The sequence below is a fragment of the Anabrus simplex genome, chromosome 3 (genome assembly GCF_040414725.1).
Source record: "Anabrus simplex isolate iqAnaSimp1 chromosome 3, ASM4041472v1, whole genome shotgun sequence".
Lineage (NCBI taxonomy): Eukaryota > Metazoa > Arthropoda > Insecta > Orthoptera > Tettigoniidae > Anabrus > Anabrus simplex.
This window is the reverse complement of record NC_090267.1, coordinates 169,755,079-169,827,167: the sequence shown is the minus strand read 5'-3', so window position 1 is coordinate 169,827,167 and position 72,089 is coordinate 169,755,079. Positions and strand designations below refer to the sequence as shown.

Sequence of the window (72,089 nt, the reverse complement as noted above, 5' to 3'; positions counted from 1 at the left end):
AATTACTTCAAGATCTCCCCCAGAAGTATAAAGAAACTAAGGAAAGTTCCAAACACTCTAGGGACAAGCCTCCAATCTGATAACATATCAAGTGATTATAAAATTTCTGCAATTACAGTAATTAATGATGCTTTCCTTAACTTGCAAATTGGTGGATGCCTATTCCATTTCTCACACAGTATGGTGTAGGATACAAGCTGACTGTTTATGGCTGAGGAAAATGTTGAAATTCGGACACAGTTCATTCTGTCATTGCTTTAGTCTTCCTGTAGAGCAAGTCCCTGAGGCATTTGAGATTCTGAGAGAAGAAATTTGCAACAATCTGGAAGTAATCTGTTATTTTATTGAGGTGTGTTCTTGGCAGACATCACAGAATGGGCCATAGAAGATCAATGTTCCACCTAGAACAAGTTGCTATGAAGGAGTTGTTCTACAACTTCTGTGTACAACCAACACCTGTGAGAATTAACAGAATGATTGGCCATCACCATCCTTCTGCTTACCAGAACACTTGCAGAATGAGACTGAGGAGATCACCCATGATATTGCAAGGCTTGAAAGTGGTAATTCACTCATGAAGAAAAGAAAAAACAAATTAACACACATCTCGACAAAAGGATCAAAAGGGTCGTGGTATGATACCAGGCATATAAAAACGAGAACAGGTTTATTCCGTACCTGTAAGCATTTTGGCATAACATTGCTGAAGAATACTGAGAACAGAATTGCAAACTGTACCAAAAATAAAGTACTGAACTCAATTCAAATCATGTTACATTATTTCATTGCTTTGTGACAGAGTCTGCTATGAAAAAGCATTCATGTGACTAAATATACCGTGTGGAATGATTGCCCTTGTGACGAAGTCCAGAGTCAACAAAAAACAACCATATCTGATAAATAACAAAAAGTACTGATGCAGTAATGGTTGGAGTACAGGTTTATCTGATGAAACTGCTTTGGCCGCAATAACAGCTTTAATGAGGTGCCAGAAACATTGACATGTGCAAATATCATGATCCTTATTGATGTTGAACATTATATGGGTAACGGCGGCTTTCAGAGAATCAGCTGTATTATGGAAATATTGACTATTCTCCTATTCAGCAAGATTTCAGATGTAATAAATGAGCAAATCTATGTGTGGCTAGTTAGAAAGAAACATGTTTGGTGTGATGTGGTTATGCAGATTGGCTGATATCCACTCTTGTGTGATTACAGCTTTGTGCACATGTGCAAAGTCCTGCTGAAACAACATTGTCTAACCATGGCTTCACAACTGTCACCAGTACTTCAATTTAGCCAGCAGAATTTACTTTCCACTCCTAAAACAATCACAGTTACAAGAAACTTTGTGTGCTAGCACAAAGGAACATCAGAAGGATCCACGTATAATCACCTCTCATTTTTCAAATTTTGATCCCAGTAGAAATTTTTTCATCAAAATATAAAACAGAGCAGGCCAGTTTCTTCCAGATGTTTCAACTTGTTCAGTTATCACTTTTCTTGAAGAAGCCGTTGTTCATGTGTGTCTACCAACATAAACTACCAATTTCATCATAACATAAAATGTATTTCAAATGTTTTCATGCACCACAGTACGTATTATGTGTTCATATATATGAAGATCTCTGGTAATAGCCATTATCGACATTCTGGGGATTTCACTGATAATGTTCACACCTTCAATATGACCTGTGGTGTTCTAATATTGTCTGAAAACTGAAAATGTTCTTGCACTTGGCTACATGCAACACATCCCTGCCAGAGGCACAAATGATCTGATGACTTCCAGAAACTGTGCAATTTCAACACTGTCGTGCACAGTGTGTATCATAGCGAGCCTTCCCATTCCTAAAAGTTGTCACAACAGTACATAATTCCATGTCCTCAAATACCTTACACACCCTTATGTATAGGAAAACAGATGAAAAGCAGTGCCTTACAATGTAAGTATTCGTAGGATTCCAGCAAGATATACCATATATTTCATATTCAGGAGCCCAAATGGACTGAATCACTATTGACCTATCCAAAATGAGGGCTACTGAAATAGAGAAGAGTGACTGGGTGGGTGGATAAATGTTTAGAAAATATAAAGACAATTAGAGTAGGTGATGCAATATCTGATCTTGTAATGATTAAGAGGAGTGGGTTCTGCAAGACAGCATTATTGGATCTTTATGTTTTCTTACACAGGCTAACTTGTATATAGGACACCAGTAAAGAACAGGATAAGGCTCTTTGCTGTTCATGTTATACTGTCTAGAGTAATAAATCAGCTACAGAATTGTGAGTGAATGCAAAAATACTTTGAACAATGTTGTGAGATTGACAGCGGATGGTATGATGGTAAACAGGGTGAAAAGTCAGGTTATCATAGCCAACAAGAGGAAAAGTCCTCTCAGTTTTAATTAATGTGTTGATGGAGTAAAACTACGTCATGGGGATCACTGTAATTAGAGCTCTTCATTGGGGTCATTGCATAAATGGGATTGTAAATAAAGGTTCCAGAACTTTTCGTATAGTCATTTAGGTGTATTTAGGTGCTGTAATAAGGATATAAAGGAGAGGATGCATAAGCCACTGGTAAGACCCTAATTAGAGTATGGTTCCAGTGCATGGGACCCTCACCAGGATTACTAAATTCGAGAACTGGAAAAGATCCAAAGGGAAACAGCACGATTTGTTCTGGACAATTTCAGACAAGAAAATAGTGTTACAAAAATGCTGCACTCTTTGGGCTGGGAAGACTTGGGAGTAAGGAGACAAACAGCTTTATTAAGCAGTACGTTCCGAGCTGCTAGCGGAGAGATGGTGTGGAACGGTATTAGTAGATGAATAAGCTTGAGTGGATTTTTTAAAGGTAAGAAAGATCATAAAATGAAGTTGGAATTCAAGAGAATAAATTGGGAAAAATATTATTTATAGGTACAGGAATTGGAATAATTTACCAAGGGAGTTGTTCAATAAATTTAAAACTTTAAAATCATTTTTTTAAATTAGGTAACCAACTGAGAGAATATGCCACCTGAGCGACTGCCCTAAATGCACAACAGTGATTGATTGATTGAAACATGCACGGGTCTAAAATTTTCAGCTGCAACCCTCGTTAATTTGTTAGCCAGTAAACCATCCTTTGAATGCCTACTCCCTTCACCTCAGGAGAAGAAAAATAGACCAGCACCCACTACACTTACACTGAATGCTGCCTAGTACAGGCCATTCCTAGCAGGCAGCCCTGGGCTCTGAGGGCTGAGAGCAAGCCTTAATGGAAACAGACAGCGAGTAAGGGGGAAAGAGATGGAGGGGAGAGAGGTGTATGGACAGCACATTTTATGAAACAAAGAATTTCAAGAATTACCACATTCAGGGTGACACCAGACATTTCTTTAATTTTACCAACTTATGCAGCGAAAACCGTTTGAGCTTCTAATGCAGTGGTGGACAAACATGACTTGGTTTTAGTCTTATTCAGGAGTCATGACTAAGAAAGTGTGTCTGTACAGGTATGTAGAGCAAAACACAGTAAATAATTTGCATGTCAATGAATAGATATGGAAACTCTTTTCCTCCCAAGTTTTTATAAATTACAAGGAGGTCCTCTGGAATATTGTATAAGTACCTCTCAAAACTTACTAACATTAAAGCCTCTTTGAACTTTGAGTGGCGTCTGTTCAAAATACATAGAGAAGGCCATCATAAAATTGTTTAAGGGCTTCTCAGTAACTACCTGTGTTACTCTCCACAAAATGGGATTAAGCAAAAACAAGACAAATGACAACTGTAATGTACCACTAGCTGACCTAAATTCATATTTTAGCTTACGATCCTCTCAGATGGACGAACAGACCAAAGCAGCAGTAATTAACAGAACATCCTCAAAAGTAAGACAATATGGCGAGAAGTTTTACTTATCTCATATGACCCCCCGTGACGTTAGGAGAGTCTTCATAAGATAAAGTCACAGTCCATGGCCATGATTGAACCTGTCTCTTTTAAAAAGAATCATAGACATCATACTTCCAACAGTCATGCATATCATTAATAACTTGCTCATGACTGAGGTCTTTCCTTTGAATTGGAAATATGCTATCATTCAACCACTACCTAAAAACGAACAACCCCAACAGTCCCAAAGATTATCGTCCTGTTAGTATCCTTTCTATATTAGGAAAAATATTGGAGAAAATACACTGGCCGGCAAACAAAGTGGATCACTTTGAAAATGTTGATTTTCTGTTCGCTAAAACAAATTTTTAAGGACATATTTCATTTTGTGATGTTCCTCTCTATAAAGAAATGTTTTCAGCACTCTCTGGTAAGTGTGTGGTGCATATGGTCCGAATTGATCGACTATTAGAGATAATTTTCCATGCCATTAGCTTTTATGACGATCCCTTTTAACTTTTATGGTTTTATGACGGTCCCTTTTAACGTGGTTGCTCGCCCCCTAATCAAGCGTTAAAGTTACTGTAAACATTTGCAGTGATAAGATGTTCTTTGTAAAAACTCTGGGAAGTTCCAAATCAGTTTTTGTTCGATCCTTGATGAGTTAAGATGCCTCTAAGTAGAGAAAATGTTGCACGCGTAATCGCGTTGGTTGAAGACGGTCGCAGCCTTCGGCATGCGGCCCATGCTGTAGGAGCATCTTATGGAAGTGTACAACGGGCCGTGCAACGTTATCGTGAACGTGGAACATGCGAAAGGAGACCAGGATCTGGACGTCGACGAATTACGAACGCCAGGGATGAACGATTTCTTGTCCTCCAAGTCTTGAGAGACCAAAGAACAACATCGGTTCAGGCGAGAAATCGTCTAGAGGCTACAAGAAATGTCCGTGTGAGTGAGAGAACCGTAAGACGAAGGCTCCAGAAGGCTAACCTTACTTCAAGAAGGCCCGCTACAGGGCCACTATTAACGGGGCAGCATCGGAGAAGACGACTCGAGTTCGCGATTCAGCATCGAAACTGGACCATTCAGGACTGGAGCATGGTGCTTTTTACAGATGAGAGCCGCTTCTGTACGAGATCTCCAGATGGGCGAGAAAGAGCGTGGAGGAGGCCTGGAGAGCGATTCTCACCCGTAACTCTCTCCCAAAGGACACCATTTGGGGGAGGCTCTGTGATGGTGTGGGGTGGCATAAACTTTGAATCCCGTACCGAGCTTGTGATTCTTGATGGCGGTTCTCTCACTGCTCACCGCTATGTGGAAGAAGTTATGCAGGATCATGTTGTCCCATTTGCACAATTTACGGGCGACAATTTCATTTTAATGCACGACAATGCTCGCCCGCACGTCGCCCGTATCGTCACCCGTTACCTAGAAGAAGTTGGAATTCAAACTCTAGACTGGCCAGCAAGGAGTCCTGACCTAAATCCCATAGAGCACGTATGGGATATGATTGGGAGAAGACTGCGGTCTCAGAATGTCGAGACTCTGGCTGAGCTGAGGGCACGATTGGTGACAGAATGGAACAGTATTCCTCAGGAAACAATTAGGAATCTAGTGCGCAGTGTACCACAACGCCTCCAGGAGGTCATCACTGCCAGAGGTGGAAACACCAGATTTTAATGTCTCTAGTGGTTTGCTAAAACATTTTCTGACAGTGTAAATCAGTGAAAGTGTTAAAATTGGAGTTAACTTAAATACAGTGAAAGACATGCAAATGAGTAAAAATTACAGGAATTACAGAAACGATAAAATGTCATAATAAAGTGAATGTCAGATAAATTTTGAAAGTGAATTTAGTGTTAAACGTGAAGGTAACATAAGGTTTGATTAGTATTATCAGTATTATTATTTATTTAGGACACTGGACTAACACTATATCCATTGAAACAATTTTTTTCAAAGTGATCCACTTTTTTTGCCGGCCAGTGTAGTACATAAGCAAATGAATGAATATCTTGTACATTACAACTTACTTGACAAACATCAATCAGGGTTCAGACCAAACTACAGTACTACCACGGCATTAGTTAAAGTGACTAATGACATGCAACCAGCAATTGATAAAGCACAAATGACTATACTTGTTCTGTTGGACTGAAGTAAAGCCTTCGACTGTGTAGACAGAAACATACTACTTGCTAAACTCAAGACACTGAAATTTTCTTACAGCACTTTTATCCTGGGTAAAATCCTATCATAGTGGTCGTTAACAGTGTGTATCAGTGGGAAACGATACATCTTTGTGGCACACCACTAAGGTGGGCATGGCACAGGGTGAAGTATTATCAGCGCTTCCATTCTCATTATACATGAACGACTTACCTGAGATGTTGACCAATTGTAAATATCATGTATATGCAGAAGATATTCAATTAAACATTCACACAAAGCCTCATGGCTTAAACAATTCAATCACTAAGTTATATGAAGTCCCAGCAAATGTTAATGACTGGATTAGCAGACATGGCCTGAAAGTGATCCCATCAAAATCAGAGGCCATCATAACTGGTACGTATAAATCACATGCTAAACTACAAAACACACCTCTACCCAGTGTTGTGTTCAATGGAATACCAATAACATTTAGTGACCATGTGAAATACCTTGGAGTAGTATTCAATAAATATTTAAGTTGGGTGGGACATGTCACAAATTTGTTGAAGAATATTCTATTTATTACATTCTGAAAAAAAGGATGAGGGACTTCCTTCCGAGAAACACAAGAAAATTATTAGTTCAAAGTCTAATATTCCCAATATTTGACTACAGAGATGTAGTTTATAATAGTATGAGCAAAACACTTTCATGTCGACTACAGCGAGCCTACAATGCTTATGCTCGATTCGTATTAAATATCCCAGTCCAAACTCAAATTAGCCCTGTCCTATCTCAGCTGTCATGGCTAAGAATGACCGAACAATGTAAATACCATGCTGTTTCCCTCCTCCACAGTGTTCTGAAAACAAACAAACCAAACTATTTCAGAATAGACTTCAAATACCTCTCCCCCTCTGATGCAGCTCCCTCAAGTCATCCACATGATCCCTCGTGTCCATTCCCATTCATTACAGTAACTCATAAAACAGCCCATTTATACCTGCTACCTTACATTCCTGGAACTCAATACCAGCTAAAATTAGAGGCATAGGCAATCCGAGGATATTTAAAAGGAAATGTTTAATATGGTACTCAAACCAGTAGAAAGCAGATCTCATTAACATAACTAAAGTAATATTTAGTTCTTGATTATCAATGAGGATACAAAATTATAGAGCTTAAGTAAATTCATTTCAGTGATATTTAGAAATACAATGAATAACTAATGATTACATGTATACTATTCATATTATTATATAAATTGTATAACGGTGTTGTATAATATGGTTTGGCATAATATCAGACTTCATACCATGAGCCCTGCCATATAAGAAAGGCAATAAACTGAACTAAACAGTAAGACAAGTCACATTGTTTTAAAGATAGGAATTCTTAAAAATATTTCTCCTGTACTTGTTTATCAAAAGTTTCATCCTAAAAGTAAGAATTCTGTTCTACTCAACACACCTTTGCCTTCCAAAGAAACATTTAAATCATTTAAATGGTTTGTAATGTTGGCTAGAAAGGCAAGGTCAGCAACCCAGCATGTGCATTCTTACTTCACCACAGAGAGTAGTGGTGAGGGGTGGGATGTCAGCCTTGGGTACACACCGGACAGAGTCAGAGATCTCTACCCTCAAACCCTGAGTTGGAATGGTCTGCCCTGGTGTATAGAAAACATATTTAAGAGTAGAAATAATGGTCAAATAATTTAGTCGAACATTTTTTAACATTGCTTTTATTCCCAACAATAGTGTAATGGGTATAAAGAGATGACAATCAAGGCATAATGCCTCTTTTACCTATATATATCAAGTACAAAAATACTGCCAACATATAAAAAATATTTCACACTTTCACAATTTTTACTTTTTAATTGACAACTTGTTATGACAGAGCATCTGGCTCTTTGTTAATTAAAAGTGCAAAACTTGAAGGAAAAAGCTACAGCTTAGAGTAAAACCTCAGGTATATCACTGTTACACATTAAAAATAATGTTCATTGCAAATGACTGATCCAGATGGGTTCTTTCTACAACACATGAATACAGCAGTACTGCATATCTTTTAATGAATTAGCAATAACGAAAAATACTTTGAAGGCATCAACTTTACGGCCTAAGAGTAGGCACTTCAATTACTGGTATATTATTTAATTTATTTAAATCTGTAAGTACCAATCAAACCATTAATATAATATTTTATACTCATAAGTTAGACCCTCGATATACTATACCAAAGCCACATAACATATGGCAAGATGACATTTTCAACAATGTATGTTATGAATATAATAATGTGAAGAAATTATTCTAAATATACTGTATAATGTATATTAACATTTTGGTGAATTTCATTTAGCACCGTACATGGACTCAGCCAGTCGATTATGCACAGGCATAGACACTATTTTAAAAATATTACAAATTATAAATGCACTAAAATGTAACTATAAACTAGAAACTTAACTTCTATCAACAAATGCTAGGGACTACTAAATACTATTGAAAAGAAAAAAAGCAACAAAAATCCCACATTATATACACTCGGAAGAGTTTATATTATGTATAATAACATGTATTAAATTCTATGAATATTCAAAAACAAGCATTTCTTAAGAAAAAATAAAAGCCTTATTTATTAGTACTGAAACCATTTTACACATACATTTAAAAAAATTCCTTTCATACTTTAAAAGCTCCTTATTTTTTATATAAGTTTATTAAACATGAGTTTTAGATTTCAGGATTTTTGTATTAAATAAAACCGTAAATGGTGACTATTGGATAGTATAATTTAAACATTCCTGCATGCAAGCAAGGAATCATTTGAATTTGTGGAATGATCATCTACATCTCTGTTCTCACAGAACAGACATATTTTTGAACAGAATAGTGAAACATGCGATAAATGTCACCAATCTACAAACTCATTAGATGCTTATTCTCCAGTACTTATGTTTACAAAATTTCTTTATCAAAATTCATAAACATGCACATTTATCACTATAGGTAGCTAAATTTGTACAGACTAGTTAACATGGCCTTGGGTTGGAATGGCGTGTGCATGCGCTGCCTGTAACAGCATGTCACCAGCAGAGACTTTCGATCTGTAACCTCCTCCTCAATCTATTGATAGCATGCACAGTGTTCAGTTTCTGTACACTAACCTTTCTACAGGCAATGCTGAAAGTGATAACCATCTGCAATCACACATTTCCAACATCTTTTGATGTAATTATCATTCACACACACACACAATTTCTTCTTTGCTAATGTTTCTAACTTCTGTTGTAATTCCCCTATAGAGTGAGGATTATTCTTATAAACATTAGTTTTTAGAGTTCCTCACAAATAAAGGCACACGTGGTGAGACTGGGGAAACAAGGGGGCTATAATCCTTTAGAAATTACTGTCACCAAATTTTTAAAAAAATGTTGTTTAAGATATCACCGGCAGTATGGGCTACAGTAGAATCTTGTCAGAAATGCCTATTGTTTTTCTTGTCATCTGACAACATTTAAAAAATTTGTACAAGTATGTTTTTACAGTGTCTGTGTCCATTTACTGTATCATTAAAAAATATGAGTCCTATTATTTGCCTTGCAGTTACAACATATCATACACCTACTTTTTCACAATGTACTGGAACTTCATGACTGAATCAAGGATTCTCTGTGCTCCAAATACTGTTCTGTGAAGATACATGACCATGCAAATGAAACCATGCCTCATCAGAAAAAATGATCAAATGTGGTTCAACATAGTTTGTAAATCTTAAGTCAGAAATTTATTTGGAGAGTGTGCAAATGATGCACCAATTTTGTCAACTTGAATTAGGAATTTTAGCATTTAGCAATCCCGTTCTTTTTAGTTCATTAACAAGAAGCCTACCTGTTCTCTATGCTAATTACCTGATAATTCACAAATACAATTTTAAGACACTTGCAAAAACTAACACTGCACAATGACGTGTATCTCCAAAAGAGTCAATTTTAAGAACATTACGCTGTATGATCAAGTGAATAGTTGAAAGGGACACATGTGCGGGACTGCGACCTTCAAGAGTGAGCACACTTTAATATGCTTCCTTGCCGCAGGCAACTCCAGTAGCTATCGCTTTGCATTCATGCTCTGTACAATAAACAACTTTTACACCTGATCTTTCCGTTCAGTTCAATATCTATTGAGCACTTCATGAATGTTCCTTGTAATTACAATGATATGATATGATACAACCCTGATCCAGAGAGTTTAGAAACTGAGGCTGAAATTGTAATGAGAATTAAAATTAACTGAGGATATTTTGTCCGCAAGGAGTATTGTATCCTGTAATTTTAAACTGACACTTGGTTGTGATTCCAGACATTTCCACCAGCTGGAAGGAGAGCTCTCAGTAATGTAGATATCTGCAGTGTGGTACTATTGTTACCTAAGTGGTGGGGGACGTAAAAAATATAATATATTATGGTATCAACTAGGAGGATTAAAATAGTTTTGTACAATTTTGTAAGAAGTTCAACTGTCAATACGGATTCATAGAGGTGAAGCTTCCACGGTGTGTAGAATTAGTTTATTTTCCGGGTTGAACCGTGTTGATGTTTTTTGTACATTATGTACAGTTTGCCAACGTTTCAAATACATTGCAGTATTCCTTGTCAAGGCGACTGAAATACCCCTCGATCCGAGGTAGTCAGTCTCCCAGGCAGCAATCACACTAAAGGGGTATTTCAGTCGCCTTGACAAAGAATACTGCAATGCATTCGAAACGTCGGCAAACTGTACGTAATGTACAAAAAACAACAACATGGTTCAACCCGGAAAATAAACTAAATAATGAGATTCATAGTCTGTAATTACTATGCGTCTTCCTGCCACCTGCTGGAAGTTTGCAGAATCAGAGCCGAGGGTCAGTTACCACACGATGGAAAATTACCTCTGGTTAATTCTCATTACAATTATAGTGTCATTCTCGAAATTTTTCGGACGAAGATTGTGCCTGGTACGAATGAATTTTGAAGATTGCTAGTACTTTTTTTTGACTAAGTCTGGAATCACCATCAGGATTATACATTTCCATTTACATCCTATTCAACACAACTGGAGAGCTTAAAGCACATCAAGAATCATATATTAATTATAGTCAGTAAAACGAAAGAATAAATGGAATGTACCTATGAAATTCCTTATAAAGTTTGGTAGATGGAGTAATAATTGTCTTTAAATGTTCAAGTCCTTAAATAGAACCTTCTTTTCTATGAAGTGGAACATTCTACATGTATGAAAAAACAAGCACAAGTAATAATAAAAGTAAGGCATAACTGTGAAGTGGAACGTTCCACATGTATGAAAAAAAAAAAAAAAAAAAAAAGGCACAAGTACTAATAAAAGTAAGGCATAACAATAAAATAAATTATACTGTGAACTTCACATTTAAATGCAGAAACATAGTTACAAATTTTAGAACAATACAAGACTAGAAATAATTAAGTAATATAATAGCTCTTTTGAAGTGCTATAATGCAACTTCAGGTAAAGTCACTTTTGTTTTTGGTTGTAGAGATGTTATGAGAACACACATTCATGTAAGCGTTGTTACAAAACAACTATGGTACCACTTATAGTATTGTTCTTATCACAATGGTGAATGTCATAGTTTGAAAATCAGTCCAGTGACATGGACTGTAACATGTCTAAGTACTGAGAACATTTCATATAATAAAAGTGAAATGAACACATGAGAGACAAGAAAAAAAACAGTTATATGTTTACTTTCTCAAATATCAATTTTATCAAGCAAATATTTAAACCCAACATTCAATACAGAAAGGCCTCCCTCCTATTGATATTCATTACCATAAAACACAACGTTACATTTGATGAAAGGCAATGTCAAATATTCAGTAATAATAATAAATAATAATAATTATAATAATAATAAATTTTTACAGCTTGGCAACTTCAAACACTACTTAAACAACAAGAGGCATGCTTAACACACAATCATTATCATTCGTGAAATAACGTTCACATTTTTAAAACCCCCTCACACTTGTAAAAATTTTATCAAATTTGAACATCAATTTTTTTGCAGCTAAATGGTGTTTGCTCTATAAATATTACAATTCTATAAGCTGAAATGCTTTAACACATTGCAGATGGCCATATATGAATGTGCTGCCCTCCAATAATCACAGGATTTTTAATGGTTTTTGAAATTTGTTCAATGCTAGGATAAGCCATGACTAATAACTTTTAGAATATTTAGAAAGATCACACTTTCTTCTACACAAAAGTGAGTTTTAATTATCATAATTGTGCAGCACTTTTTAAATATAAATTTATGAACATAATAAGTTTTACAAACGAAAAAAAATCTGACGCAGCTATGGATGCCAGTTCGGTTAATATTTCGAAATCTGTCTAATATTGTGGACACATCTACTGAAACACACTAATACAGATTCTAATCTAATTGGTCAATTGGCACCGGTAACCTAGTTTACAACCAAGAATTTGCTTTCCCACTGTTCATCGTTTGATGACGGAGTTGCATCGAGTAGCTGCAGGTTGTCATCTGTACACGGGAAACACCCACATTTTTAGGAAACGGTATAAAACAGTATTACAGAACCCACTTCAGGAAGTGGTATAAAACTACATTACACTTCACACCAAATTGAAATTAGCTCATTATCTACATTTACTTGCCTGAAGCTCCAGAATCATCATGCTTACTTAGTGTTTAATTTTTTTCCACATCCTCATTTTCAGAACTCGTGTCTTCCATAAGAACATCTTCGTTGTTGAAATTTCGTACACTTGAATTAGACATTCAGAAGAATTACACAAACAAGCCTGGCTCTCAAACACACACTCTTCCTGTCGGCATGTATCCTACATAGTTTCCTGCCCATTTCACAGCTAAGAGTCAACGCAGCTTCAGGTTATGTAGGAACGTTGCTGTGTTATCAATACCTTGAAAGAAGACTTATGCTCATAACTACTACATTGTATGCTTATAGAAGCATTCAACAGTATCCTAGTGAAGTCACAGCTCGCTGAGACGACAGCTACTATTTTTTAGCTATAGTGAAAATGTGCCCGTAGATTCTCCGAGCTCCATCAGCAGCTGTGAAACAGCATGCCCGTAGTTTCTACGAGCGGCGTCTCCAATGTGTTAACGGCTTATATCAGCAAAATACTATAGAATCTTATTCCTTTGGTACTATTTTTCTTCTAAATTGTTACCTCTCATATAACTTTTTCTAATTTTTTTTACAGGTTAAATTACTAGTGCAAAAGAAAATAGCGTAGAGTAGAGAAGTTTAGGAAAATATCTATTTCATTAGAATGTATATGTGAAAAGCTGGTGTAGATGAGTCTGAATGACAACAAATAAAACCTTCCAGGGAAGTTTTATATTGACTAGTTTTTCCTTTTTTGGCATTTGTCTCATTTTACATGTAATATTTCTGGCTCTATTTTAACAGTATTGAAAAATTTCAGAGTTCAAAACTAGGAATTGGCAGTTCTTATAATATACGTAGAAGAGCCTCCGTGGCTGAGGCAGCAGCACGCTGGCCACTCACCGCTGGGTTCCATGGTTTAAATCCCGGTCACTCCATGTGAGATTTCTGCTGGACAAAGCGGAAGCAGGACAGGTTTTTCTCCGCGTATTCCAGTTTTCCCGGTCATATTTAATTCCAGGAACACACTCCAATATCATTTCATTTCATCTGTCATTCATTAATCATTGCCCCAGAGAAGTGTGACAGGTTTCGGCAGCCAGCACAATTCCTCTCCTCACCACTAGATGGGGGCTTCATTTATTCCATTCCCGACCCGGTCGAATGACTGGAAACAGGCTGTGGATTTTCATTTTCATAATATATGTAGATTTGAGACAACCTGTTCCAATGGAATTTGTCTAGGTTTCACTACCTGAGATTAATCCTTGTAGATGTTGAACAGAGTGAACATCCCAGTTTCATACTGTTTACTACCTGATACCATTATTTTCCCTGCCCATGTTGATCATGTGGCACACTGGGGCAAACGCTGGCAACCATGAAGGAATTAACTGGAAAATTTATAATTTTCAATAATGGACAAATTATATTGGAATTATGAATTTACTCATTCAGGACAAATATTTCAAGTTCCCAATGGGAATCAAAATCTATAAAAAAAAAACTTTAAGTGTCAAAGATTTCTAAAGATTTACTTTATTAAGTTTCTTTTATAATATTCCCTCATTTAGCTCAGAATGATACGCAGCCACATTTTTTTCTACCCCCAAAATTTGAGTTCTTATTGAATTGTCCTATTTTGATTAAACAGGGCCAGCGGGACCCAATTTCAAAATAAATGTTATTTCATATTAAGCAGCTGAATATTTTACAAGATTTAAAATAGCCTACAATGTTGTGTTTTCTTATAGAATAAATATAACTTTGAAATCTTTAAAAGCCTTTTTTGTTAAATATTATTAAAATTGAGCCACCCTTTAGTGCTGCCAACAAGTAGTCTTTCTTGTTTTCTCTTTGGTTATGAGCAACCATCTTTTGTTCAGTTCACGCCAGTCACTTAACTTGTTCAGACAGATTCATTGTATTAAACTTGTCCCTTTTCGTATTCAATAATCCTACACTCTAAAGTAAAAGGCATCTTATTTCATTTCACAATCCACAGCCTTATTAATAGATTATGGACCGAGAGTCGCATGCGAGTAAGTGAAATTATAGAAAGAAGCAAATGTGTGGTTATATTGTTCTAGAACATTCCATAACATGGCAAGAAAGAATAAGACATGGAGTCATCTGCGATAATGTGCACTGAAATGCTTTCAAAAGACAATTTTAGATACATGGAAAATCCACATGAAGATAAAATGGCAGCGAGCGACGAGTGAATCTGAGTGCGAGTGTAAGTTTCGAACTACTCACGCAATACAATCAAGTGTTCTAAGTGTGAAGAAATATTTAGCAAATAAAACTAAGTGGTTTAACTAAAGTAAGATTCATGATACTAGACACATGTGAGCCCAAACCAACTTCAAGCTTAAGCACGACGACCTGCAAATCGCTCAACTAAACAAAGATCCCACCGATGTCAAACGATGATCTACAGAATACAAACGAGGCAAAAACAATATGCTTGCATGGAATGTAACACGAGTTTGAAAACTCAGAACTCACAACTTAAAACATATGGCAACACACTCTCGAGAAAGGATATTCACTTGTGACAAATGCTAAAGACATTTTATCGTTTTTTGTATTGGCGCGATACGTGACAAGTGATGCAATAAACATTCGCAAGGAATTTACACTGCTAACATCCGACACCCAGTAGATACATCATGCCAACCACCAAATAGTTGAAGAATACTTACTTGTACAAAAGTGATCGCTACTTACGAGATCACGATGGAATGCGATCGCTGCAAGTCACGCGTACACAAGGACGGTTCAACCCTAACACAAGGAGAATAAGATATTCTCAAAAGGAGAAACCGCAAGCTCGTGAGGTTCTGCACCGCCTGTAAGCGTGCTGCCGAGGCACAAGAACACTGCTGTATAAACCTAATTGAAGACCTCCAGAAGAGGTTCGACCATTTGAGGGAATACTTGACACAGCAAAAGGACACCAGGCTACAAAAGCGAATCAGGAATGCCACCAAGGTCGAGCTGGAAAGTACAATGGGGATTCACCCCCCACACCAAAAAGAACCAACTGAACTAGAATTAACCAAAAAGGGAGGGGAAGAAAGTAGAACCAACACCAAAATCAACCATGGAAGAGTCACAACTGCAGTTACAAGGTACAAAGAAGGGAAGAAGAAGACAATGCAACAAACCAGGCCAGAGGACAAAGTGGTACACCACCAGCTGGAGGACATGAACATCACCGACCAGGAGGACAACAGACACAACAATGCGAACAGTGCAACAGAAATAAATGGCATCTCACCAGCAGAACAGATAATATTATGAACAAGCTCGTAGCAGCAACCAAAATGAACACGAATGGGGAGAAAGGAAATGGCGATCATGATAATTTGTGGAAGAATGGTGGGCAAAGAAGAACGCAGAAAATGAACAAAGTCTTGTGTATAAAAACTCAGCCAACAAAGGAATAGACAAGAATACTACTCAGATGACACGGTAACCTACACCAACATCTCAATAAAGGAGTAATATGCAAAGCCGCTGTCTTAACGAAGTGCAAGCAGAAACGCTGCAGAGAAAGGAATATGTGAAAGGTACCAAACAAGGAGAAATGAAACTAAAACCTGCAGAAAAGAGTGCATGGCTTTATGTTCCAAAACTAAGTCAAGAGACTACTACAGATGACATAGTTGCATACTTAAAGGAAAATGGAGTGGAAGGAAGGGTCCCCTGTGATATGATGAATGAAAGAATTGGAAGTCGGGCCTTCAAAGTAGGCATACCCACTGAGAAATGTTAATTAGTTTAAAACTGCAATTTTTGGCCATATGACGTCCATTGTCATCCCTTTCGACAACCATGGAAATACAAAGGCCCATACTAGCAGGATAACAATGATACTAACATAGAATGTGGAAGGTTTACGAAGTGAGAGAAATGATGGAAGATATACCAAAGGTAGTGGAACAAATCAAGGATGGAGATATTGACAATGCTGCAACCTCAAATTCAAATATTACTTTGTAAGCAGTTTTTTTAAAATTAATTAATATTTATAGAATAACTGTACAATATTTATGCCCAATTCCATATTATTTATGCTTACAGGTGTATCTGAGGACCGGATATTACATTTTTCGGACAACTCTGATATTAGTGATTTGTCAAGGGATGAAGATGACTGGGCACCCACGGGATCAACACCTGTTCATGAATATGTGCGTTCTGACAATACCATTGTAGTTGTGGAATGGAAAGACTCCCAATGAGTTGTTGTTGCTTCTACTTGTGCCAGGATTGAACCCCTAGCCAAGGTAAGAAGGTGGTCCAAAACTGAAGACAAATATATTGAAGTCGACTGCCCTTTTTTGATTAAGTATTACAATGAGCACATGGGGAGAGTAGATATTTGCAATCAACGAGATAGAATTCAAAATATTAAAATCAGAGAAGAGTTAAATATAGAACCGTTAGTACAGAACATACAGAAAGCAAGACATATGGTTCGAACATGTAAAACGAATGGGAAAGGAACGGGTAGCAAGAAGGGAATTGGAAAGAGAAGTTAAGGGAAAGAGACCAGTTGGAAGACTGAGAGGAAGGTGAATGGATCAGATTTGGAAGGACATTAGAGAAGCTGGACTGGATGTGGCAGAAGTAATGGAGCAGAAAAAGTGAAAGGACAGAAAGGAGTGGAGGAGGCTTGTTAACCACACCCGGGCGACTGGAGTGAGACATTGATGATGATGATGAATTAGATTGCTACTGAGCATGGTTCAGGACAAAGTAATGGACCTTGAAATGATTCTCCACTTTCTGGATAAGAGCATTGTTAATAGTTAGCTACAGTACCGGGAGGACTGCCGAGCTAACAACGTTCCCAAAAGTAAGATTCTCTATTTTCTCATTTTCGAATGACAGTGGGGCAACCATTGGTTGCAACTCCAGACAGAGAGAGAAGAAGAGAACATGAGGATGATGAAGTTGAAGACAAACCTGCAAGAAGGAGACGAAAATCTTCACGCCATCTCCTAAGCCTGTCTACGAAAAGAGATGACGGGAACGACCACTGGCCCAATGTTGATAAAATAGCTTTACCATGCTCTTTTCAGTATGAAGCTTGTAAAAGTAAAACCAGAACCCGTTGCATTAGATGGGATTTATATTTGTGCATTTCAAAGGATAAACATAAGGTAAAAAGTTGAAGAATGTTGAAAAGATTTTGTGTGTGAGTTTGTGTGTAAGTGGGTGGGGGGTGGGTAATAGTCACCACTGCAGCATATTTTTAATGTAAGTTTTGATTTGTAATCAGTTCTATACTTGTGAGTAATGTTATTGCTTGTATTTTGACTGTTAAGTTTGTAAATATGATGTAACACCTAACTAGGCTAAGCAGGTTAAGTAGTATTAAATAAAGCCTAACCAGCATAAACGTGCTAGTCAAGTATTGAAAAAAGTATCAATTTTTTAAATATTATTCCAAGATTCTGCATGTCAAACAATGAGTATAAACATGCAATGCACAGAAATATTCAGAAAAAAATCTCCCAGGGCTGAAAGGGATAGGTGTTGAGTAGTAGTTCTGTTTTAAAGTAGCCATGGGTAGAAACAAAGTGACGATCAAGCAACATGCTGAGAGTTACAAATTGGAACATTTTTATGTAAGCAATACAGATATACTTATGTGCCGACTTTGCAATCAAAGACTTGAATGGAAGAAGAAAGATGTTTTGGATGAACACTGCAAGAGCAGAAACCTTGTGCTACTAAAGAAGCAATTTTTTTCCCAACCAGCGTGTGAACAGCATTGCATCAAGTGGCAAACCACAATAGCAGAAATGGATAGAAAGGCAAAAAGAGCAAGCGAGACACAAACGTTCATTGAGGATACTGTGAAGATGTGCCAGCAGACTAATACCCCATCCACAAGCTGGACCATCCTGCTTTCTGAGACTTCCTTGTAAAGTAAGTGCCAATTTCAGATATATTTCCAGGCACCATTTATATTTGTATTTAAAATACATTTACACCATCTTGAGAGGTAGGCCTATAGCCTAACTTACTATGAAATATTCACAAACTGGACTACGTCCCCCCCCCCACAAAGAACACAATGTAATGTTGTTTTGAAGTATTAGGATTGCTATACAGCCTTGTTGAATTTTAGGTTAGGTCTCTTAAACTTTCGACCAAAAACTGCGTGGTTGCATGTTTCCATTATGACTACTTCATATGGAATTTTAGGTTAGGTTACTCAAATTTTCAACCAAAAGAGACCAAACAAACATGGATGGATGTCATTTTAAAATGTTACAATTTAATAGACTATGTAGAATGTAGAATAATCACTTGTTTTCATGTATATAAATGGAAGTTTATAGGGAAAAGCTTCAAAACTCGTTCAGTGATTCACTAGGTCAGCACTACACCAAATGTTTAAAGTATTTGTCCTTACCTCTAAATTTAATTATTATTATTATCAGCATATTTAACAAAATTTTATTGGCCCCATAGGTATGTCCCAGGATCAGGAGGTCTGCCTCAAGGTAGTAAGTACTCTTAGCACAGATTATGCTCCACGTTGCAGAGATTCACCAAGGGCAGAGGTGAATGCTGCACTGGACAGGAAGCCCATTGCAGTAATCGCAGCCGAGACGTCAGACAACCGAGGCAGATGTATCTTTGCTATTCTATTCAGGACGTTCACGCCAACTGCAGAACAACAAGTTTATTTGGCACGCTGTTTATTTTTGGATGCTGCCAATGGGACAACATGCAACCGAGCTATCACTGATGCTCTCAAAAAAAAGACCAAATAAACGTGGATGGACGTTATTTTAAAATGTTACAATTTAATAGACTATCTAGAATGTCTATTCTAGAAACCATTTATATTTGTGTTTAAAATACATTTTCATTTATGAAAACGTGCTGGGTTTAGTGTCAGACTCTGCCAGATATGTGGGTACATGTTTCCAGGCATTACAGACAATAATTGGAGACCATCTTCTTCACTTCCAGTGCTTTGCATGTAAGTTGCATCTTGTGGGGAATGTTATTCTCAAGGAACTGTCGCAGTTGAATGATTTGGTTTCAAAACTTAAGATGGCTTTTCTCCACTGCAGGGAATTGAAGAACTCCTATACAAATTTTTTGCAAGATAATTTCCCTGATTTGAATGCACTGTTGTTCCCAGCTCCAGTCATCACCCGATGGAACTGTTGGTTTCGCTCAGTCCAGTAGCTTAACAAGTACTTTACACCCCTGGTAGAATTCTTTACCTCTCTTAATGAGAATTCCCTAAATAGCAGTGGCAATTCAGTGTTGGATATGTTTAGAGATCAGGATATGCTTCCCTTGCTGAAAGTTCAGATAAAGTTTTTTTCTCAGATATCTGTGAAAATGAATGCGGCACTCACAGTACTGGAGGGATCATTTTACCCATATGCTCACAAGCTGTGGGATGATCTTTCCACTTTTTGTGGAGAACTAAAGAGGTGTGATGATGGATGGTTTCCATCGGAAACCAGTGACCTGCTGGAGAGTTGTAGAAACAATACGAAGAAAGAGGAGATTAAGGTGCAATTTAAGCAGTGCCTGCTTAAATGAATAACTAAGCTCTCGAAGCACATGAGCATCAGTGATACTAATGTGAGTAATTTATTTAATCCTGCAGTTGTAGGGCAAAACAGTGCTCTGGAACCCAAATCACTTGTGTCTTTGAAGCATAAGTTGCCATTCTTTAGTGTTGATCAGCTTGTCGAGAGCTGCGAGGCATATCACCAACAGATGCTGCAGAACATTAAAATGGAAAAAAAGAATGACGCTCTTCAAATGTTGATGGCACTTAGGTTAAAGTTTCCTTCCTTTGCCTCAGCAGCACTGCAGTGCATCTGGTCCCCTACGAACAATGTTGATGTACAGAGCTTTTTCAGCAAATATAACATGATTGTAACTGATAAGCAGTCTTGAATGAAGGAGGACACTATTCAAACAATTAGCATGTTGTACTTCTACCATTGCTCTTCCTTGTAGGTCTGTTTTACTGTGATGAATGAATATTTTTTATATATTATGAATGAGTATTTTTCACTTTGAAAATTGTGTTTGTAAATAAGCATATTCAACGTATAATGCTTCAACGTATGAATGAGAGCAATAATGCTCGTGATCATCTGCGAAGATTCTTCAATTCTGTTGACGGACTCAGCGATATGGAAATGCAGATAAATAACGACCTTCTGGTGATATAGTTACTTTACAGTTTATCGGCAAGTTTTGATAGATTTTGTATCGCGATCATGTCATGTGACCTGCTCCCGACAATCACACAAATGGCAGGCCGAGACAGCAAGTAAGTAAAACGCATATGCAACATTTTTATAACATGTCCCATAGACATTCTCTAACAGCAAAACTCTTTTCTTTCTTCTACTTAGATAATACAACACAATCCAACAGATCGCAGTTATGAAGAAGGGAACATTCTCACTGTAGATAATGGGACATCAAACCCAGACAACTTGACCCTTAGCAAACCACACGAAAATTTTAAATTTAAATTTATTCGCTCAAAACACGTGACTTGCATCTGTTTCATTGTACAAGTACTTCAAGACATATGGTACTTCATTACTAAACTTCCTATTGATGCAAGTTTTACAAAACATAGTACCTTTTAACTTAGTGATAAGATGTTTTTAAAACTTAATATAAGAGTATCAACATTGTAACACTGTAATCAAATAAATGAGTATGTGACTGAACATCATGAGCTGTGACATTATAACGGACCGGTGATCAATTTTAGACTTTTAAATATCTCTTCCAAACATATTTTAATATTACAACGCATCATTGTAATTTAGAATTAGTCAATTAGAAGTACCGGTAGTGTTTTAATATTATATGTTATTTTTAAGAAGATCAAGGTTCTTCAGTAGCTGAACATGACCCACAAATAAGGTTGAAACCAGTAATGCAATGTAAAAATATTGTAAGTACCTCATAATAAATAACAGTATTGATTAGCTGGATTTTTCCAATCTTTAAACTTGTGATCATGTGACAAGTTCCCGAATCCTGAAACATTACGCATAAAAACAGTTGAAGAAAGTGATGCACGATCAAGTAATCAACAGACTCGTGTACAGAACACAATATTGGTGCAGAAACAGAACAATTACAACAGTTGGAACTATGGCAAATCAAATAAGCATGACAGTGACACATTCAGGTATTTCAAACGCAAAATGTTGGGTTACAAAACAAGGAATTGTCGATTGAAAGTGAAAAGTGATCAAAACAAAAGCAAGACAGAAAATATGTTGTACACCGTGCCAGAGTCAAGTATGTGTCACGAAGCAAACATCTCGCTGATCATTCGACACACAAGAAACAGTAGTGTTTGCATAGTTGGTGTACTGCACACACGGCCAAGGGCATTGACAGTCTTTTTGTTAAATATTATTGAAACTGAGCTGCCCTCTAGTGGTGAACTCCTGCTCCATGTAAAACGGTGCCAAACGTATTGCACAGTTGATGACACGATTGAAAGAACGCAATAAGACATCTGACTTAAGTGAAGTTCGTGATGAACAAATCAATCTTCTGTTGGTCGGCAGGATTGTTGACAAGGATTATCGCGTGACATTCAATGAACACAAGGCTGAAGTTATCAACAAAAAAAGGACATCAGTTAGTTGTGCACACAGATCGAGTCAGCAGACTATACTTTGTGAGTGATTCGCGCATGATTGAGCCGGAAAAAGCTGCTCCGGCAAGTTGTGAACACAAATCTTTGATGGACTGGCACAGGAAGATGGGACATCTGAATATCAAAGATCTTTGGGAAGGAGTGAGAAACCACATGGTGCAAGGACTTGAAATTAGTGATATTAACTCGTTCATCGAATGTGAGGTTTGTTTTCAGGGGAAAATGACACATCAGCCCTTTCTAAAATTGTCTCAAAGGAAATCTGCTCCTGGTGAACTCATATACACAGATGTGTGATTGAGATCAGTTTGACAAGAAGATAAAATTTCTGCATTCTGATAATGGAACGGAGTAAGTCAACAGACAGTTTGAAGACTTATTAAATGTTGACTGACAGTTCTGAATAACCCTGAGCAAAACGGGGTTTCCGAGAGGAAAAACTGCACTTTAGTTGAAATGGCTTGGTGTGTACTGATCCAGTCTGGCCTTCCACCTTCATTCCGCGCAGAAGCGGTGTCAACTGCGAATCACATCAGGAATCGTTGCCCAACTGCTAAAATGGATGGAAATACCCCCTTAGAAGCGTGGATGGGAGTAAAACCAGATGAGGGTAACTAATCTGATGTGGATAACTTTCAGGAATTTGGTCTATTGGTCTACTGTTTGAATCGAGCCATGAGCACAGGCGGGTTTGAGCCATGTGTGCGAAAGGGCGTATTCCTGGGCTTTGCTGCAGATTTCAAGGCTTTCAGAATTTGGATCCCTGAGGAACATTGAGTGGAGATTTCATGCAACATCCAGTTCCTGAAAGAAATTCCAAAAGTGGATGGTTGTCATTATGAGGATTTCCACCCAGAACAGGTGACCAATATCATTGACATTGTTGACGACAAAGCAGAGGTACATCTGACACAATGGAAACATTTTAAGTCGTGAACAGGGATGACTTGATAAATGTTCAAGTTCAGCAAGATGAAATACAAGCAAATTTGACAGACTCAGAAAATGAACCAAACTTCTTGGGCTTCAATGTGGATCTAATTCCAATTGAACTTACGTTGACGAAGTGCAGGCTGGGTAGACCTAAGAAGGTTCTCATGGGAAAAGTCAGGCAGACCGAGGAAGCACCAGGTTACTGAAGAAAAAGTCTGAGATAATCCAGATATCGCACGCATAGCGGAAGTTCCCATGAAGTCCGCAATCACTGGTCCCGATGAAGAAAAGTGGATGCAGGCGATGGCCAATAAGTTTTCCTCAATACCGAAGAATGGCACCTGGGACTTGGTGGAGCGCCCGAAGAATTGTTTTTAACTGTTGGGAGTAGGATAGTACTGAGAAACAAATATGGCGCTGATGTTTCTGTAACTAAACGGAAAACTAGGGTTGTCGCAAAGGAATTAGTAAGTGATAAAGGTGATAAAGTTTGATCTCTGCGACAAACAGCTCCTTGCTGAACTTAAAGCTTGTGATGTAAAGAATACAAATCTTAAAATTATGTTTTAAACTTTCCAGATGTTTCTTATTTGGATACCCTGAGACAACAACATTTAAGGGTGTATCTGATGAGGTATAGCAGTTGCTGGATGGAACCTACTCATGCTATAAGACTGTGGAATTCATATTCATCTTCCTGGTTCGAACATTTTTGTTTCTGGTGCAGCTAATTGTCTACACACAATGAACTATGAATCTCACCCATTAGTAATTTGATCACTTTATGAAGGATGTGTGTTGTATAAGTGTAATATACAGTAAAATAAAGTTTGATGACAAGCAGCTCCTTGCTGAACTTAAATCTTGTGATGTAAATAATTTTCTCAACGTCCTGGAGTGGATTACGGTGAGACCTGATGTGACCGTATCGGTCATGTACATATTTATTTATTTATTTATTATTTTAGGCAGTGAAAAACTTTTGTTAAGCTCCCTCGCACATATTACAGAAAGTTGCATTAGGTTGCACATGCTTACACAATCCTTCTAACTTGGTAAACACGACTCCGTTGTAACTAAAGGAATCCCCAGATAGAGAGAGAGAGAGAGAGAGAGAGAGAGAGAGAGAGAGAGAGAGAGAGAGAGAGACAAAAATGACAAGGAAAGAAAATCAATACTAAGACCTCCACCCGCTGAAAAAATGGCCGAACGCGGCGATGCCAACTTGCAAGCTTCATGTGTATGGTATGATTTCGAGATATGCATAACAATTAGTATGGGAAACCTCGGGATGTCATATGGTTTCATAATAGACCTCTGCCAAAATTCCAGTTGTTTATAAAAAGTTAACGTGTGGAAAAATACGCGATCAATGGATTATATAACAACCATAGCGTCAGCACGCTCACTATGTACGCAGAACCCTCACGGGGGATTCTGTAAAGGCATTATTTTGATAATAAAATTTAAACAAATGGCCGATCGATGCAGGTTCCGCACATAACAAGACTACTTAAGAGTCTGAGTTACACATTTGAGCGCATTACCGATGTCATACACATGTAGAACTATTCATTTTTAAAAAATTGTGGGGGAATGACCGCCGTCTATTGTGCGTGTAGGGCTTAGGTTATAAAAAGGGCAGCCATGTTGACACAGTAGCCACTTGACGCGAAAGATTCAAGGCAGACCCACGGTTCGCTGGTGTTCTGACCTCACCTGTATTTGAGGATGAAAAGATACATTTTGCATCTTCAAACTATTATAATGTTGTACAAATGATAATATTGAAAGTGTTTAAGTAACGTGACCGCAAGAACTGTGTTACAGTATTTTTTTAAAAAAGTGACGCAATGTTAACATCATTAAAGTTGTTATAGTGCAGAAGAGGACCCGGGATTATGAACGTGCTCAGCAGGAATAGCAGTGGATACGAACCTGTGACCAACGTCAGCGCCATGAGAGCTTAAACTACGATAAGGGCCTTTTCCTAGGCCTGAACCACGGATTTCACAACATGGCGATAAGTACAAAAGTATAAAATTTTATCTAAATAAATGCACGGTTATATAATATGCAGATCACATAAATTAGCTTAGAAATGTAAATTGCATGTATTCTTGAATTAGAGAGAGAACTTGTGAGTGGTCTTCATATCGTTTATATTCATTTAGATGGAATTGAAAGTCTATTACATGGGCCTGAAAAATATATCTAATGTAATGCATGTACATGATTTTGTGGAAAAATTTTAGTTAGTCTGAGAGTGCTTAGATTAAGTGAAGAAAATGTAGATTGTATTATTGATAATTTCAAACCGTGATATGTATATTTTATTTACGGGATATTCAAGCCTATTGTGGTAATGCATGGTGATAATGTCTTCAAAATGAACTATCGGCTTATACCATGAAGATAGGAAGGCACTCTTATTTTCACGTAATTTGCATGATAATAATATGTAGATGGCTGTATTAATTATATGCGTAACTTGTGACAAACCTGGACAACGAACAAATGCCCTCCCATTGAGATTAGAGTTTTCCTTTAATGTCAAATATTTCCCTTTCTGTATATGAGAATAACATTATGGATATGTTTAAATCCATATTTGATTTTTTTTTGTCTGAGTTTAAACTGTAGGAAAACTTAGGCTGTGATATTTTCTGTAATCGGATGGATGTGAACCCGGTCATTCTAAGTCTATGGATGTGAAATTGAGAAGACGAATAGTGGCTTGATATTGAATTAAAGAATTGTGATAGGGCAGTGAATTAATAAGCCAGTAGAGCTTTGGAATATGATATGAGGATATCAGTTGAAATGAGATTATTTACCAATGATGGATTCTAAGGGAGACGATTTGGTCTCTCCTTGAGCTGTTGACAAGACTTGGTCTGTCACACCCGGCCAGTATTTGCCATGGCTGGACGTTGTAGGATTTATGATGTAGAGGGGAATGAGTGAGCTCGTGCCTTCGTAAAGGGTCACTGCTAGGTGTATTGCTAAAGCCTGTCCACTAAGACTGAATGCAGGGAAGTCCGCATAAAACCGATTATATTTTAAAGGATTCTTTTAACTCTTTCATGTTTAATTCTATAATGAAATTAAATAACTGGAACGCCGGTATTATTATTGATTTGTTGACCTTATGAATAACTGAGAAAGGGAGTTTTTATAGACCCGTTTGTCGATGCCATCCTGGTTATCATTGGTTCGAACTCTGAAGCAGACCATGGATTTTCTTTGTCACACAATTTCTTTTTCATTAGACAGCCAGTTGCATGCGTATTTTGTTTATAGTTCCTTTTAAAATATGTGTACATATTTTTTTTAAATACACTCTTTAAGTTGTGTTTTACATTTTTATTTGGATGACAAAACGAGCTCTATCTCGTTATTTTGTCATTGGATTCATTGTGATGTGAGTTCGATTTCTGGACCCGACATCAGTAATTTTTCTTTTATGATTATGATTTTATTCGACTAGTATTCACTTATTCTTTTGTTTACTTATTTTGTAGTATAAATAATTTAGCTAGGCGACCACTCCAAATTATCTTAATTTTTTGTTGTTGTATAGATAATTGTATCTTCTGATAGTGAAGAAAGTTTGTAATGATAACTGTCGCATTTACAAGGATATTTCTGATTTTAAAAAAATATGTTATACCAATTTTAATGTAATACTTATTGTCATGTCAGAAAGAGGGAATGGAGGAATCAACTTCGATATTTCAAAATTTTGTATTTAGTCCATCGGACATTGTATATTCTATTATGATTATATTATAATTATTCAGGGTAAATTTTAATTATGATTTATCAAGGATTAATAAATAGGTAATTAAACTTTTGTTTGCTTGTCATTTTGCGGGAAACATTGCATCCTAAATTTCCTTCCGTTCATTTATGCCTTTAAGCTAGTTATGTTTTATATTTTGATATTTTGTCGCGAACGCACCGTGGCCCTGGGAGGCCGTTTGTTTGATTTTATGGAACGGAGGGGTGCAGTTGATCCTTGCACGGTCGAAAGAGCATTTGCTCACCCATCATTTTGAAGAGTATCTTTCTTTCGTTTTTCCTAGATGAGGTCGCATTTGACTCTAGACTAAAAAGGTCCCATACCATCGAACGCCTTGGCGTATGGTGCTATATGGCGGTAGCCCGATATTATGGGGATTATCATGCTGTCATGTGGTTCTGTGGGGCAATGGCGTGGGTGGTAAGGTTGCACTATGCTCTTGTCGCATGACTGAATTCTATTCACCTTCGTATGGCTTAGGCAGCACAGTGTGGGCTGCATGTCATGTGATATGAACTTCATGTTAATCTGCATTGACAAATGTATGATGTATAAAGAGGTAGGCCTATAATTGGGTCCACCAATTCAATACAACATTTAATGATAAACATAATCTATATTTTCATTATAAAATCTTGGGACAAGTTTTGACTCTTAAAATAAATGATACAGACATTGATTCCCATAGAGAACCTGAAACATTTGTTCCGAATGAGAACATTTATAATACCAATATAGTTGGTCCATTATTGGACATCAAAATTTTCCAGCTAACTCATTCCTGGTTGCCAGCGTTTTGCCTCAGTGTGCTAAGTTGGGAATCAACATCTATATAATCTGATGGCCAGGCAGGCATCAATTTTTGAAAACGAGACAAAGTCTCTCATAGTTCATTGGCACTGCCGGCAGCTCCAAGTAGCCTACGCAGTTGCCTCCACGGTATGCACTAGCGATGTGTCTTGGTAGGTGTGCTATTTAGCAAATGATGAGCCCAACTTAGCACACTGGGACAAAACGCTGGCAACCAGGAATACTTAGATGGAAAATTTATTATGTCCAATAACGGACCAACTATATTGATATTAACTTAAAATAAAGTCATCCTCAGCCAAGTCAATATGACTTTGTACACATACACACCAATGGCAAGTATGTAAATGATTAGAGTTGCAATTCTCCATGAATAGTAGAACGGCGACAAGAGTGCATTGGTGTTGTTCGTGTTTAGTGTTGTTACTAGGCCAGGTAGGGTGTATATGGGGCGCGAACAGCATCACATACTGAGTTACCATCGTGAAGGACATAGAAATGCTGTGTACTCATGTGAGACAACATTATCAGCACCTGACAGAATTTGAAAGGGGCCTCATTATGGGTCCCCATTTGGCCGGCTGGTCGAATCGAGCAATATCCAGATTTGTGCGGCATTCAGATGTGACACTGGCCGGATGTTGGATTGCATGGGAAAGTGAGGGCAGGCATACTCATCATCAAGGTTCAGGTCGACCACGTCTGACTACCAAAAGGGAGGATCGCCGTATTCTGCACCAGGCAAATTGTAACCCTTCACATTGCCGCCTGCAATTGGAGGACAAGTAATGGCCTCCCTGCAATATTTTGTGTCATCCTGCACCATTAGTCTGAGACTAGCAGCAGCCAAACTAGAGGATTACCACACTGTGTATAGGCTGCCATTAACACCACAACACAAACGGCTGCATTTTGAGTGGTGCCGTAATGGGGAAGTATGGACTGCTAATGAATGGCATCATATTGTGTTCAGCATGAATCGCGGTTCTGTATTACCCCGGACGACGAAAGTCTGTAAATATGGCAGCGACCTGGAGTGAGGTCCCATTCTTCCAATATCTTGGAAAGTCAGAGCAGTGTTACTCCTGGCGTCACGGTGTGGGGAGTAATCGGGTATGAAGTCAGGTCACGGCAGGTAGTGATTGAGGGAACAACGGTAAGTCATGGATATCCTGTGTCCTCATGTGTAACCTCTCAAGCAATAGTATCGTGGTGCCATTTTTCAACGGAACAATGCTAGACCACACACCGCACATGTCTATGAACTGACTGCATAATGGTGAGGTATTCCCATGGACAGTAAGATTCCCAGAACTGTCCTCGGTACAACGTGTGGGACCAGCTTGGACGTCAACTCTGTCCCAGTGCCAGTATCCAGGATATCAAGGACCAGTTACAACAGTTGAAGGCCAGCTTGCCTCAGGAGAGGATACAACAGCTTTATGACACCCTTCCCAAGCAAATCAGTGCATGTATCCAGGATAGAGCAGGTGAAACGTCATGCTGATAAGTGGACTCGTACTGCCAATTTCTTTGTACATTTGACTATTTTGTAATCACTGAAATAACATCACATACCCTCTTAATGCGTGAAGTTTCATTTCCTTCCTCCTCCCCTTCTAGGTGCTTAAATTTTTTTTGTCAGGCAGTGAATATCTCAAATATGATGAAACAAGACATTTAAAAAGGTTTGTGAAACTTTACCAAGTTTTTAATATAAAATCAATGCCTTTCCAATTTCTTGGCAAATATTAATATCCTGTACAGAAATAGTTTAAAATATTCATACAGTCAAATGGCACATTGTCAAAACTGTGAGTGTGAAACAACCAGTCGTACTCTTGAAATTCAGTGGGTTATAAGTAAGTGCTATTAAGATGTAATGTTTTTACAAATCTTATGAAGGCTGGCTGAGGGGGACATCCAAGTACCACCGGAACTGTTGAATTAAGTGGCCCAGTTGGAAGAAAAGTAAACAGTTGTCTGTTTCTTTTCCCTTTTTTTTCACTAGTCAGTGGTCTGAAATTCTTTTTTCTTTTCCAGGCATCTATTTTGGTTTAATAACACCCGATTCATATTGACAACTGTCCATATTTTTTGCGCAATATAATTTCAATGGTAATGGATGAAATTCTAAAGGAAACAAAGGCAAGATATGGAGGGGGATATGAAAATATGGTTATTTGCAGATGACATAGTTATCTGGGAAGTCAACAATACAGAAGTAGAAATCCAACTAGAGGCTTTAAATGACAATATTGAGAAATAATGCAGAGAAGAGCAAAATAGGTGTGATGACAAGAGGAGAAAGAGAAGGAAAAGGAATTATTAGTATCAGAGGGCAAAACCATGAGGTTATTGAATACTTCAAATATTTGGGAAGTGAAATAATGCAAGATGAAAGGTTGAATAAGGAGATCAACAGAGGAGTACAAGTGGGAAATACGTTCTACCAGAATGTACGGAACCTGATGTGCAATAGAGAAGTTCCTATGAAATGTAAAGAGATAATGGACAAGATGAACTACACCCCTACATTAAGGTATGCATCAGAGACTTGAACTTTGCCAGCAAGAAATAAGAGTAAAATCCAGGCCAGTGAGATGATGTTCCTGAGGAGTATGGTAGGGAAGACAAAGAGAGACAGAGCAAGGAATGTTGAGGTCAGAAAAGAGATATGGGTAGAAAAACTGAGTAATAGGATGGAGACATATTATGGACATATTATAAGGGTGGAGGAGGGAAGGATACCAAAACAAGTGTTGGATGCTAAGAAGGAAAGAGGGCAAGGAGGAGGCCCACAGCAAGATGGATGGACTCTGTCAAGAACAGTACAATAAAAAAAAAGACTGGACTGGAATACAATTACTGAAGAGGAGTGGTGGAAGGAGAGACAACAGTGGAGAAGTGTCATCAACACCCCGACCTGACAGGAGCTGGACAAGGGGAAACAAAACTGATGATGATGATTTCAATGCCATTTACTGCCCTATTTTTCTCTTTTTCCTTTTTTCTTTTTTTGTGGCTTAGCTCCCAATGTCAAGTAATTACAATACCATGCAATATTTCATACACTTATTTTCAATATTAAAATTACGGAAAGTGAACATCAAACATGTGACAGAATGGAACTTGGCAAGTGACATACATGGATATCAATATAATATATTTTGAAGAAGTGGAGATAATTATCTTTGAAACTAAAAACCGAAGAGAACATGTCTCAAATATTCTGACAAGGTAGGTACGTAAAATAGTTTGGGAAAATTCCAAGCCCAGAAAAGAAATTTACATTAGCAAACAGAAAATTACAACCACTTAAGTGAACACAATAAGACGATATTCAACAATGGAACTAATGACAAGATGAAGCTCTCATTTGCTTCCCACTAGTTTATAAAAAGTAGAATTGCCTGGCATACCATGTGTGTTTCACTTTCATTTTAAATGTCTCATACAGTAAAATTAAACAGAACACACTGATCCCACAGAACTGACTATAATGAGTTACCACTGGGTGGGATACAGATCCCAGGTACAGGCATCGTCAACATGGTAGGATGATTTTAAAAAAACACAGGGTCAGCTGCCTGCTTCAGGGGATGGAGCTACCAGGAGTAGCATGTTCTCTTTCTCGTTCAGTGGAGGGTATGTTATTCCATACAGAGTACGCCTTCAATGCTTTTACAAGTCAGCAGGCAATGACTTACTGGCATGAGGAAGTAACATTTGCCTCCAGAATAAATTGCACATAAAATACCATGCAAAAATGTTGATTTTAGTGTGTATAAGACTTTCAAAATATATAATCAAATAATAAACAATATTATTTAAACCACCATACCAGAAAATCCCATGCTAATTGTGGAATAACTTGTCCACCACTGAACAAAGAAGAGAACGCATTGCTCCCAGTAACCACACCCCTGCAGCAGGCAGATGATGACTATGCATTTGTATATACCGTATTGATCCACCATTACTGACAGTTTCTACACGATTTAACTAAATGGAACTGTGTAACTTTTCACATTAAATACTTAACAAAGCACACATATAACATTTTTATGTTCGTGAGAAATTGTTCTTGATTCGATATACAGCTGATTTTGTAGGGCTCTGTAAAGTTGTGATTGCTGAAACAACAACAAAGGTTCTACAAATTATTTTGGCAGTATAGCCAAAGGTCTCAAACCAGTTTGAATACAAACCAAGGAGAAGACACACAGCTCCAATAAAATAAGTAATGATTCCTATTATATTATGCATTAATTTAACTGTTACTGGTTTAACCAACTGTCTGAATTTAACAGAATACAGGGCAAATACACCCCCAAGACTTGTCAAAATTACTAAAATAAAAGTAATAAGTCCTAAAATTGCATGTACACTTTGGAAGTGATTTTTGTTATGTTTGTTTTTATTGATAACTATGGTTAAAAATCCAATGAATATGAGTACTGCAGCAATAGCTTGTAAAATCCAATGCATTCTCACTTTTGATTGCCTCCCAAGCTTTGTTGTAAGAATGTTATCAGGTGATAACGCCATCACAGCTTCAGCCATCAGAAGAAATGTCTAGAAAAATAAACAAACATATAAGAATGAGCATAAACCAGCAAATGAAGAAATCTACAAACATTCATCCATTTTATTATAGACTTATCATTATGGCCTTCACAGCATTCAGTCTGCAAGCCCCTGTGTACTAACTAAGCATCTCCACAATCCTAATCTGCAATTAGCTCTGTGGCCTTGTTTAGTTCTATCCTTAAATCGTTAAAAACTGAGCCTAACCATTATCGTTTTGGTCTCCCACTTCTTCTCTTACTCTCTGAGAATATATGAATTTTTTTTTGCTAGTTGTTTTACGTCGCACCAACACACATAGGTCTTACGGCGACGATGGGACAGGAAAGGGCTAGGAGTGGGAAGGAAGCGGCTGTGGCCTTAATTAAGGTACAGCCCCAGCATTTGCCTGGTGTGAAAATGGGAAACCACGGAAAACCATTTACAGGGCTGCCGACAGTAGGGTTCGAACATACTATCTCCCGAATACTGGATACTAGCCGCACTTAAGCGACTGCAGCTATCGAGCTCGGTATGAATTAATATAATTTAATTGTAAGTGGAAAGATAGATCCAAACCTCCCAAAAAGTTCTCTAGAACTTGGGTATATTTTCAGCGCACTGCACTACTCTACGCATTTGCCCGGGTTTTTCTGCAACTCCACAAATTTAGGACAAGCGTGAAGGGCTGGAATGGGTGCATTCAGCCTCCAATAACGAAGCAGCATAGAGAAGAAGGTTGATATTCTACTCTCATCCGTTCTAGAGGTGTTTTACCATAGTCCACTTGAACCCCAGGCAACGGATCTTACACAACAACAGGCAGGTCATGACCCAACAAAGCGATGGGCATATCACTGCCGAGGATAGGAGAAAAGACAAGAGGGTAAGGTGACTGCTAGTCATATGCCTTCAGCATGTAAGAACTCTTCCCTGCTTCACTGTCCCCTCTCTCTAATGGTCAGCACGTGGTGGTGAAGAAGCTCCTTCCTTCCTTCCTCTCTGAGTGCCTTTCGGTCATGTCCTGCCTGGTGTTCTGTACCTAACAACTTTTTTCTTCTTTGCTACGTGTTTAACGTCACACTAATATATACATATTTTCGTCGATGATGGGATTGAGAATGGCTAGGACTGCAGCCGAAGACATACATAAGCTACAACCCCAGCATTACTTTCATGAGAAAAATGGAGAATTACAGGAAACTATCTTCACCACTGCCAACAGTTCAAACACACCACGACCTGCACCTCATAATGAACTAGCTTGGTGACTAATAGGCCAGAGCTACTTCATCCATTCCAGTACTAATAGTCCTAATCTCTATCAATAAAAACTGAAAAACTGATTTATAAGCAATAAATTTTATGGTTAGGCCCGTATTGATGGATATGACTCATTTTTACAAACTTGAGTTTATTCTCCACCTAATCAATACATAGCTTTACTTTCAAATAGTACTTGTTTCGACCAAACATAGCAGTCATCTTCGGCTATTCATAATGAAAACTGGAATTAGGTGGACATAGTGTCATTATAAACAAAAGGGGGATAAACCTCCCGAGTTAAGACTACAAATACAAACACATAAAATACACTAATGTACACATTTAGAAGTCCAAACATAGACACTTGATAATGGTCAAGTGGATTTGAGATAAAAACTAGTAGGTCACAAGATTAATGGAACTTGAAAATGATTTTGGTATAGCTGCATTCAAAACTGTACTTATGTCGAGTAAGGGTGACGTAAAATGTCACTGTCTATTCACAGTCCCACCATGGATCATAGTGCAATATACATTACAAGAGAATATTACAGCATTGATGCCAGTAAAACTAGTTAGTTGCTGATGTATATGAAAACGATCATATAATGGAAGGAACAATCTTCTATGGTTACAATATGTGAAGGATATCTGGTGTTATTAAAGCAAGTCTATCCGCCTGTAAGGGCGATAATGGGGGAATATCCTTCGAGGTTACAGTGGTGCACCCAGTACAGCTGTCAGTGTCGAACATAGCTTTACAAAAAAATCTGCTTGTCTGTCTGTGTTCTAACGCAGCGACTCATATAAACTGCTTGGCGGAGTTTCATGAATTCTCAGAGGGAACCATCACATGACTATCCTCAATCACGCCAAAACTACACAACACCAATTGAAATGAAATTTGGTAAGGATACATTTCAGATAGCCTCTATGGCTCAGGCGGCAGCAGTCTCTCACCGCTGGATATCGTGGTTCATATTCCGGTCACTCCATGTGAGATTTGTGCTGGACAAAGTGGAGGCAGGGCAGGTTTTTCTCCGAGTACTCCAGTTTTCCCTGTCATATTTCATTTCAGCAAACTCTCCATTAACACCTCATTTCATCTACCAGTCATTTATCATTGCCCCAGAGGAGTGCGACAGGCTTCAGCAGCCGGCACATTTCCTATCCTCGCCGCTAGATTGGGGCTTCATGCATTCCATTCCTGACCTGGTCAAATTACTGGAAACAGGCTATGGATTTTCATATTTCAGATGTTCAGTTCAAATACAAGCCTATTCTGATTATTCAACAATTAATCTTTCCAAATGGCAGCCATAAATAAATTTACTGCACATGTTTTGTAAGCTAAAAGCAAAAAATAATGAGTAACTGTTAGTCCTATCACAACATTAAGCCCAACATATTCACTAAAAATCCAGTTTTCAACAACAACAAAAATAGGTCATATACATTTTATATACCGGTATTTAATGATTCTCCAGGAAACTGCACTTTTATTTGTCTCAGCAAGAGCTCCAAAGCCTCTAAAACTAATTAACGTTACACTAACTGACTGACTTTTGTTAGTTGAAGTTGCTGTTACTCATCTCCACTACATGACAGTACTGCCGTAATTGTACAAAACTAATCCATCGGTGATAGGCACAGAAGCGAGTTAAATATAAAATAGCCTACAGATACGGCTACTGACCACAATGCCAATGGAAAAAGGAAATAACCCCATTGACAACGTTTGATCTTCTTCATATTCATCGTGTCGAAGGTAACTGGTTAGACCGTAGTCGAAATGTACACATATTAAAAAATGTAAACATGGCCTAATATCCTGGAAAGCAATCAAAGCTTGTCGATTGACACAAGGCGTGAAAGCCTGTACCAATAATACAAATAGGTCTATGTTTGCAGTATTGGTCTCTTTTGCTTCTCTGCTAAGCAAGTGCAGGATCTCACCCATTCAAGAATCATCATCATCTTCTTGTACTATATCCTCATTGGATGTCGGCTGTCATCACGGTGATCTGATTCTTGTTCTCAGCAAGTCGGAAAAGAGTGAGGGGTACCGAGACCACACCATTCTCATAGATTCTGTATCCAAGATATTCTCCTTCTTCCCCTTCTTCCTTCTTCAATTTTACCTTGTAAGATAAGCTGAAGGAGTCTGTACTTACCATTTCCAATGATTTAGCCAAAGTATTCTATTTTCTTCTTTATGATTTTGTGCATAATCTCTAGCTCTTTGTTCAGGTGTTGAGTACTTCAATGTTACATAATTCATCAACCTATGATATATATATTTTTATTTGCTAGTGGCTTTACGTTGCACCGACACAAATAGGTCTTATGGCGATGATGGGATAGGAAAGAGCTAGGAGTTGGAAGGAAGTGGCCATAGCCTTAATCAAGGTACAGCCCTAGCATTTGCCTGGTGTGACAATGGGAAACCACAGAAAATCATCTTCAGGGCTGCCAACAATGGAATTCGAACCCACTATCTCCCAGATGCAAGCTCACAGCTGCGCGCTCCTAACCGCACGGCCAACTCGCCTGGTCATGAGATTCTGAACATGCACATCCTCACAGAGGATCAAAGTTTTCTGGTGATGTTCTCAGCACCATTAAGTAAGACCGAGAATACATAAGATCAAAGTAAACCGTCTGTTTTATCATTCTAATTTATTTTAGGATGACCCAATAGAATGGTTCATGTTTGTGGGTTACTGTAGTCACGTCCTAGTTCGTGAACCATGGGCAACGGCTGAGTGGCCTAGTAAGTGGTCCTGAGAGTCGGGATACCAGTTGCTATGGAATGGGAGTGGGCATCTCGGACATATTCTGAGTCGTGGTCCTCCTTGTGCTCAGGCGGCTAGGACTATACAATCCACCGGTGGTCCATAACCCGTTAGAGGAGAGATCCTCACATGGACTATGTGCAAGTAGGGCAGCATCCTGCTTCATGAATCGACCGAGCTCAGAACATTTTAAGCAAGCCTCGGACCTATGGGAGTAACGAAGTCCCACTCCCATTTGACAGGCGAGGGACTCCTTGGAAACAACTTGGCGAACGAAATGGAATTCGATGGGGAGCTATCAATATTAATGGGGCTTATGGAAGAAAGAAAGTAGAACTGGCTGAGTCAGCAAAGAGGATGCATCTGGATGTGCTAGGAGTAGGTGATATTCGGGTAAGGGGAGATAACGAGGAAGAGATAGGAGATTATAAAGTGTACTTGACGGGTGTTAGAAAGGGAAGGGCAGAGTCTGGGGTAGGGTTCTTTATCAGGAGTACCATTGCACGGAACATAGTTTCTGTTAGGCACGTAAATGAGCGAATGATGTGGGTAGATTTGTCAGTTGGAGGAATTAGGACTAGAATTGTGTCCGTGTATTCACCATGTGAGGGTGCAGATGAGGATGAAGTTGACAAGTTTTATGAAGCATTGAGTGACATCGTAGTCAGGGTAAACAGCAAGGATAGAATAGTGCTAATGGGCGATTTCAATGAGAGAGTTGGGAATAGAACTGAAGGATACGAAAGGGTGATTGGTAAATGTGGGGAAGATATGGAAGCTAATGGGAATGGGAAGCGTTTGCTGGACTTCTGTGCTAGTATGGGTTTAGCTGTTACAAATACATTCTTCAAGCATAAGGCTATTCACCGCTACACGTGGGAGGCTAGGGGTACCAGATCCATAATAGACTATATCTTAACAGACTTCGAATTCAGGAAATCTGTTAGGAATGTACGAGTTTTCCGGGGATTTTTCGATGATACAGACCACTATCTGATCTGTAGTGAACTAAGTATCTCTAGGCCTAAGGTAGAGAAAGTGAAATCTGTCTGCAAACGAATAAGGGTAGAAAATCTCCAGGACGAGGAAATTAGATGGAAGTACATGGATATGATTAGTGAGAAGTTTCGAACAGTAGACATTAAGCAGGTTCATTTTTTTTTTTTTGCTAAGGGCTTTACATCGCACCGACACAGATAGGTCTTATGGCGACGATGGGATAGGAAAGGCCTGGGAGTTGGAAGGAAGCGGCCGTGGCCTTAATTAAGGTACAGCCCCAGCATTTGCCTGGTGTGAAAATGGGAAACCACGGAAAACGATTTTCAGGGCTGCCGATAGTGGGATTCGAACCTACTATCTCCCGGATGCAAGCTCACAGCCGCGCGCCTCTACGCGCACGGCCAACTCGCCCGGTAAGCAGGTTCAGGATATAGAAAGTGAATGGGTGGCATATAGAAATGCTGTAGTAGAAACAGCCAGGGAATGCTTTGGAACAACTGTGTGTAAAGACGGGAAAAGGCGAACATCTTGGTGGAATGATGAAGTGAGAGCAGCTTGTAAACGTAAAAAGAAGGCTTATAAGAAATGGCTCCAAACAAGGGCCGAGGCAGATAGGGAATTGTATGTAGATGAAAGAAACAGAGCGAAACAAATAATTGTTGAATCCAAAAAGAAGTCATGGGAAGATTTTGGTAACAACCTGGAAAGGCTAGGTCAAGCAGCGGGGAAACCTTTCTGGACAGTAATAAAGAATCTTAGGAAGGGAGGGAAAAAGGAAATGAACAGTGTTTTGAGTAATTCAGGTGAACTCATAATAGATCCCAGGGAATCACGGCAGAGGTGGAGGGAATATTTTGAACATCTTCTCAATGTAAAAGGAAATCATCCTGGTGGTGTTGTGAACAGCGAAGCTCAAGGGGAGGAGGAAAATTATGTTGGTGAAATTATGCTTGAGGAAGTGGAAAGGATGGTAAATAAACTCCATTGTCATAAAGCAGCAGGAATAGATGAAATTAGACCTGAAATGGTGAAGTATAGTGAGAAGGCAGGGATGAAATGGCTTCATAGAGTAGTAAAGTTAGCGTGGAGTGTTGGTAAGGTACCTTCAGATTGGGCAAAAGCAGTAATTGCCCCTATCTATAAGCAAGGGAACAGGAAGGATTGCAACAACTATCGAGGTATCTCACTGATTAGTATACCAGGCAAAGTATTCACTGGCATCTTGGAAGGGAGGGTGCGATCAGTCCTTGAAAGGAAGTTGGATGAAAACCAGTGTGGTTTCAGACCACAGAGAGGCTGTCAGGATCAGATTTTCAGTATGCACCAGGTAATTGAAAAATGTTACGAGAGGAATAGGCAGTTGTGTTTATGTTTCGTAGATCTAGAGAAAGCATATGACAGGGTACCGAGGGAAAAGATGTTCGCCATACTGGGGGACTATGGAATTAAAGGCAGATTATTAAAAGCAATCAAAGGCATTTATGTTGACAATTGGGCTTCAGTGAGAATTGATGGCAGAATGAGTTCTTGGTTCAGGGTACTTACAGGGGTTAGACAAGGCTGTAATCTTTCGCCTTTGCTGTTTGTAGTTTACATGGATCATCTGCTGAAAGGTATAAAATGGCAGGGAGGGATTCAATTAGGTGGAAATGTCGTAAGCAGTCTGGCCTATGCTGACGACTTGGTCTTAATGGCAAATTGTGCCGAAAGCCTACAGTCTAATATCATGGAACTTGAAAATAGGTGCAATGAGTATGGTATGAAAATTAGCCTCTCGAAGACTAAATTGATGTCAGTAGGTAAGAAATTCAACAGAATTGAATGTCAGATTGGTGATACAAAGCTAGAACAGGTCGATAATTTCAAGTATTTAGGTTGTGTGTTCTCCCAGGATGGTAATATAGTAAGTGAGATTGAATCAAGGTGCCGTAAAGCTAATGCAGTGAGCTCGCAGCTGCGATCGACTGTATTCTGTAAGAAGGAAGTCAGCTCCCAGACGAAACTATCTTTACATCGGTCTGTTTTCAGACCAACTTTGCTTTACGGGAGCGAAAGCTGGGTGGACTCAGGATATCTTATTCATAAGTTAGAAGTAACAGACATGAAAGTAGCAAGAATGATTGCTGGTACAAACAGGTGGGAACAATGGCAGGAGGGCACTCGGAATGAAGAAATAAAGGCTAATTTAGGAATGAACTTGATGGATGAAGCCGTACGCATAAACCGGCTTCGGTGGTGGGGTCATGTGAGGCGAATGGAGGAGGATAGGTTACCTAGGAGAATAATGGACTCTGCTATGGAGGGTAAGAGAAGTAGAGGTAGACCAAGACGACGATGGTTAGACTCGGTTTCTAACGATTTAAAGATAAGAGGTATAGAACTAAATGAGGCCACAACACTAGTTGCAAATCGAGGATTGTGGCGACGTTTAATAAATTCACAGAGGCTTGCAGACTGAACACTGAAAGGCATAACAGTCTATAATGATAATGTATGTATGTATGTATGTATGACCCAATAGACAGCATACACACAATTCTATTCAAGCATGAATGACAACACTCCCTAATATACACTATGTGATCAAAAGTATCCGGATACCGCCAAAAACATACGTTTTTCATCTTAGGTGCATTGTGCTGCCACCTACTGCCAGGTACTCCATAGCAGCAACCCCAAGAGAGCAGAATGGGGCGCTCCGTGGAACTCGCGGACTTCGAATGGGGTCAGGTGATTGGGTGTCAGTTGTGTCAGAAGTCTGTACGCGAGATTTCCACACTCCTAAACATCCCTAGGTCCACTGTTTCTGATGTGAAAGTGAAGTGGAAACATGAAGGGACACACACAGCACGATAGCGTACAGGCCGACCTCGTCTGTTGACTAACAGAGACCGCCGACAGTTGAAGAGGATCGTCAAGTGTAATAGGCAGGCATCTATCCAGACCATCACACAGGAATTCCAAACTGCATCAGGATCCACTCCAAGTACTATGACAGTTCGGCGGGAGGTGAGAAAACTTCACACATCACGCAGGTCAATGCAAAACGACGCCTCGCTTGGTGTAAGGAACGTAAACATTGGATGATTGAACAGGGGAAAAACGTAATGTGGAGTGACGAATCACGGTACACAATGTGGTGATCTGACGGCAGGGTGTGGGTATGGCGAATACCCAGTGAACGTCATCTGCCAGCGTGTGTGTTGCCAACAGTAAAATTCTGAGGTGGTGATGTTATGGTGTGATCATGCTTTTCATGGAGGGGGCTCGCACCCCTTGTTGTTTTGCGTGGCACTACCACAACACAGGCCTACATTGATGTTTTAAGCACCTTCTTGCTTCCCGCTGTTGAAGAGCAGTTCGGAGATGGCGACTGCATCTTTCAACATGATCAAGCACCTGTTCATAATGCACGGCCTGTGGTGTAGTGGTTACATGACAATAACATCCCTGTAATGGACTGGCCTGCACAGAGTCCCGACCTGAATCCTACAGAACACCTTTGGGATGTTTTGGAACGGCGACTTCATGCCAGGCCTCACCGAGCGACATCGCTACCTCTCCTCAGTGCAGTGCTCTGTGAAGAATGGGCTGCCATTCCCCAAGCAACCTTCTAGCACCTGACTGAACGTATGCCTGCGAGAGTGGAAGCTGTCATCAAGGCTAAAGGTGGACCAACACCATATTGAATTCCAGCATTACCAATGGAGGGCGCCATGAACTTGTACGTCATGTTCAGCCAGGTGTCCGGATACTTTTGATCACATCGTGTAAATCCTCATCTTTTCTGCATAATGTTCCTAAATGAAAAAATTAGATCAAAATTTGATCTATCTCTTCTAAATCCATAATGTTCTTCCTCTATTTCCTTTTCTACTTTCGTCCTCAGTTTTCCCTCTGTAGTTGCTGCATTCTTTCTTATCACCTTTCTTAAATACTGGGATTATCAGACCCTTCCTCCAATCATCTGGTACTTCTTTTTTTTCTTCCATATCACTAAAAATAATCTATATATCCAATGTAACCCTACTGGTCCTGCTGCCTTATCATCTCTGTAGCCACCTCATCCTCACCTGATGCTTTGCCACTTTTCATCTTCTTTATATACCCTTCTATTTCCAACATTGATATATCTTCAGTTTGGTTTTCTTCCACATTTCTTCTTCATGTTCCTCCTCTTCCTCCAGTTCATATGGAGAGATAAGAAGGGAACGGGGACATTTCAAAAAAGCAATTATGATCAATGGAAATTGGTAAATAAAAAGTAAACAGTCTATGGGATGGGTTTAAAGCAATTGTTGAGGGGTGTAAAAACATGTATGTTCCTTTAAAAGTAGTAAGGAATAGTAAGGATCCATTATAACAAGGAAATAAGGAGATTAAGAAGGAACTGCAGATTAGAAAGAAATAGAGTTAGGAATGGTTGCAGGAGTAAAGAGAGATTGAAGGAGCTCACTAGGAAACTGAATTCGGTGAAAAAATCAGCTAAGGATAACATGATGGCAAACATAATTGTGAGCCACATGAACTTTAGGGAGCAATGGAAGGACATGTATAGTTACTTTAAGGCAGGAACAGGTTCCAGAAAGGACGTTCTTGGGATCATTAAAGAACAAGGGGAACTTACATGCGAGGACTTAGAAAAGGCAGAAATATGTAAAGGTAGTTGGATATAAAGATAATATTCTGATGGAGGAGGCAACTAATAACGGCAATATACTGAAATTTACTTATGATAATAAAGACATTTATAAAATGATAAAAAAGTTAAAAGCCAGAAAGGCACCTGGGGTTGATAAGATTTCTGGGGATATATTAAAGGCTATGTGTATACAAGGGAAAGGGTGACAAACATAAAGCAGAAAATTAATGGCCAGTCATCTTGACATGTGTAGTTTGTAAGCTGTGGGATCCTCTCCTGCAAACCATGTGACCTTGCCGCGGTGGGGAGGCTTGCGTGTCCCAATGAAGCAGATAGCTGAGCTGCAGGTGCAACCATATCGGATGGGTATCTGTTGAGAGACCAGACTAAGGAATGGTTCATGGAAAGGGGGGTAGCAGCCTTTCGGAAGTTGCAAGGGCGGCAGTCTGGATGATATGGCCTTGTAATAATACTCAACTTAGCTTAGCTGCGTTGATACTGCTACACGGCTGAAAGCAACGGGAAAATACAGCCGTAACTAACTCCCGAGGACATGCAGCTCTCTCTGTATGAATGAGGTACTGATGATGGCTTCCTCCCGGGTAAAATATTCCGGAGGTAAACTAGTCCCCCATTCGGATCTCTGGGTGGGGACTACACGAGAGGGGCAATCATCAGGAAGATGGATACTGACATTCTGCGAGTCGAAGCGTGGAATGTTGTAAGTTTGAATCGTTGTGGTAGGTTAGAGAATCTGAAAAGGGAGATGGATAGACTAAAGTTAGATGTAGTTGGTATAAGTGAAGTACGTTGGCAGGAAGAACAGGATTTTTGGACAGGCGACTACCAAATTATCAACACAAAATCAAATAGAGGAAATGCAGGAGTTGGTTTAATAATGAATAAGAAAATAGGGCAGCAGGTAAGCTACTATGACCAGCACAGTGAAGAATTATTGTTGTCAAGATAGATACCAAACCAATGCCCCCCACAATAGTGCAGGTCTATATGCCTACTAGCTCAGCCGATGATGAGGAAATTGAAAGAATATATGAAGAGATAGAAGATTTAATACAATGTGTAAAAGGTGACGAGAATCTAATTGTGATGGGAGACTGGAATGCAGTGGTAGGCCAAGGAAGAGAAGGTAATACAGTAGGAGAATTCGGATTGGGAAAAAGGAACGAAAGAGGAAGTCGGCTGGTTGAATTCTGCACTGATCCTAATTTAGTCCTTGCCAATACTTGGTTCAAACACCACAAACAACGGCTGTATACGTGGACGAGACCTAGAGACACTGGAAGGTATCAAATGGACTTCATTATGATTAGGCAGAGATTCAGAAACCAGGTGTTGGATTGCAAAACTTTCCCAGGAGCAGATGTCGACTCTGACCACAACTTGTTGGTCATGAAATGCCATCTGAAGTTGAAGAAATTGAAGAAAGGAAAGAATGCAAAAAGATGGGCTCTAGGCAAGTTGAAAGAAAAGAGTGTGAGGTATTGTTTCAAGAAACATGTTTCACAAGGACTAAATGAAAAGGCTGAAGAAAACAATAGAGGAAGAGTGGATAGTCATGAAAAATGAAGTCAGTAGGGCTGCTGAAGAAATGTTAGGAAGGAAGAAAAGATCAACTAAGAATCAGTGGATAACTCAGGAGATACTAGACCTGATTGATGAACGACGAAAGTACAAGAATGCTAGAAATGAAGAGGGCAGAAAAGAATACAGGCGATTAAAGAATGAAGTGGATAGAAAGTACAAGGTAGCTAAGGAAGAATAGCTGAAGGAGAAGTGCAAGGATGTTGAAGGTTGTATGGTCCTAGGAAAGGTAGATGCTGCATACAGGAAAATCAAGGAAACCTTTGAAGAAAGGAAATCTAGGTGTATGAATATTAAGAGTTCAGATGGAAAACCACTTCTAGGGAAAGAAGACAAAGCAGAAAGATGGCAGGAACATATCCAACAGTTGTATTAAGGGAAAGATGTAGATAATTTGGTTCTGGAACAAGAAGAGGCTGTTGATGCTGATGGAAATGGGAGACCCAATTTTGAGGTCAGAGTTTGACAGAGCTGTGAGCGACCTAAATAGGAACAAGGCACCTGGAATTGATGACATTCCCTCTGAATTACTGCCTTAGGAGAAACCAGCATGGCAAAGTTATTCCATTTAGTGTGTAAGATGTATGAGACAGGCGAAGTCCCATCCGATTTTCGGCAGAATGTTTTTATACCTATTCCCAAGAAAGCTGGTGCTGACAGGTGTGAAAACTACCGCACCATTAGTTTAGTGTCTCATGCCTGCAAAATTTTAACACGTATTGTTTACAGAAGAATGGAAAAACAAGTTGAAACTGAGTTGGGAGAAGATCAATTTGGCTTCAGAATAAGTGTAGGAACACTTGAAGCAATCCTGACTTTACGTCTGATCTTAGAGGATCGAATCAAGAAGGACAAGCCCACGTACAATGCATTTGTAGATCTAGAAAAAGCATTCGATAATGTTGATTGGACCAAGCTATTTAAGATTCTGAAGGTGATTGGGATCAGATACCGAGAACGGAGAATTATCTACAATCTGTATACAAATCAGTCTGCATTGATAAGAATCGAGGGCTTTGGAAAAAGAAGCAGCAATCCAAAAAGGAGTGAGGCAAGGCTGCAGTTTCATCATCATAGTATCATAGTATGCCAGCTATTCGATACCTACTCTGACGCGCTGTTTTGAATGAGCAGTGTGCGCACTTAAGTCAGAGGCTCAGTTAGTAGTAGTAGGAGTAGTAGTATGAACTGGTCTAGAATTACAATTTAAGCCTATTCCAAATTAAAGTACCACAATTCACTAAATAACTCAAAATTCAACCCTGAAATGAGCCGTTTCTTAAGAAAAGCTTCTTCCTCTTCACTTTTATTAAATATACATTCTTTTTATTCTAAATTAGCAGCAAAGATGTGGTTTCTTCTCTGGCTTGGAGGAAAAATTGCCTCCACGTCAGATAGTTCTTTCTCCTGCCAGTGTAGTGAATTGAGATTTTCTGACTCATTGGGTACTCCCAGGAAACGGATAAGTAAACGGGCATAGTTTTTCCCCTGGGACTAACCACTATTCGAATCCCCCCGCCGAAAAAAAGACGAAGATTGTTCACGGATCACGGATGTCTGCGTTTTGGTCATTCCAGCTCTGTAGCTTTGGACTGTTAGTTTGGCAGCATAGTATTGTTCGTTAAAAGTGAGAAAATGTGTGGTTTTTCATTTGATCGAGTATTTCATATGAAAGCATTGTTTTGAATCGCGCCATTCCTACTGACGTCATTGTAATGACCCATGTTCATTTCAGTTGGGAAAACCACTAAGGGAGTCTTTCTGAGAATCTATAAAGGCAGGCAGAGAGTGAGTGTCTGTCATTATAATGAAAACTCCCCAACCTGATTGTGACTGACGGTAGGTAAGCAAGCCTACCATTACAATGAAAATTCCCTAACCCACTCTTCATATGAGAAAAGACGTTGGTGACTTCCCCGTCGTGTTTTTAGGGCAACATTAAGAGCTATGCAACTTAATACAATCTTGCTCACAACGTTTACACTACCTAACCTAGAATTCTGCATAAAATTTAGAATTCCGTTGCGAAGCACGGGTACATCAGCTAGTGTGCTTATAAATTGTGAAGGTGTAACGGGATAGAAGCTCGAGCTTTGGGCTTATGATGTTTTTTCTCTTGTATAAAAGTTAGCTGAGGTATTTCATTATATGCAATCAATTTCTAAGACTTCTGGACAATTTTTACAGTTATATATGCTTTCTTTTCCTTCTGGTGCAAACTTTGCATTTTGACATTAGGGTGTACTGGTTCTTAAGTGATGATATAGATTGTGTCTATAGGCACTTGCAATCATAACTCATAACTGTTTAAGTAATGACATTAGCAGTAGGGGGAAATCTAGTCTTGTTCTAAATTATTTAAACATTGCACATTTTTGTATTGTCATCATGTTAACAAACATAATTATATTAAAAATAAACTTTCAACACCAAATGTATCACCAGGGACCTTCTACATGCCGACATTGTATGACCTGTACCAGGTCTAAGCCTGCGATCTTGAGATTTGGAGGCTGACACTACCACTAAACCATAAGAGGGGGTGGGGGGTGGTCACTAAGCTGAATGAAACCCATTCTGCCCTCAGTCAGGATTAAAAACCTTGGACGAGACAGGAAACAAATCTGGTGACTCTAGACACACTACTCTTACCACCATGGGGCAGGTCTCAACCAGCATTCTTTAGAAAAGTTTCCCTCCCATATTCACCTGCAACTGCAGCATCAAAGCTGGGTAACAGTAGCCCACATTTAATCTTATGAAGGAAGCAAGAAGTAGAATATTGCTATCTTGTCTGAAGAACATCCAATGATAGTAGAAGCAAGGAAGACCTAAAATGTTGAACAGTCCAAGTAAGGAGAGCTTTTCTTAAGAAAAGAAATAGATTAGAGATGTTAGAATTTTATTTTTGAAGATGATATGTAAAGTGTGGTCCGGCTTGTTGGCTGAATGGTCAGCGCACTGGCCTTCGGTTCAGAGGGTCCCGGGTTCGATTCGCAGCCAGGTCAGGGATTTTAATCGCTTCTCATTAATTCAAGTATGAAGGATGAGTTCTCCACCTAATCAATACTTTATTTTACATAGTGTCAATAATTTACATAAAAACAGTACCGGTTTTGACCCGTAAATACGTCATCTTCAGCTGTTAGAGAACTTACTTAATAGCGACTGTACAGAATAAACAGTACTAAAATTAAAACTAAACAAGAATGCCATTAAATAAACATGATACCTATTCTAAAATTACTTAATATTAGCATATATACATATGGTACAGTTTTGGGGTTAAGGGTGTTATTTTCAAATATTACATATATTGAGGCTGGAATCGGATACAGTTCTTGGAGTTGATTAAGAATCACTGGTATTCTTATGTCAGGTTATCTGTGTTAAAGCCACTATTATGTCCAACGGTTTATGAGATCTTTGAAGTGCCGAAAATATTCGGGGGTGTCGTGTTCCTTAGAATAAGAGGTTCAGGGACCAGTTCACGGACACATAGCTTATACCCAGTCTATATCACTGCTGAAAAATACGTTAGTGAGTGCTACTATTTTAAAAAATACTTAAAATATATACATATGGTACAGTTATGGGGTTGAAGGGTTTTACACTGGCCCCATGATTACCACATATTACAAAAGTTCCGTTTGCTGAGGTTGAAATTGGATACAATTCTTAGGGTTTATGGAGAATCATTGACATACTGGTGTCAGGCTCAGATATCCAATGTTAAATGCCAGTACCATGTCCAACGGTTATTCAAGGTGCATTGTACTGTTTATTCTGTACAGTCGCTATTAAGTAAGTTCTCTAACAGCTGAAGATGACCTATTTACGGGTCGAAACCAGTACTGTTTTTATGTAAATTATTGACACTATGTAAAATAAAGTATTGATTAGGTGGAGAACTCATCCTTCATACTTGTACTATCAATACGGACCATGAAACTAATAGATTATAGTCTGATTAATTCTTCTGACTCAAGGACTGGGTGTATGTGTCCGTCCCAACACTCTCCTCATCAAATTCTGACAACATACCACACTACCAACCACCACAGAAACACACAATAGTGATTACATCCCTCCATATAGGGTTGGTGCCAGGAAGGGCATCAGGCCGTAAAACAGGGCCAAATCCACATGTGCGACGCAGGTCGCACCCGCAACCCCACAGGTGTGGGAAAAAGCGGTGGCAAAAGAAGAAGAATAAGATGTAAAGTATGGTATTATTATATAATATATGCCAAACATGGACAGCTGATGGAGAGAGAAAGAAAACAGAATACTGGTGAATTACAGAAGAATGCAGAAGGTGTGATCAGCCCAGAAATAATGAGATACTGCACCAAGTTGGTGAGAGCTCGAGTTGTTCTGGGTGATTTCTGACAAAAGAGTAGCGTTACAAAAATGTTGCAAAGTTCGGGCTGGGAAGACTTGGGAGAAAGGAGACGAGCTGCTCAACTAAGTGGTATATTGCAAGTGACTATTCTCATTTTAAAACCCATATTGAAGATCAAATGAAAGTAAAAACAATAAATTTATTATTCCACCTATTCAATACTCAACTAGCTCACAAAATTAGGATTTCATCCTTATTTTATTGTTAAATTATTAAAACATGGTATATGTTTCGCTCATTTTCAGAGCATCTTCAGCCACTTTAGAATCTTAAGGCTAATTAGGAATATTGACCTAGAACTTATATGATTGATTTGCCATTAGCAAGCTTAAAATTAATGCAATTTTTAAGAATACATGGTTAAATACAATTTTCTTGTATAACGTGTCAAATGGTTGTGATCTAAGTATAACAGTTATTCACATTCAATTAAAACTATTACAATTTTCTTGTATATAACGTCAAAATGGCTAGTCTAAATTATTCACATTCAATTAAAATATATACATGATGTACCAGTAGCAGGATTCAAAAAGGATACATAGATTTGACAGGACATTTCAAGACAACCGGTCCTTGATAAGATTTCTGGGGAAATACTAAAGACAATGGGTTGGGATATAGTATCATATCTGAAGTACTTATTTGATTATTGTTTGCTTGAAGGAGCTATACCAAATGAATGGAGAGTTGCTATAGTAGCCCCTGTGTATAAAGGAATGGGTGATAGACATTAAGCTGAAAATTACAGGCCAGTAGTTTGACATGCGTTGCATGTAAGCTTTGGGAAGGCACTCTGTCTGATTATATTAGACATGTTTGTGAAATGAATAACTGGTTCGATAGAAGGCAGTTCGATTTTAGGAAAGGTTATTCCACTGAAGCTCAACTTGTAGGATTCCAGCAAGATATAGCAGATATCTTGGATTCAGGAGGTCAAATGGACTGTATCGCGATTGACCTGTCTAAAGCATTTGATAGGGTGGACCAAGGGAGACTACTGGCAAAAATGAGTGCAATTTGACTAGACAAAAGAGTGACTAAATGGGTTGCTATATTTCTAGAAAATAGATCTCAGAGAATCAGAGTAGGCGAAGCTTTATCTCACCCTGTAATAATTAAGGGGGGAGTTCCTCAGGGCAGTATTATTGGACATTTATGTTTTCTTATATATATAAATGATATGAGTAAAGAAGTGAAATCAGAGATAAGGCTTTTTGCAGATGATGTTATTCTGTACAGAGTAATAAATAAGTTACAAGACTGTGAACAACTGCGATGGTGACCTCGAAAATGTGAGATGGACAGCAGGCAATGGTATATTGATAAATGGGGTTAAAAGTCAGGTTGTGAGTTTCACAAATAGGAAAAGTCCTCTCAGTTTTAATTACTGCGTTGATGGGGTGAAAGTTCCTTTTGGGGATCATTGTAAATACCTAGGTATTAACATAAGGAAAGGTCTTCATTGGGGTAATCACATAAATATGATTGTAAATAAATGGTACAGATCTCTGCACATGGTATGCGGGTATTTAGGGGTTGTAGTAAGGATGTAAAGGAGAGGGCTTATAAGTCTCTGGTAAGACCCCAACTAGAGTATGGTTCCAGTGTATGGGACCTTCACCAGGATTACTTGATCCAGGAACTGGAAAAAATCCAAAGAAAAGCAGCTCAATTTGTTCTGGGTGATTTCCGACAAAAGAGTAGCGTTACAAAAATGTTGCAAAGTTTGGGCTGGGAAGAATTGGGAGAAAGAAGATGAGTGGTATGTTCCGAGCTGTCAGCGGAGAGATGGCGTGGAATGACATTAGTAGACGAATAAGTTTGAGTGGCGTCTTTAAAAGTAGGAAAGATCACAATCATCATCATCATCATCATCATCATCATCATCATCATTTCCCTTTATCCAGCTGTAGCCGGGTAGGGGCAAATATGGTTCCTCTCCACTTCCTTCGGTCTTTCCACCACTCCTCCTCCAACACTGTGTCCCAGTCCAGGTTTCTTTCTATAATGCTGCGTTGGATGGTATCCTTCCATCTCAATCGTGGTCGTCCACGGCCTCTCCTTCCTTGGATTTGCATTTCTATCACCCTTTTTGGCATTCTTTCATCGCTCATTTGCTTTATGTGCCCACACCATCTTAGTCGGCTCTTCTCTATTCTATCATTCATTTTTTCCACTCCAATTTCTTCCCGGATTTTCTCATTCCTTATTTTGTCTCGTCTACTCTTCTGTATCATACTCCTCAAGAATTTCATTTCGGCTGCCTGTATTCGACTCATCGTTCTTTGTCATTGTCCAAGTTTCTGCTCCGTAAGTTGTTATGGGTACGTAATACATCTTGTACATAGTATCCTTTGCTTCCATTGGCACATCTTTGTCCCATAACATATTTCGTACACTATGATAGAAACAACTTCCAGCTTGAATCCTTTTACTAATCTCAGCATCCAGTCGAGCATTCTCCATTAATTCACTCCCCAGGTATTTAAACGTTTCCACTACTTCCAGGGGCTTGTCTGCAAGTCTAATCTGACCTTTCCCTTCTTTCTCCCCTCTAGTCATTTTTATTAATCCCTGTCCAATTCCTTTTTGCACCAGACTGTCCACAACTTTCGTCCTAGGGACACTGTCATATGCCTTTTCAATATCAATGAATGTCATCACCATATCATTCCCGTACTCCCAAGATCACAATATGAAGATAAAGTTGGAATTCAAGAGGACAAAGTGGGGCAAATATTCATTTATAAGAAGGGGAGTTAGGGATTGGAATAACTTACCAAGGGAGATGTTCAATAAATTTCCAATTTCTTTGAAATCATTTAAGAAAAGGCTAAGAAAACAACAGACAGGGAATCTGCCACCTGGGCGACTGCCCTAAATGCATATCAGTATTGACTGATTGATTTTGGGGGAACAGTAGAGGGTAAGAATAGTATGGAGAAGTAGATACATGAGTATAAAAAATAATACAATGTAAACATGACCACCATCATCACCACAATAAATGTATCAAATTGGAGACCCTGGAACTAGTCTTAAGTCAAACTTTAAAAGTATTTATTTTCCTTTCAGGTGTTTAATGTGGTTGACATTATTGTTCTGCCCATTCAAATAGCAATTACTTCCACCAATCACATTGTTTTACCCACTGCAACCACCACCACTTGCTTTGGATTATTTTCCAAGGGCTTTCCAAGAGATTCTAAATGAACATAAAATGATAGAGACTTGAAGATGCATCTATCGATCCTCAAGAACATTCTCACACATTATAAGCAATATCAGTTCCTAGTTCTAGTTCTGCCTTTATCTATCAACTGAAATGCAAACGGCATATCTCTAACATTATCCAAGCTAATTACACTACAAAATAGCTAGGCGGTTAGCTCCTGCAAGACTCGTAACACTATTCTTCCAGTTGTAATTCACATTCTAATATCCATGTTTAATGTACATTTCTCCTTTTCTGCCTACCCACTTGGATAGATTCCACAGTTGGACATGAACTAGCTTTCAGATGAAAGGAAGTGATTAGCCTCAATATCAGATGCTGAGTGTTATTTACCCTTCTCGATAAACATCCCTACTATCTGACTACATTCAGGTCCTCAACAGGGAGAACCACTCTTCTTGTCTCCTACCTTAATTAAGATCGTCTGAAAATTTTGACTAATGTAATGTTCTATGATTGTGCTATCAACATGAGCTTAACTGAGAAGTAACCGTTTTCAATCCATTTCCTCAGCGTGTATAATTCCACTTTTGTTAGCTTTCATACTCTGTCCGACTCCTTGACTGAATGGTCAGTGTCAAGGTCTTCTGTTCAGAGGGCCCCGCATTCGATTCCTAGTCAGGTCGGGGATTTTCAATGTAGCTGGTTAATCTCTCTGTTTCAAGGACTGGGTGCTTAGGTTTGTCTAAATACACTCCTCTTCCTATACATACAACCCAAGACACCACACTATACTAACAACCACCACAGAAACATGCAATAGTGAGTAGGCTACAACCCTCAGTATAGGATTGGCATCAAGAAAGTCATCGAGCTGTACAACAGGGCCAAATCTGCATGTGTGACACAGTTCACACCTGTGACTCCCACCAGGGTGCAGAGAAATGGTGGAAGAAGTAATTAGCTTTCATACTTGAAGTGTTCACTGGTGGTGGTGGTGATGATGGTAATGATGAGCACATTCATTTTCACTTCAACAGTTCTAAAGTGGTATCTAAATGTCCCAGGAAAAGTTAACAAAGCTTTCATATGGTTCATTTGACAAAACACTATTTCCAATCTTAACCTGAGTCTCTCGCTATTCTATTAATAACAATGTTATTGTTTTTACGTCCCACTAACTACTTTTACAGTTTTCAGAGAAGCCAAGGTCCTGGAATTTTGTCCCACAGGAGTTCTTTTACGTACTAGTAAATCTACCAATACAGCGCTGATGAATTTGAGCCCCTTCAAATACCACCGGACTGAACCAGGATCAAACCTGCCAAGTTGAGGTCAGAAGGCCAACGCCTCAACCATCTGAGCCACTCAGCCCGGTCAATGTTTCCAGTGTAAAGAGTAGTAAGACTATGCCCATTATTCTCATAGGTAATAATTTTACCAATCAGATTAATCCATTTATATCTGGCTACTGAACTGTTTGTGTTGGACTATACTGATTGCAATGGAACCCGATAGAAAGATGATCAATTAAGACATCATAAATTTAATTATAATAGTCATTCTGCCATTAAACAATATTTATGTACTTAAAAAATAATTTGTTGTTGCAGTTCTAGGTAGGATGATAAATTATGAAATCAGAACATTGATGCATATCTGCCACTGTTACATAGGCTATACACAAACAAACCCCATGGCACTACAGCCCTTGAAGGGCCTTGGCCTACCAAGCGACCGCAGCTCAGCCCGAAGGCCTGCAGATGATGAGGTGTCATGTGGTCAGCACGACAATTCCTCTCTGCCGTTATTCTTGGCTTTCTAGACTGGGGTTGCTATCTCACCGTCAGAGCGCTCCTCAATTCTAATCACGTAGGCTGAGTGGACATCAAACCAGCCCTCAGGTCTAGGTAAAAATCCCTGACCTGGCCAGGAATCGAACACGCGGCCTTCAGGTAAGAAGCAGGCACGCTACCCCTACACCATGGGGCTGGCTATAGGCTATCCACAGCATGACAAAACAAGGGATTCTGAACAGGAATCCAGAAGTTTCCTCATTTGTGCTAATAAAAGATTACACTAATGGAATGTATGTTTATAGGTGTTTATAGGGCTATATAGGTGACCAAGATTTCACACAACAGTATATAACATTTTAGCCTTCATCATAAACGTTAAAGAAGTATAAAACCCTAATATTTTGATATATACATGGTTTATACAAGTAAAATAGATTTGTACAGGGTGAAATTCTGGTGCGTTGTCAAAATCTCTCTTTCGATATGAAGTGTGTTGTATAGTTTTAAAATAGAACTATCAGTATATTTCTCCAGTGCACACGTAAGGTCGTTCTACATCATCAACATCAGCTAAGAGCTCTGAGATCCCCAGCTAATTTTCAGTAATTTTAATTATGAAATTGATTACTGTTGTTTTTATGGAAAAAAATATTATCATTAAATTTGTTAAATATATTAATTGATCACTGCATAGGATGGGCATAGGCTACATGACAGAAGTGCAATTCTGAAATGGTGGCAAGAGCACTTAAGTGAGGTTTCAAATATAGAGTCTCCTCACCAGCCTATTCCCTAAGATATGAAAACTGCAGGTCCATTTCCTCAAATCACAACCATAGAAGTAGAAAGAGACATTAATAACATGAAGAGCCTGAAAGTACCTGGTCCCAGTGATCTGTGGAAGCTTAAGGAACTTCAGGGAACCACTATTATCTGGCTCACAGACTTTAATGCCATAACTGAGTCTGGTCAAATTCCTACTGACTGAACATCTTGTGTAACAGTAATTAATTTTTTAAACAAAGAGGAGGGGTGGCTTTGTATTCAAGCTATTAACCAATTTACCTCTTGCATCACACCCTGAAGATCTTCGAGTGAATTCTTTACCAGCATCTTTGTAGTATCCGTCACTCTCACTATCAACCAATGCGGATTCGTCAAACATTCCAGGACTACAGATGCGATTTTTGCCACATTGATGCCACTAGAGAAACACCAGGAGAAAAGAAAGCCATTACATCTAGCTTTCTTCAACATGGAGAAGGCCTTTGACCATGTCCTACACCAACTTATATGCTACTTGCTACGTGACCACAGAGTTCCAGAGCCTCTGAAAATCCACAGCCTGTTTCCAGTCATTCGACTGGGTCAGGAATGGAATGAATGAAGCCCCTATCTAGCGGCGAGGTTAGGAATTGTGCCGGCTGCCAAAACCTGTCGCATTCCTCTGGGGCAATGATTAATGACATATGGAATGAAATGATATTGGAGTGTGTTGCTGGAATGAAAGACAGGAAAAACCAGAGTACCTGGAGAAAAACCTATCCCACCTCCGCTTTGTCCAGCACAAATCTCATATGTAGTAACCAAAATTGAACCACGCAACCCAGAGGTGAGAGGATGCGTGCTGCCGCCTGAGCCACGGAGGCTTTTCAGAGCTCCTCATTAACTAAAACTGACTGCTCCACTCAAACATCAAAAAGTACCAGCCACGGTAGATGCTCAGTCGGCACTTTTGATGACTTCCGTTGGCATCCATTAGGGATCTAGGCAGTCACTGCTCCTTTTCATCCTCATTATGTACGCTGTAACACGCAATTTGCATTGTTATGTCCCATGGACACTGCTATATACTAGTGTTGGCTACTGAATGCATGATTCGAAGCAGTGTATCGATTCAATCAAGTGTCCGAGTGAATCGATTCACAGGAACGGCGAGCTCATGGCACACGATTCAGCTTACTCCCAGCGGACAGTGCTGAGTGGCGCACTCACTGGACGTTGATGGGGAGCTGAGCTTCCGCTGCAGCGAGACAGTGAATCATGGCACATAGAAAGAATCGTGAATGAGCACGGCTCAGTGAGACACAAGATAGACACGGCTCCTTATCGGCTCACTGGACACCAATATAAATGGTCCGTTATTGGACATTACAAATTTTCCAGCTAACTCATTCTTGGTTGCCAGCGTTTCGCCCTCATGGGCTAGGGTGGGCTCATCAGTTGGTACCTAGCACACCTACCAATACGCTGGCTAGTGCATACCGTGGAGGCCACTGCGTAGGCTAACTGGAGCCACCGGCAGTGCCAATGCACTAAGAGACTTCGTCTCATTATCAAAAATTGATGCCTGCTTGGCCATCAGATGACATAGATGTTGATTCCCACAGGGAATCTGAAATATTTGTCCTGAATGAGTAAATTTATAATACTAATATAAATGGTCCGTTATTGGACATTCCAAATTTTCCAGCAAACTCATTCTTGGTTGCCAGCATTTCACCCTCATCTGCTAGGGTGGGCTCATCAGTTGGTACCTAGCATACCTACCAATACGCTGGCTAGTGTATACCGTGGAGGCCACTGCGTAGGCTAACTGGAGCCACCGGCAGTGCCAATGCACTAAGAGACTTTGTCACATTATCAAAAATTGATGCCTGGTAGTATTGGTAGGTGTGCTAGGTACCAATTTATTTATTTATTTATTTATTTATTTATTTATTTATCGTGTCAGAAGTACAAAGTAAGAGAGACCAATTGATGAGCCCACCCTAGCACATGAGAGCGAAACGCTGGCAACCAAGAATGAGTTAGCTGGAAAATTTGTAATGTCCAATAACGGACCATTTATATTGGTATTATAAATTTACTCATTCAGGACAAATATTTCAGATTCCCTGTGGGAATCAACATCTATGTCACTGGACACCGGCGGGGAGCCGAGCTTCCGCTGCAGCGAGACATACAGTGAGCCATGGTACACCGAAAGAATCGTGAACGAACACAGCTCAGTGAGACACAAGATACACACAGCTCCTTATCAGCTTTCTGGGCACTGGCGGAGAGCTGAGCTTCCGCTGCAGTGAGACATACAGTGAGCCATGGTACAATGAAAGAATCGTATGCTATAATGGCCTCTCGACCTCAGCTCATTTGAAAACAATACCCATTTGCATTCACTGTCCTCTTCTTACAGGGAGGTTTAAATAATAGATGGATTTATTTGCAGTGTTAAAAAGGTAGTCAAAACATAATTCTGAAGTAGCTAGTAAGTAGGTAGGCTATTAGATTATACTATTTATTAATTTAGTGAATCTTAGTATTATAACTTAGTTGACATTTGATAATTAAACTCGACTCTAGCCTGCCCTGTGACTATAAGTCATGCTCATGACCACTCAAAAGTACCTGTTTTATATTGGGAAGAACGGCTCAGTATTCTCTCAGTTCATATGTCACATCGTTGCACACGACTTCAATCATATGTGGACAGACGCAATAACTTAACCAGCAGTATGTTGAATAAGAAAACCAGCGGGCTACTTTACATCTCAGGTAGCCTATACAAAATATGACAATTAAAAAAATCCTCAGCTGAGAGAAAAATACATATTTTGAAAAATGACTGAGCGAGTTGTCGTGCGGTTAGTATCGCGCAGCTATGCGTTTGTATTCGGGAGATGATGGGTTCGAATCCCACCGTCGGCAGCTGTTAAGATGGTTTCCGTAGTTTCCCCATTTTCACACCAGAAAATGCTGGGACTGTACCTTAATTCAGGCCATGGCTGCTACCTTACTAATCCTAACCTTTCCCACCCTGCATCGCCGGAAACCTTTGATGCATTAGAGTGACTAGCATTTTTTTCTAAGAAAGGAGTTCAAAGTATGAAGACCAGATGGCAGCTGCGAGCACTGAATGCTGTTGCCGCTGTCTTACTAGCACATACTACACAGATGCAGTAGGAGCGGTGACTAATGTGCCATGAATCGGATCACTGTATCGATTCAGTAACGTGAACGGAGTCAAATGAATTGATTCAGTAAAATGAATCGAATGTCCCATCACTACTATATACCAGTGACATCATGCTTGCAGCTACAACTAGGGAAGAGCTCCAGGGACAAGTATAGACATGGGCCGACTGCCTTTTGCAGTAAGGGCTTCATCTTAACACTGTGAAAATGGAAGTATTTGGAAATAAATCCAGCTAATGGTTCCATCCAAGTTAATGGTGTAGATCTTCAGAAAGATAACTTGTTCAGATACCTGGGAGCATACCTGTAGGGTGAGGGTGGAATCGACAGTAATGTTAAGAGCACAATCAGAGCAACATGGTCAAAGTGGAGGGAAGTTACAGGTACTTGTGTGATTGTAGAATATCAATCCACCTGAAGTCAAAGATCTACCAATTGTTGTAAATCTAATGGCACTATATATCACAGAAGGTTAGCCCATGAACCAAACTACCGAAAGTCCACTTCATGCAATGGAAATTTGCATGGTTCACTGGACAATGGGTGTCGCCCTCCAGGACCACATTTGAAACGACACTCGTAGGCAGCAGTTTAGTATTGTCCCCTTTCAAAATAAAATACAAGAAGGGCAACTACAGTGGTGTGGCCATATCTTCTGAACAGTACCTGGAACAATCGCCAATACATATAACCTTACCATCGATGGCCAACAACCACTGGCAGACCCAAGCAACGATGGCAGGACACAATCAACAAGGACAACAGAATCTGGGCAATCGTCCAACTGATGCCCAGGACCGAAGAAACTGGTGATCGAAGATTCTAAAACTGGGCCTAGCTCCAGTGGTACAACACTAAGCTGATGATGTTACTAATCATTCACCCAAGTTTCCTTGTGATTTGTCTGGTCCAACCTAAACAATTCCCTTGTACGCCAATTTAAAAGTACAACATTTTACTATATTTGTTCTCATCTTGTCAGACTTCTTTCATGAATGAATGAATGAATGAAGTGCACAATTTAACTAATAAAGAACACTCAACTTGTTTGAAATTGAAATTTCATTTGGGTTGAGGTGGTGTGTTCTCAGAAACTGAAACGGTTTTAACAGTTTTCAAGAGTTCCACTTAGCAATAGTTGGCTTTGTATTCCATGCATGGAGGTCTGGTCACTGCTACTATGGTAGCAAGACTATGTAAACCACGAACCCCAACCAAAAAATGTACATTAAAGACAAATTTGTTAAAGTGCATGGGCATGAAAAAACACATGCCACAGTAATTTTTTTCCATATTCAGTTGTTCATGCACAACATGGGCTATGTTTAAATGAATGTGGAAGTACAGCTGGTACTGAGTATGTTCATGAAAACCACTGGTGTTACAAAACCTGGTACAGTTTTATTTAAATTCAGTCATGCTGGTACAACTTGTGAATTCACCCATGCACAACACACCCACACACACATTCTCTCTATATATACAGTATATGTGAAACTGCCACCGTTTGGTTTTTCTTGGTTCCCTATTTTTTCACTCTTGTTTGGAAGCCCCATCTGACAGCAGCTTGTCGCTCACTAAGAATCACACCACCTCAACCTGCAACCTCTGTAATTGGAACAAAATCTCCACTTCAAACAAGGGGAGTGTTCCTTGTAAGTTAATGTATTCTTCTAAGCTTTAAAGAATTTAAGAGAAAGAGAGAGAGAGAGGAGTATGTGTGTGAGAGAGAAAGAGAGAGAGGAGTATGTGTGTGTGTGTGTGTGTGTGTGTGTGTGTGTGTGTGTGTGTGAGAGAGAGAGAGAGAGAGAGAGAGAGAGAGGCTGAGAGTAGTTTCACAGTCTTCCATTATGTTCCTCAACATTAATGATAGGTTAAATAAATATTATTAATCTGGTGAATCGATGAATGTCCACTGCTCCAAATTCTTCCTCAACAGTCATTCTTGTACCTTTCAAGTTTGTTATTACTGACCAATCAATTATATTGTAGAATTCCTCCAGCTTCTGCTTTCATACAGCAGTAAGGCTGAAAATTTATTGATGTAAGGATAATCTAGTTTGGTATATTGTGTGAAAGGGGATTCGTCTAGCTAAGGCAGTATTGGTGTCATTGGTTCAATCAGAAGGACAGGGAATTTGATTCCCCAACAAGAAATTAAGGGATTTAGAAACATGATTTCCACTTCTCAAGAGACATATGACCCTAGGGTTCAGTAAGACTACACCAGAAATGAGTACCCAATTAATTCCTGGGGACAAAGGCTAGAAGGCAGAGCTAATCACTTTATCCCACTTAGTGCCAGGGTTCACATAAAAGAACCTCTTACCTTCCACACTGCCATGGTCCTTCACAGCCTGAGAAGATATGGTGGCTTTACTTTTGCTTTTGTCTTTTATAGTGTTGAGCTCTGGGATCAGTAGTCATGGTCCCAAGCCAGGCATGGCAAACTAAGTCATAGGAGACATTGATGACAGTCAAGGCCAGACTATTCAACACTGTGACTGGTTTGATAGACAGTTCTACCATAAATTGCACTTCCCAACGCGGTAAAAGTTGGCATAAGAATGTTGCATGCTGTGATGGCTGCGTTTAAATCTAAATGTCTCAACCTCCTCATCTTATGTAAGACGTTCTTTTGACGTAATTAGGAAAAACGAGTGTGCCAAAGTTTAGGATATCCTGTGCAATGTTTAATCTGTGAGAATGTTAAAAAAGAAAAAAAAGAAAAGCACGCTCAACATTATTTCAGTTACTGAACCTGTAAATTTATTCTATAAAAATACAAATATCTACTAGTTATATGCATTTGTAATTAGTTTGGTGAACAGCTATTTAAATATAAACAAGCATAGTGTTTTCATTTTACATACAATATAAATCGAACATAGGAACTTCCATTTCAAGGTTAGGTGTTGTTCTTTTCATTGGCTACTGTTTTACAAGAGACTTCAAGTCACACCGACGCAAATATAATAGGCCTTATGGCGACAATGGAACAGGAAAGAGCTAGGAGCAGGAAGGAAACAGCCGAGACCTTAATTAAGGTACAGCCCCAGTATTTACCTGGTGTGAAAATGGGAACATATTCAGAGCTGCCAATGGATAGTCTGTGTGTACAGCACACCAACGCAGAGCAAAGTAAATCACCAACAGCAATTTGCCTTGACTGTCATGCTTGTTGCAACCCTCTCATAGTGGCTAGTGTCCTCGACAGGACTGTCTTAACTAATGGTTGAGTGGCCAAGGAAATGATCTTGGGGAGTTTGTGTATTCACCCTATTATGAAAATAAAGTGGACTCAAATCTATGTTTCATGATAATGATGTTCCAGGTGGCTTCCTAAGTAAAGAGGAAGATATTAGCTGTTACAGCAATGATATTTCCAGTGGAGATCCATATGAGCTGCAAAATATAGAATTAATAATTTTGATCCACATTTTCCTTTTTCATTCATTCCTGCATTAAACCATGGAAATACAAGTTTCAATACAAGAAAAGAACCCAGAAGTCAGTTACAGAAGATGGACGTATATACTGTTTGAAAGTATTCCAACGAAATAAATTTCTTTTTTACCAGAAAAACTGTACTGAAATATTGTTATCATCATTACTATTAAAACTACGGTGTCTGTGTGTCTGTCAGGTCATCAGCCCAGAGGCTGGTTGGATCCTCAAATAGCACCATCAAAGGTTATGCGGTTATAAGGAAACCGCAAAAACCAATGGCAGCACCGAAATGAGGCGTACTAGGCAAGACTAGGAGTGAGGTAGTTTGCCATTGCTTTCCTCACTGGGTCAGAAAGTGCTATTGCAGCACGACTGACCCTATGAGCAGCACCTTTCATAATACTCAGATGCACTAGTCATGCTCTGAATGTCAGTACTCAGCACCACCCATACCCCAGCAGCTTCCATATTGTCACAGCCATGGATGAGACTGGGACTTCAGTGGAAGCTACACTTTACTCTGGCCTGTGCCAAGGTAGCCTACATAATGGTCACTGGCATTTAACAATTTCCTTTGCTTAATACAATACTTCCAATAGAACTGAACTAGTCTCCAACAATTCACATTAAAATTCTACCTAGTTTTACTTGTATCTCCTCATTACAATATTGTCAGATTTTTGCCGTTGCTTACAGTATTATTAATTGAGGTTAGATTTATATAAGCATTCTAATGAAACAATTTAAGTTTTGATACAAGACTTCTTTACTATGAGATACCGATATGTGAAATGTTTCTTGTTTAAAAATTTTTTTTATTAATATTAACAGGATGTCTTTGATACAGTTGTTCTAGATTCATAGAAACTATAGAAGCCTAGTGAAATACCAGCCTTCGAACTCTTGGTAGTAAGTGAATTGATATAACTAGAAGTTCCAGTTTCACAAATTATGCCTCTACAAATATACTGTCCAATGTATGATTTATAGAAGTTTTACTTAGTTGCTTTAAAAATTCCACTGGAATTAGGCCTACCATAGGCCACTTGACAGGAACAACCTTCGAAGGGAATACCACTAAATGAGAATTCTGATCATCGCTAACAGACTTAGGCCCTCAATGTACTCATGCTACTTGCTACGACAGCTAATCGCTGCCTTTATGGGTACAATGGCAATGGCCTAATTTCCCAGGTGGACCCTGAGTTATTGCAAACAAAATTTGTTATTTATTAAGACGGCTATCCACTTGTTTCACATATTCCACTCAATCCTGCTAGTTATATCACATGCAAACACAGGAAGCCCTTGGTATTAGTAGCCCAATATCCTCCTAAAAGCTAATCCAACATAATTTACATAGTAATTGAATAGTTTGAAATCTGAAGGATAATAATATACAGAGTTTTGAGGTCTGATACCTATCTGGGTCATTAATGGCTTATTTTGGGAGTGTTCTGGGGAACGAGTAAATGTTTGTTTTAAAATTATGCAATATAAATGTTATTAGAAGTGAAACAATACTTGACTAAACCAGAGGTGGGGAAATCATAGGGGCACTACACCTGATTTTCCCTTAAAAATTGATCATTTACACATATCTACCACTAAAATAAAATAAAATACCATCATACAACAGGTCATGGTCCACATAAAAGAAGAAAAAGCGATTTCAGATAAATGAGTAAACATCCCTTCCTCATCTCTACAAAATGCAGCATGGGTCAGGGTTCGTGTTTATGTTTGAGGTCACCGACACAGGAACTGTCGACCTATATACTATAAACATTTCTTTGAGAGAGAATATAACTTACATAGTTGTTTCATACACCAACTATCAGATAACTAGGCATTTCGTAGTATCATTTTAAAGTATTCGTATTTAGACAGGTACCTAATATCTTAGCAGTTCTAAGCTTCTAATTTTTGACACTTGTCAAAGACACATTTCAAAACAATTTGTATTTGCAGGTTAATGAGTACGGATAACTTACCCCTACAGTCATGCACGACGGATGCCATGAAAACAAACTGTATTTTTCAAAACTATTAGCTATAATATAGATAGTAATGCCAGCGATTAACAGATGATTTAAAGCGCTAATCGTTTGTCCTATCATCCTTTTCTCGTCTGTTCTGATAGCTGTATTATCTGTTTTCCTTGGAGTGGAATCTTCAATTACATTGGTCTCATCACCTGCGGCACTGTAATTCACTCCCTTGTTTCCGGTTCCTTCAGCGACATTTGATAAAGGTACTTGTTCCATCTTGACACGCGACAGCGAACGTTTGTCTAATTCGCTGATCTGATCTTCACAGCAGCGTCAAGCAGCACCAGAAGGGAACTAGCACAAGTTTTGTGTTACATCACCACTCCGCGCGCCCTTGCCAGTCGCAGAATGGAGAAGCCTGCGGAATATAAAAACGCTTCCTGAACGTTGGTAAGTCGTGAGCGCTCTCAGCTTCTCAATGTTTATGTAGGGAAAAAATAAAAAAAAGACGGGGGAATGAACTATCATGGGAAACAAACTGACTATATCAATGGCCTCTGTACAGCAAGTGCCGGTAAGGTAGCTTCGTTTTGATTGCATTGTTTACATCCTGGCAATTTGGGGAGGAATTTTCGCTAGGGACGAAAAGGAGGGCATCTAGTCTAAAATAAGAGTTCTGGTCTTGGACAAGTCCTGTTACAATTTGAAAAAAATCCTCATCAGTGTGAACGTTATCAGCAACATACTGTACAGTTTTATGTACACGTTATTATTATTATTATTATTATTATTATTATTATTATTATTATTATTATTATTATTATTATTATTATTATTATTATTATTATTATTATTATTATTATTATTACTTTTGAGGTACGAAATGTTCTACTAAAATTTTTGCCAGGTTACCCGTTTTTATTTGACTGTGTCTTAATATTATACAGGGGCATTGTTTTATCTATGATGTCCGACTCATTGGCTGACTGGTCAGTGTTGAGGCCTTCGGTTCAGAGGGTCCCGGGTTCGATTCCAGGCCGGGTCGGGGATTTTAATCGCGTCTGATTAATTCGTCTGGCCCGGGGACTGGGTGTTTGTGTTTGTCTCAACACTTTCCTCAGACAACACACTACACTACCAACCACCACAGAAACATGCAATAGTAATTACATCCCTCCATACAGGATTGGTGTCAGGAAGGGCATCCGGCCGTAAAACAAGGCCGCGACGCCACAGATGTGGGAAAAGAGGAGGAAGAAAGAGATTGTTTTATCTATGACTGGGATTGTCACTCGCCCGCTCGCCTGCGCTGTGAGCCTGTCTCCCGCCAAGCACTTTGCCGTAATGCGGCCAGCGCTCGACCAGAACTGAGTCTAGATCGCACAAGATTTCCTGTACTGTACGAAAATATTATGTATATACACACGCTTACGTAATGACATTGGAATTGGAACAACACGCTGATCACTAACCACGTGAACACTTGATTAAACTGAACCTCACGCTGATAAAGCTCTCAGCAGACTGCAAAGGAGGGAGAGAGGCTCGCAGCGCTGGCGACCGGGCGAGTGACAATCCCCGTCATAGATAAAACAAAGTCCCTGTTGTAAGACTCGGCCCGCGGTCAAGGTTTAACGTGCCTGCTTTCCACCCAGAGGCAGCGGGTTCGATTCCCAGCCAGGTCAGGGAAATTTTTCCTGGACCTGAGGGTTGATTCGATGTCAACTCTGGAGCTATCTGGCGGTGAGATGGTGACCCCCATCTAGAAAACCGACAATAAGAGACGAGCTGATTTGTCGTAAGTTACCTCTTAAACTGCAGCTCTTTTGAGCAGCAGTCACTTGGTATGTGGAGGTGAGAGGGTGGAGATATAGTAGCAGTTAGTGTGGGGGTGGAATTCTCAAGCAGTTAGATGTGCCTCAGTACACACGAACGTTGGATAGCTCAGGCTTACAGGATGAGATAGAATGAGCTGCTCGCGCACAGCTAATCTGTGGCGCTATCCTGTATGTTAGTAATCCGTTAGCGCTCTCAGCTTTTCATACATACTGAAACAGGAACGCCCGTACTTCAGCTTAGTGGAGAACATGGATTGACGCACGGGCGTGTACGGTTCATGCTCAGAGAGTCAGGGAGAGAGAAGGGTAATGCAATAAGTTCTTATTAAGTGGAACTTGAAGTTTATTCAAGAAAAACAGATAAATCATATCACCTGTACGGACGAATAGTTGGAGTTGGAGTGTCCAGAATGATCTACAGAAGGGCGTCGTCCGTCAGCGTCGGTCGCCGTCCCTCAGCGTCGGCGTCGTCCCACGTCACTGAGCTCCTTCCCCTCACTATAGAATTCTTCTCAACACTGCACTGAAGGTTGTGGCACCACACTGTTTGTTAAATGCACAAGTTCCACTGTCAAAGTGTTGGACACAAATTACTTCGAAGAAATAAATTCAGAATCACAGTTCCGTGATAATAATGAAAGTTAGCACTGTTCAGCAACTGAAATAGTCATTGACGAACTTGAAATTATAGGCAACACAAAATCTGGAACCTTCTGTGACGTTCAGGTTCAACCGTGCGTAACTTCACTTAATCACAGTTCAAAGAAAATAAATTAATCAAGTCCCTCGTACACAATCTTTCGTAATGTTTGTAATGAATACGATGAAATGAATGCAATGTTTTAGCACACACAAACTTTGAAATACATTAAGGTTTCTACGAATACAGTTTTAATTGATCACAGTACGGTCTCGTGACTTGAAACCAAGTTATCGTATAGGAACAGTTTATGAATTGTTACACGCAGTCTTGTGAAAAGAAAACCAAGTTCCACTAAGACACAGTCTTTACGAAGTAAGTTACACAGTCTCACGGGAAGAAATGTAGGCACAGTCTTTATGAAATACATTAAACAGAGTCCTTCAAAAGAAATTCATTTTCCACTGAGACAGTCTTTTGCGAGGTAAATTAACACAGTCTCTCGAAAAGAAATGTAGGCACAATCTTTATGAAATAAATTAAAATTAAACACAGTCTTTCGAGAAGAAATGTAGGCACAGTTTTTACGAAGTAAATTAACACAGTCTCTCGAAAATAAATGTAGGCACAGTATTTACGAAATAAATTAAACACAGTCTTTCGAAAGAAATGTAGGCACAGTCTTTACGAAGTAAATTAAACACAGTCTTTCGAAAGAAATGTCGGCACAGTCTTTATGCACTAAGTTAACCACACTCTTTATAAAAGCACGGTTTTTCGAAAAGGTCCATGTGACAGCAATTAATGTACAGTCTCTGCAAGACGAAAATCACAAGTCAAAAAAATATTAATCAGCTAAACCGATTCTATCACTTGCATTACTATTGAACAAGTCTTCTGAGGCAACTTATTTCCTTCACGCGAAGTTAAAGTCCTACGAGTATACGTTCGACACTTAGACACTCGAACCGTATCGCGTACCTTCTACCATCGGCCTTCAGCCGGACAGAATAACAGTCTATAATCCCACAGCTGGCCTGCATGGCGTGCCAGCAGGGACGCTACGAAACACACTGAATTCTACGGAGCTAGCGGGCTCTTTTTATGCCCACAGGTCGGCTGGCAAGGCTGAAAATATGAGATTCTTTAACCTTCTATAACTCAGCCATCCTTCTGCCGATTTGCTTGAAATTTTGTACAGTTATATTTGTTATTTAGGCCTACAAGATGACGTGCTTCAAATTACGATCGGACATCCCGATCTATATATAATGAAATTGAAGGAATGGAATGTTCGATCCTGACGTCACTTGGCCATGGCTGGTACCCTGCAGCGAGCGATCACCTGCCTGCGCTGTCACACATGATGCCTGCGCGCTCGGTGTTCGTTTCAAATCTTCACAGATAGGTGTTAGCGCGTTTTCCACAAGAAATACATGGACGGCGAATGCTGACAGGACATTCCCGTTTCATCTCCCCTCTGCTCAGGGAAAAAGAAAATTGGTGTACGATTTTCTTTTTATTTATTTCCTTGCAAAATATTTCTTGAGGTTGGCAGCGTTGAAAATTACCACCCATTTTTCCTACTTCGTAGGCACCGTTATCTAGTGCGGCAAGTATCCTGAAGAGTCCTAGAAACAAAGGACAGAATTTAGCGTAGATTCCCTGTTCAGGATGCGAAACTGCAGGCTTGCGTATCAACACTAGGTCGCCTACTTGTAAGGGTTGCCGAAATTGGCGATGTCTTCGTTTTCTCTCCCGGAATTGACCATCATGCCGCAGTTGCTGAAGTGTCTTAGTAATGCGAGTTTGTTGGCTCCCCGCGGCATCAGGTGGAACAGGCAAAGTTTGATCCCATGGTCTATCAGGAGTGAGGCCTTTGTGTGCCCTTAAAGGGAGGTCTTGAATAGACTCATGTATGGTGGTATTGACGATCCTTTACATAATGGGGAGGACCTCGACCCATTTCCAATGCTGTTGGCCACAATATAATCTACAAAATCTCGCGATCTCTCGCATAACACGTTCGGCCGGGTTGGCTTCTAGATGCCGGATTGAATTCATGATTACCTATGTGTTATTTCAAGCTCTTCTAATACCGCTTGAAATTCCATGAAGGTAAACTGACTTCCGTGGTCCGTTAAGAGAAATTCCGGCTTGTCCATCTCGGGAATGTTGATTCGGCGAATCCTCCGAAGAATGTTCCCGGTGTTTGCCTTCTGGATGGGAAACAACATTGTATATTTGGAAAATACATCTATGGTAACGACAATGTGTCGATTGGCACGTGACGCCTTAGGCAAATGTCCATACAGGTCCATTGCGAAGATTTGGCCGGGTTTCTCAAGGATTAAAGGTCGTGGATATTCTCTGAGAAGCCTGTTGTTGGGCTTGATCTTCTGGCAAGTATCACAAGTCCTAAAGGTGTTACGGATGTCACAGCGCAAGTATTCCCACGTGAATCTTTCTCTGATTAGGTTGAGGACCTTGTTCGTAACGGCGTCTCCAGAGATGGAATGGCAATGCCACACAATAGCAGTCCTTATCCGGCGAGGAGCATAGATGCGATGTTTCGTTCTAGCGTGGTCAATGTGTTTGCGGAGTAGGCCATCATGGTAGCACAATTTTCCAGCTATCCTCGAAATACGAGGATATTCGTCATCATCCGGAGGAATGAACCCTTCAAAAAAGCTAATCAACTCATGGCTTAGAGGGTCTCTTCCTTGAGCTTGCGGTAGGTACTTAATTCGTTGCAAGAACTCTCCATCTTCGTCATTCATTACTTCAATCGCATGGATTTTGAACTCATCTGCCGGATTCCGACTCAGCGCGTCGGCGAAGATATTTTTCCTTCCGGGTCTGTGAACAACAGTGATGTCAAATTGCTGTATAAGCAGCGCCCATCGGGTTATCCGTTCGCTTGTAATATCTGATTTGAGAATGAACGTCAGTGCTTGATGGTCTGTGTAAATAATCGGGGAATATCCAAATATTATCTTCTTCCAGTAAGAGAGATAATGTACTCTGGCAAGAGCTTCTAATTCCGTGATCGTGTAAGCTTTTTTATGAGACCTTAAGTTGCGGCTCATGAACGAGGGGAAGATGCGAATTCCGGGTTCTTTAGGATTAATTTGAAAAAGAGTTGCACCGATCCCTATGCGGCTAGCGTCACATTCAATATAAAAACGTAGCTCATAGTTAGGGTAGGCCAGCTGAACATTAGTTTTCAGCATTGTTTTGTTGCCACAAATGTCTTTTCGCAAACATCAGACCACTTCCATCTGTTGTTCTTCCTCAACAACTGCTGCAGAGGTGCCACTGTCTCTGTAAAATTAGGGCAGTGTTGCGTGAAGAATTGGCAGAGACCCTAGAATTGCCTGATGTGCTTTATTCTGGTGGGTTTAGGAAATTCTAAAATGCACTGAATTTTAGCTGAATCGGGCTTAATGACATCCCCTCCAATAAGGTGGCCTAAAAACGAAACCTCGGATTTAAAAATTGGCTCTTCTTGGCGTTAATTTTTAAGTTCTTGGCCTATAATTCCTCCAGTACCCTGTGAACATCTTGTGCATGTTGCTCTAGGGACTCAGACGCGACGATAATATCGTCCAAATAATGGTGGTGATTGCCTTTACTTCGTCGGAAAGTTGTTCTTCTAAGGCCCGAATGACAACCGTACTAGAGTTCTTAATGCCGAAAGGAAGTCTGTTAAATGCGTAAGTGACGTTGTCAAAGATGAACCCGGTAAATATCCGACTGTCTTCATCTAATAGGATGTGGAAATATGAAGAAGCCATATCCATAGCGGAAAGGATCTCCATGTTGTGAAATCTCCTGATTACATCCCAGAGTAAAGGAGAATGGTCATATTCTAGCACAAGTCTATCGTTCAAAGCCCTTGCATCAAGGCATATGCGCAAACTGCCATAGGGTTCTCTCACTATAGCCAGAGGATTGGTATAGGGTGTAACATATTTCGAGATGATACCATCATTCTCCATCTGTTAAATGATGACCGGAGCTTCTTCCAAGTATTTCATGGGTATCGGGTAAGGCCGTTTCTTATATGGCGAAGTGTCAGTAACATCTAAGTGGTGTTTAAAACCTTAGATGACTCCAGGTTTATCAGAAAACACATCTGAAAATTTCTTAAAAAGCTCTTGGATCGCCTCTGTCGCTCCATAATCATAATCTGGGCTTTCAGTTACACTGGCATAAATTGTGAAGTTATAGTGGTCCTCATAAACTCATCGTCGATGATGGACGCTACCTGGTCCTCTACGAGTCCCACTTCCTCGGGTGTCTCCTCTTCGTGGATGCATTCTTCGACAGGCGAAGCCTCGCTCGTCTTGCCTCGTACTATATTCACCAGGGTCTCGAATCCCGGATGTTTCATCTCATTACTGGTAACCAGCTGTAGCTCTACAAATTTGACGTCAAAAAATTAATTAGGCGAGCAGGATAATCAATGATTCCCCCATGCTGTGTGAGGAAATCTGATCCAAGGATCCAAACTTCAGCTGGCTCAACTTAACACCACCAATTTCTAACTCAAGGAACGCCTGGAATTTGCATTTAATAGCCTTATCGGGAACTATGACTTTAAGCTTGGCTTGAGCAACAGCTAGGATGAAAATGTTGGTGTTCTCTTGCGCTACATCTATCAATTTTTGTGAGATTAGTGAGACTACTGGCCCTGAGTCCACTAAAGAATTGACAGTAATATTGCCTAGCTTAACGCTTATAATTGGTAGACTGCGCTGTATTTGAGGCTGTCGTGGTGTCTAATCCTCATACAGTAAAACAGTATCCTCTAAGTACCAATGGTTGATGGCTGTACTACAGATTATATCTCCTTCCTCCGGGTTTTCAGGCAAACTCTTTATTGCTTCGTCGGAGTTTTTTTGCACCCGTGGTTTCGGGATTAATTTAGGTTCTCTCATTTCTTGTTTGTACCTCTTCCTGGTACCCCAAAGAAGCTGTTCCAGGTAGACCTTCCCTGTTCTTATTTCTCACGTATTCTCTTGTCTCTCTCCAACGTTTCTCTAATTCTTCCCGCTGGGAGTTCCTGTTATCACTAGGTTGGCTAGCTGTCTGCCTCCACGAAAGTCCTTGTTGGAAAGTAGCCCTCTCTTCCTAGGGACGATTTCTAAACCTTCTGTATCGGAACGGTACGTCTCGACGAGTTGCTCTCTCTTCTTGTGGTTCTGGGTTTACTCGAACCGGCGTCTTTACTTCCACGGGGTTAGCCGTAGTTTCTTTAGTTCTACTAGACTTGCTTACGTTCTGAGCATGAGCAGTATCGAGTTTTCTTAGGACGTCATCGAGTTGCTTTAAGTCCTGGGCTTTTGTCGCTACCAATATCTCCTGAACGTTTGGAGGGAATTGCAGTGTTATCACCTGAATAATTCTTGCTCTGGCAAAGGAGGGTCGAAAAACTGCATCTTTTTGAGCTGAGATATGAGAAAGTCTTAGTATCGTGAAGAATTTATGGAAGTATTGTACTTTCTAGAATATAATTGGAGCTTTATTAAGTGCTGGGTTTCAGAACTCCAAAACCGTTAAGAAAGGCTTCCTTAATTATTGATAAGTCCTGTATTGAATTTGAAAGCAGTGTACCACATTAACGCCCTGCCTTCTAACAATCGAGATACTATACGTAACTGACGGTCTGTTTTTATGTGGTTCTCCTGGAAATATTCTTCAAGGTTAAGGAGAAAGTCTTTAGCTGCATACTCCTCCTTCCCTGAGAATTTGGCTGGTTTTCCCTCAGTCATTTTGAAAGCTGTGGAAACATTCAGGGTTTCTCCACTAGTATTATGAAGGCTAGATGATAGGACGCCCTGTTCGATTTGGGAGACTTTACTGTTAAGAGATTCCGTATTTCCTTGGAGTTCAAGTTTTAGGATTTCCCCTGTATGGAATTCTCAACCCCTTTGACTTCCCCCTCTAAGTCAATTTTAACTTCCGCTACATCGCGACAGATACGAGTAATCTGCGTGTGAGCGCTATCTAGTTGTGTCTTGACACGTTTATCAGCCTCTTCTTGCTGAGTTTTCAAAAGATTAATACATACATACATACATACATACATACATACATACATACATACATACATACATACATACATACATACATACATACATACATACATACATACATACATACATACATACATACATACATAAATTATCATTATAGATTGTGATGCCTTTCAGCGTCCAGTCTGCAAGCCTCTGAGAATTTACTAAACGTCGCCACAATCCTCGATTTGCAACTAGTGTTGTGGCCTCATTTAGTTCTATACCTCTTATCTTTAAATCGTTAGAAACTGAGTCTAACCATCGTCGTCTTGGTCTCCCTCTATTTCTCTTACCCTCCATAGCAGAGTCCATTATTCTCCTAGGTAACCTATCCTCCTCCATTCGCCTCACATGACCCCACCACCGAAGCCGGTTTATGCATACAGCTGCATCCATCGAGTTCAATCCTAAATTAGTCTTTATCGCCTCATTCCGAATACCCTCCTGCCATTGTTCCCACCTGTTTGTACCAGAAATCATTCTTGCTACTTTCATGTCTGTTACTTCTAACTTATGAATAAGATATCCTGAGTCCACCCAGCTTTCGCTCCCGTAAAGCAAAGTTAGTCTGAAAACAGACCGATGTAAAGATAGTTTCGTTTGGGAGCTGACTTCCTTCTTACAGAATACTGCTGATCGCAACTGCGAGCTCACTGCATTAGCTTTACTACACCTTGATTCAATCCCACTTACCATCCTGGGAGAACACACAACCTAAACACTTGAAATTATCGACCTGTTCTAGCTTTGTATCACCAATCTGACATTCAATTATGTTGAATTTCTTACCCACTGACATCAATTTAGTCTTCGAGAGGCTAATTTGCATACCATACTCTTGCACCTATTTTCAAGTTCCAAGATATTAGA

The 72,089-nt window shown here is 39.5% G+C and overlaps 1 protein-coding gene across 1 annotated transcript; it reads right to left on the bottom strand.

The window, feature by feature from the left end:
- Window positions 1–27,919: 27,919 nt before the first annotated feature.
- LOC136867144 (transmembrane reductase CYB561D2) lies at window positions 27,920–62,938 on the bottom strand. The gene is made up of 2 exons (XM_067144254.2): window positions 62,662–62,938; window positions 27,920–32,565 (listed from the first exon to the last, which is right to left on the bottom strand). Exons 1-2 carry the CDS (start codon window positions 62,932–62,934, stop codon window positions 32,053–32,055), a joined length of 786 nt encoding a protein of 261 aa, XP_067000355.1. The 5' UTR covers window positions 62,935–62,938; the 3' UTR covers window positions 27,920–32,052.
- Between the last annotated feature and the right edge of the window lie 9,151 nt (window positions 62,939–72,089).

Coding starts and splice junctions, on each gene's coding strand:
- LOC136867144 (XM_067144254.2), bottom strand. CDS start 62,934: ATGGAACAAGTACCTTTATCAAATGTCGCTGAAGGAACCGGAAACAAG. Junction 32,566..62,661: donor CGTCGTGCATGACTGTAGGG/GTAAGTTATCCG, acceptor TTATTTTTCTAG/ACATTTCTTCTGATGGCTGA.